The sequence below is a fragment of the Mercenaria mercenaria genome, unplaced genomic scaffold (assembly GCF_021730395.1).
Source record: "Mercenaria mercenaria strain notata unplaced genomic scaffold, MADL_Memer_1 contig_3927, whole genome shotgun sequence".
NCBI lineage: Eukaryota > Metazoa > Mollusca > Bivalvia > Venerida > Veneridae > Mercenaria > Mercenaria mercenaria.
In genome coordinates, this window is record NW_026462115.1 from 1 (window position 1) to 72,089 (window position 72,089).

General features: G+C 33.4%; 3 protein-coding genes and 1 long non-coding RNA gene across 5 annotated transcripts; 2 read left to right on the forward strand and 2 right to left on the reverse strand.

The window, feature by feature from the left end:
- Nucleotides 1-2,751: 2,751 nt before the first annotated feature.
- On the forward strand, nucleotides 2,752-16,489 carry LOC128545946 (baculoviral IAP repeat-containing protein 2-like). 2 transcript variants are annotated; one of them, XM_053534719.1, is made up of 10 exons: nucleotides 2,752-3,418; nucleotides 5,083-5,310; nucleotides 6,634-6,785; nucleotides 7,891-7,906; nucleotides 9,622-9,800; nucleotides 10,912-11,002; nucleotides 11,284-11,435; nucleotides 12,543-12,558; nucleotides 13,527-13,691; nucleotides 15,147-16,489. In XM_053534719.1, exons 1-10 carry the CDS (start codon nucleotides 3,361-3,363, stop codon nucleotides 15,272-15,274), a joined length of 1,185 nt encoding a protein of 394 aa, XP_053390694.1. In that variant the 5' UTR covers nucleotides 2,752-3,360; the 3' UTR covers nucleotides 15,275-16,489. The 2 variants fall into 2 exon arrangements, with proteins under 2 accessions (XP_053390694.1, XP_045179706.2); XM_045323771.2 differs by lacking the exon at nucleotides 15,147-16,489 and having other exon boundaries at nucleotides 13,291-13,668.
- LOC128545893 (uncharacterized) lies at nucleotides 15,190-31,219 on the forward strand. The gene is made up of 8 exons (XM_045323773.2): nucleotides 15,190-15,325; nucleotides 16,436-16,526; nucleotides 16,852-16,941; nucleotides 17,202-17,309; nucleotides 17,832-17,921; nucleotides 18,197-18,310; nucleotides 26,838-26,968; nucleotides 27,273-31,219. Exons 1-8 carry the CDS (start codon nucleotides 15,323-15,325, stop codon nucleotides 27,417-27,419), a joined length of 774 nt encoding a protein of 257 aa, XP_045179708.1. The 5' UTR covers nucleotides 15,190-15,322; the 3' UTR covers nucleotides 27,420-31,219.
- Nucleotides 31,220-61,271: 30,052 nt separating this feature from the next.
- LOC123537999 (complement C1q tumor necrosis factor-related protein 4-like) lies at nucleotides 61,272-62,496 on the reverse strand. Its single transcript, XM_045321957.2, has 2 exons — nucleotides 62,481-62,496; nucleotides 61,272-61,690 (listed from the first exon to the last, which is right to left on the reverse strand). Exons 1-2 carry the CDS (start codon nucleotides 62,494-62,496, stop codon nucleotides 61,272-61,274), a joined length of 435 nt encoding a protein of 144 aa, XP_045177892.2.
- Nucleotides 62,497-63,394: 898 nt separating this feature from the next.
- Nucleotides 63,395-67,719, reverse strand: LOC128553537 (uncharacterized). The gene is made up of 3 exons (XR_008369364.1): nucleotides 67,493-67,719; nucleotides 66,200-66,373; nucleotides 63,395-63,603 (listed from the first exon to the last, which is right to left on the reverse strand). It is a non-coding gene; the product is annotated as an uncharacterized LOC128553537 (long non-coding RNA).
- Between the last annotated feature and the right edge of the window lie 4,370 nt (nucleotides 67,720-72,089).

A 72,089-nucleotide genomic window follows, 5' to 3' on the forward strand; every position in this document is an offset into this window, starting at 1 on the left:
CAGTTCAACTGTTATACTGTTATACCCGCGCGACTAAACCATTTATAATATATTACGGAGTTACTTTCTTACGTAAGCATGCAGCCATAGTCGCAGTTCAAAAGCAAAATTTGTATGACATATGCCGTTCAATTCGGTTCGACCAATCTCAACCCCTTAAATCCGCTTTAATAACAAGCGTTAACAACAATATTTCGGAAATAAACCAATGTATAGTCTGCAGCATATATGGTAGAACACAAAACAGGACGCCTTAACTTGTACGCTTTTTCAACAACAACAGCAAAATAGTTTAATAACAATATTTTGGTCATAAACGAACGAAAGGGACCACAGACAACGGTTTAATAACATTTAGCTTATACCTGTCTACTTACCTTCAGGTATTGCTACCATATAACTTATTCTAATTATTTAAACCAATACCAGCATAAATTTCTATTATCCACATGTATGGTTTTTTTACCCATGGCTCAAAATACTTTAGGGTTAATAAATCATTGTCGTCATTACCATCATCATCAGAATAATCAAGAAAGAGGACCATAAGCAAATAAAAACATTATTACATAAGTAACAACAGCAGTAATGAAAATGATAGTCATCTTTATCATCACCAAAATCGTCCCTTCCAACATCGTTATAAAAATCGTCATCATCAACATCGTCCTTTTCTGAACACAATGCTACTAAATCCATTCTGTATACACTCGCCTCCTCTTTTACTCCATTAGTCCGGTTAATAGTGTATAAATTTCAACCGGATTTGCCCAGATTTTTGTCTTAAATTGCTTACAATGTAAACTAGTGTCTTGACTATTTCAGTATTTCTTTGGGAGAAACCTCGAACCCACATCTCAAATTATTCATGTTAGTTGTTTACACCTTAAGTTCTAACCTGATTTGCTGTGCTTTCTTCTTTGAAATGGCTTTAATTGCACCATTTTGTCTCGTGGAATTTCAATATTTCTCGGAAAGGACACCGAATCCCAACTTCGACTTGCATTCCAATTATTTAGACAAGTAGTGTGTATATTCAACCAGATTTTCTCTGATTTCATGTCTAAAATGAAGGAGTACACCGGAACCCACACCTAGACTTCTTGTACTGCAAGTATTCGAGAGAGTAGTGTGTGCATTTCAGTCTGTTTCACTCTGTCTTTTTTTTTGTCTGAAAAGGCTCAATACGCGCCATTTCATTTTGTCTTGCAGAATTTCAATATTTCCCCAGGTGCTCCAATTATTCAGGTGAGTAGTGTATACATACATTTCAACGTAATATGCTCTGATTGTGATGTCTTATATGTCTAAAAAATTAGTAAAAATGCATCATATTGTCTTCGGATTTTCAAAATATATCTCGGGATGGTGGTGGGAGTGGCCACTTACAGGCTTACCTGTACTTCAATCATCCTGGCTGGTGCTTTTCAACCTGAAAAGCGTAGATTTTGTTGCTTGAATATGGCTTTAAATGCACCATTTTGTCTTATAGAATTTCACAATTTCTTAAGGAGAAACCCTGAATGCCCGCCTTAACATATGCCTTAATTCTATATGCTGTATATAGAATAAAAACAAAATGTTTATGTTAATGTTGATTGTACTTAAGTCCGAGTAGTCAACACTCTTTCCCGAAACATTCTGCCTCGGTAATGTATTTTTTTTCAAGTCTTGTTACGGCACTGGTTACGGCACTGTTACATATATTATCTCACTGACTTACTCACGCATTACCAACTTTTTTCACTCACTTACTCATTTACTAACTTATTCTTACTTATATTATATTTTTTCACATACTTACAAATGCTCATTTATTTACTAGAAATTACTCACTCTATCGTTCACTCACTTACTCACTATCTCATTCTTGTAATTACTTAATTACTTACTTACATACGTGTATTAACTTGTATTTACTTATTTACTTTCCGGGTTTAGTTGAATAAATAAAAGAACCCTTTAATTATTTCATTTAGCTTTTATTTATTTTTTCATGTCATTTTTATTATTTTCGAATACTAGTATTCGAATAGAGACACAAATTAAGTTTGAACCCTATTATCCTCGATCTTTTAACATTTTGATTAATTTTCGATCAGTGTAGCTTGATATTTGTTTTTATTTCTTTCATGTTGTATAAGGTATTGTACTATTTAATTGACTTGTCAAAATATGTTCCCGGCTTTCATGTTAAACTTATATAGGGTCAAACAGAATATAATGAAAGCCGGGTCCATGTTTTGACAGGTCAAATAAATTGTACAATAACATACCTTTCATTTAAATGTGTATTCGATCAATCGTTATTGAACTTATTCCAAATACTGAAACTAAACACCGTTATATTCAATGTATAAGTATACGCTTCATGCGCTTGAATGGACCTTTCTAACAGGAACGTTAGAAGTAAAATATCCACATGATACCATTTAATGTCCACGAAGTTATACTGTACATTTACTGCAAGAGAACAGCATTTTGTATTCTTCAGTGACGATTCTTTGAAGCAAAATACTTAAGACACACTGTCTTGTGAAAATATCAAATATCTATAACAGAAGCATAATGCGCCATTGTTTCAGTTTTAGCATTCAAAGGTTTGTAAATATCAAAAACAAATGAATTTTAAAGTCAAGATGATAATTCAAAACTGTACAATGCAATCTACTTTATCAGTTTATTTTTAGCATAATGTACTTCCCAGTGTTACTATATTTGATTACACGCAGTGGGATCCCAGTAAAGACCTGCTATCAGCTAAAATATATTGCACTACATATTTAACAAATTAAGATATATTCACTCAGTTTATCATTACAATTAATAACTTAAATAGTGGAAGTATATCGTATTGCAAAATGGATAGTTCTATGGATACTCTCACAGAAGTTGATTCATGCTTGCCTGAAATGCTGTTAGAAACTGAGTTAACTGCGAGCAACATTCAATCTTTTTTCAGTGTCATAGTGTCTGGTAAATGTTGTTGTAAAAAGCACGTATTATTTCTTTTGAACCAGAATAAATTGACAATTGGTCTTCTGTCACAAATAACATCTAAAATGGAACAAATGCTATTTGACAGCGGAACATGCTTAGCAAACACTGAGACGGCATCATTATTGAAAACTTTCAGTGAAAAGAGAGAAATACTTATCGTTTCTGTTTTCGGGAAATTAGTTCTTGTGACTAAAAGTGAAATCTTAGAACTACTGAGAATAAATATAAAACGAAAACTAGACGAGGGGGTGTTGATAAAAAGGCGGATGGACTGCGACATATTCATAGCATTGCTAATTGTAAAGACTGCTAATGGGGAAGAGGCTGAAAGTTATTCTTCAAATGTAATATCCATTGCTGATGATAAGTTACAAGAAAAAGAAAGGCAACATTACAAACTCTATAACAATGCTAAAAGGTAAAGACAATTTATTTAGTAAGCTATGGTTATTTTATCTCAATAGATGTAGTTCATGTTTAATTTCTGAAATGAAATGTTAACGAATCCATAAATCCAGAATGATATTTTGAGGTGTTTGTATCTCGGAGAAGTTATAAAGTTCCAATATGTTGGAATGTGTTTTACCGACAGGTATTTAGGTTTTATATCAAACGGAGTACTTTGATTCGTGTAGCATTAATCCAAATGTTGATAGCGATTCTAGTACGCTTCTTAATAGGTTTGATGTCTGGTCCGCCGGCAGGCCGGTATTACGATAGGATTTTGCTTGTAAACAACGTTTCGAGCAAATGTTTTCCACTTTAATACCTGTGTGACATACTGACAAGCTGAGCGGCAAGTTGGGAACAAGCTGTTGCAATTTTACTCATAAATAAAAGCTGTTTAATATGTCTATGGTACATATATATTACGTGTTTCGGTATAGATTATAGTTATTAGCCATTGAGAGATAAATTTAATCTTAAAATTTGCCAGATCTTTGCAAAAATAGGAAATATGGGTGATGCCCTGTACTTTTTAAACAGCTTTATCTTGCAGTCTTTGTTGCGACACTGTAGTAATAGGCAAGACGCTGAGTAATATTTTTACTAAGCTAACACTGTAATGAATAAATCAGAAATACTACCTTCAACCATAATTACTAAGTTACTTCATAGTTCAGTCGTTTCACATATGTCGAGTTAAAATGCTTTTGTAAAGGTAAAACAAGACACTATAAGGTCTGCTTAAATTTCAGAACGGTAATTTATAGTCAGTAGCTGCTACCAGTGCCAATAAAGGCGTTTTATCAAAGACGTATATTAGGTTTGCATATTAAACAAATATTACCTTAATTTATGTATCTGAATGTTGTCTTGTTACGGTGTATGCCGTTGGGTCTTCAAAATATGTTAAATTAGACTGAATTTCACTTTTTAGCCATTGGACCCAGGTATATATAAATTTCCCGGATCTTTGTAATTTTACATATGTCATTGCCGTTTATTGATATTTGTATCAAATAAAGTGCTATATAACGTTGCCGTTAGAACACACAGGGACCTGACGTGTGACTTACATGTTATCGGCATACCATACCAATATTAGTTTACCATGTAAACCGATATTTCTGTAATTTATGCCTTTTGTTACAATTTATACTAAGGTGCATGTAAATATACTAGCTCATAGTATCTGTTCCTAAAAAATATTTTGTGTGTAAATATATATAGCAAACTTTTTGATAAGGATTATTTGTAAATTTCGAATGAATTGTAGTTGTAGTAAAATGTCATATTAAATTTACAGATGCTCCAAAATTGTCACCGGTTCTTCCACGTATTCCTCACATTACGACTTCAGTTGTCTTGGAAATTATTGTATTTCCCTATAACAAAAATCAATATCACCAGCCAAAATATCCAAATAAATATACTACACAAGTTACAGAAACTGATGCAGGACAACTGTCATTTGAATTCTGTCCTAGACATGTGGCCTCGGGGTCTATTGGCAGTGGATTTTATAATCAGTAAATATCAAAAACAAATGTATTTAAAATGCAAGATGATAATTCAAAACTGAACAATGCAATCTACTTTATCTATTGGGGTCTATTGCCAGTGGATTTTCTGTTGTAGAACAAACAAATGTTTACCCAGCTACGAATATTTCAAACGACAGGCTGACAACAATCAATAGTGATATAGTAACATCAGGTCATAAGGCCCAAATTGATACAAAAACTCCAATGTATCCTCATTATGTGGAAAGGCAAAACAGGCAGGAATCGTTCTCTACACCCAGTTGGTCTGTTGACAACAAACCAGATCCCATTCTATTCGCAGATTGTGGATTTTTCTTTACAGGTATTTTAATATTTAGTTATCAAATACCGGTATCATCTAGTATAGTCTTAAGTACCACTCATGGATTCATGGAATAGAGCTTTTTTTGTCTTACATATCGATTGAATATCAAACAGCATTTATACAAATCAAATGCATTTACATATTTGGGACGAAATTTTGTTACAATTCAATTACTAGATGTTACCTAACTTAAAATGCATTTAAAATGTCATATCTGGTGAATTTCTCTTAAGGTCAAAACCAGAAGTGGTGAGGTGAGTTAGTTTTTTATTAATGTTAAAAGCCGAGAAAGTATCAGTAACGCACATAGTAATTTGCTGATTGGTACACGTATAGTTTTCAAAATACTAGTAGTCTAATTTGAGAAACATACTTTACTTTGAATATGTAACTTGTCAGCCATATATCAACTAACGTACCAAATCAGTTTATAAAAATGAATATCAAACATAGATAGCGGTAATATATGTACATAATATAAACAAAATGTCTACTGGGTAACCCATTTTTATCTAAGCGATAACGGCAGATACAAATTATAGTACTTCACATATATAACTTTCAAGAGGGCCATTGACTGTATAAAGTTTGTGATAAAGGCAAAAACATTAATTTGGGTTCATAACTAAACACAGATAAGTAACGTAATACAGATATTCGAGTAGACCATTGGTCAAGTCGTGATTTATTCACTTAATGACTTTATTCTAAAAGTCGTCCAGTTTGGTTGGTCAGATTCCTATGATTTTTACATGAGACATGTCCGTGGCAAAGTTCATTTTTCCGTTACCTGTATCAACAATTCTAATACGGTTCCAAATGAAGCGTATTTAATTATTGGCAGTAAAATCCATTAAATGTGTGAAATTGTGAAGATTATTTCATTCAAATCAATTAGATGATATTGTTGTGTTAATAATTTTGGTTGGTCAACTGATTATTTAATTGATTGGTTATTTTGATTTTTGATAGGCTGTTTTTTTCTTTTTCCTTTAGTCTGATCACATAAAAACTTGTTTCTGCACCAGTCTCTACAAAACTATGCATATGCAAACATTTTGACCCTAAGCGAATATTCAGTCTACTCCTATACATGCAAATCATACATAATTAAACTATGTGATTTATATTCCGATGTCATAATAATTGTGTTTCATAAAATAGCAACCTTTATGAATATATTGTTAATATAAATTATTCTATCAAAAATATAAAAAATAAATACGCTATACAAGGTATTATTTTGCAATGACTCCTACAATTGTTGAAATGTGCAATAAATCAACCCAATTATTGTATGATATATGATAACAATTATAGGTAATCAAGATTTGGTGCGGTGCCACCAGTGTGGGATAGGATTGAAAGATTGGGTACGAGAAGATGATGTCCTTACTGAACACGTGAAACATTCGTCCACGTGCGATTTCATCGTAATGAAGTTTGGAAAGAATAGAATAGATAGAATGAAGGTATGTGGCAGACAGAATGTTTAATTCTTTTTGCGTTAGGTCACCTACTCATTACTGTGTCAGTCAAACAAAAAAGGTAAACTGTTAGATTCTTTATTTGGGTATTACGGTGAATCATCGCAGTCTAGATTGTGGCGTTAAACATGTCTAAAAATATTGATTTCAGATTTTATTTCCATCGAAATAAAATATGAGGTATTGAAGCACAACATTTGTAACTGCCTGAATCACAAACCTATAACGATAGACACCCTATTTTATATTGACAAAAGTTCACAAGTAAACAAACAGCACTATAAACAGACAAACATATCAAATTATGACTGAATAATATATCTGGAAATTTGACAGTAATAGTACCGGAATGTAAATATGTCAGACAAGTCCGTTTATAACGTTTTTATAAACGTAGCACGTGTGGAAAAAAATTATCATCGGAAATGTATAAAATGAATCATATTTCAATAGTTATTTTGTTGGAGAAGGGTTAGCAGAAGGATAAGTACAATAAGTACGCAAACCTGAAGATTCAAGTAAGTCACGTTGTAATTTGTGTGTTACTTTAGGTCGTTATTGTCTACCATATGTGACACTTTACCGGCAAAATAGATTAGATAATATGATTAGGGTGTTACCGAATAATATGTTTATGTCTGTATTATACATTGTAGAATAACTAAATATTCAAAATACTCTACGTTGAATTCTATAGTTCTTTAATTTGTACTCTTAGTTTATTCTCTTTTACATATACTATTGCTTATTCTCAGTAAAGCGTATGTGTGTGCCTTGCAAACATTTAGGTTCAAGGAAATCTAGTTGTAAGAGATGTATGTTACTTTTCATAAGTTGTTATTGTCTTTTTTATAACAACACTTGACCAGGATGTTATTTCTGTTACTGACTAATATCCTTATGAAAGCCTTGTGAAATATTTTAATATTAAAAATATTCTACATCATGTTCATTATTTTCTTACATATTCTATTATTCATGAAGCTCTGTTATTTCTAAACTTAGGCTGTTCACATTTACCATTACGATTGCTACTTTCTCAGTAAGTAAGTTGTCAATCTAATATACTGTGCCTTTGTTTTATTTACAGCTGGCACTAACATCTGGTGAGACATTTTATAATCATAAAAACCGTCTTCCTATATCTAAACAATTAAGGTAGTGGACCCCTATTGATATTGGACAGTTATCATGTGATTACGTATTCTCATTCGGCATTCTTAGACGTTAAATTCACGTGGCTTTAAGTTGAGTCACAATAATGTCGAAATCGCTTACGGGTAATACATAATTTTCCAAATGTCATGACGGGTCCACTACGTTAAATTGTGCAATATTGTCTTGTATTTACCTATCGAAGTGCATTTACCAACTGCATATAACATTACTTTCGCTTAGACTTGAAGAAAACCCAATTTTTCATATCTTTAGATAATAATCTATTTACAGTCAGTATATCAGTGGAATTGATATAAAGTTAGTATATTAAGTAAGGTAATAGACCTTTCTAACGTAAACGTAATTACGAAACGGAATACTGATTCCTTGAAATTTTAGGCTAATTTGTGGTCTATGGGAGACAATTTCATCCAAAAGTAATGCAATAGTATCTCCCTTAGACCATTATTTGCAAATAACATTTATGGATTCAGTAATCCGTTTCCGATTTACGTTTACGTTAGAAAGGTCTAATATAAGCTATTTGACACCATATTAAACACGTTTTATTGCCAGAATCCTTTTTTATAAAATGCGACACAAAACAACTATACATTTTGACGCTTTCTTTTACCTGTGTAAATTCAATAATAACAAACTACTCTATTTCGCAGTATGAAATCATATCGACACTTTTTTGGATAGAACCATCAGAACTCGCCTGAAGGTCGCTTCAAATTCACAAGCAGTTCAATAAAAGCTTATGCTGATGATTGACACATAGCGTCAGTTTTTACGCACTCGGTGCCAATGCAAGACATGTTAGAAGACTTTTAATCAAGGGTCGAGTGTACATGTGCGTAAAATGTTTCAAAAATATGCAAATATTATGTGACAGGAACAACAAAGGGAAGAAATTCAAAAGCAAAATTCCAAGTCTACAAAAAATATTCTAAGTCCGCAAGAAAATCCTTACCAGGTACAGGTATGTCAAAATACACCTTAAAGTTGGAGGTCCCATCCATGTTGTACCACAGAAAAGTGGTCTCGGTTTCCCCTACGGCTAATAATTAAAACAAAGTTCAAAATAAGCTATTTATTGTAACATAAAAGGGAAGTAATTCATTTTTTTATTGTTATTGAACAAAAAAGGGATCTGCCAAATAAAAACAAGAGCACTGCAATGCAGAGCAATATACACAAAGCAAAGTCATACATGACCTTTGACCCCTAAGTGTGATCTTGACCTTGAAGCGAGACATCCAAAACATGCGCTCTGCACGTCTCGGTGTGGTGAACATTTGTGTCAAGTTTCTTTGAAATCCTTCAGGCGGTTAAAGAGTTACAGAGCGGACAAGAAATTGCAAACGGACGGACGGACGGAGAGACAGACGGACACCGGGGGTATAACATGATACGTCCCTTCGGGCGTATAAAAAGGATGATAGATAATTCTTACTACAAGTACAGTTTAAATGGTAAGTATGTATCAGTGTTTTAAATCTTACTGAAGGACAGGGAGACTAGTGTCGTTGTTTATGGTGCTATTGTGGTTGATCTTTTGGACATGGAGACAGAAATTCATAAGATAGCCCTATAATGATACTTATATATCAGTGTTTTAAATGTCTACGTAATTTTAAAAATTAAAATCTTACTGAAGGAAATGTAGATTTGTGTCGTTGTTTCACGTGTGACGGCGGTTTGAAAGACTGGAGTTCTGGTGATGACCCTATAAAGGAACATGCCACAAACTTCCCAAATTGTTCATACATTATCAGGCTAAAAGGATCTGAATATATCAAGTGTCAGCAACAAAGTCGCCAAAGTTATAAACCCATGGTACGTTCGATTAATAACACTATCTTGCTAACTCATCTTTTACATGGGGAACTTCTATTAGCTAATTTGAGAAGTTAAGTGTTTCCATTATTTTAAAATATCTCTTGTAAAAACTACAACAACAAAAACCGTTAACAATACTTGAATTTTAAGGTTCGGGTCAAAGTATTTTCTACCATGTAGAATTTTAACAAACCCTGATTTTTCAATAAATTCGTACTTTTCAAAACTAAATGTCGGTGAACGAAAGAGGTAGGAGCTTGATGTTTTGATATTCTGATCTGGAAATTTTAGACCCCACGAAAGTTTTTATAATGGAATTCGATGAACATATCACAACATTGATGATACTTTCGCAATAAGAATATTATGCACAACAGCTGTAAATTAACATATTGTTAAATGAAATGTGTATATCTGTGTGCTGATTCTTGGGACACTTTGCCAGGAAAATAAGAAATCCAGAAATTTCAAGCCGATATGTGGATAATACTTGGAATGATTCCACACGTCAACTTTTTGTTATTTTTTTCATCTTCAGTTTTGTTTGTTTTGTTCGGTGTAACGTCACACCGATACAATCATAGGTCATACGGTGACTTTCCAGCTTTGATTGTTGAGGAAGAGACCCAAGGTGCACCTCGGTACATATTATTACGGACGGGCACCTGGATAGAACCACTCACCTTCCGTAAGCCAGCTGGAAATCTTTCTAACATGAAGCATTCAATGCCCCGAGTGAGGCTCGAACTTACATCGGTGAGGGGCAAGTTATCTAAAGTCGGCTACCTTTGCCACTCGGTCACGGATGCCTCTTTGTATCTTTAAAAAAAGAGTAATGATGCGTTTTTATACATAATTTTTCACACAGACTAACAATATCAATTACACGTCTTACAGGTCTTGTTCTATGTTGTTCGGATAGATGACGATACGTCAAGACATGCAGTTTTGTATCTTTTTGAGAGTACAAGTTACCGCATTAAACACTTAATACTGATTACGACAATTTAAAACTTAAATTAGCTGTCGTAGTTCTTTCTAACGGTGCGCAAACTGTAATGACATTAACCAAAAGGCATGAACACTTCTATTCCCAACTGTTTTCCAGGGAACATCAGGAGGCAGCAGTGCATTAACTCAACCAACACTGATTTTGCCTTATCACCCGATGAATAATTTGCCAATCACAGATAGTGACTGTAAGTAAATAAAACATTTTGACCCTAAGCGAATATTCAGTCTACTCCTATACATGCAAATCATACATAATTAAACTATGTGATTTATATTCCGGTGTCATAATAATTGTGTTTCATAAAATAGCAACCTTTATGAATATATTGTTAATATAAATTATTCTATCAAAAATATAAAAAAATAAATACGCTATACAAGGTATTATTTTGCAATGACTCCTACAATTGTTGAAATGTGCAATAAATCAACCCAATTATTGTATGATATATGATAACAATTATAGGTAATCAAGATTTGGTGCGGTGCCACCAGTGTGGGATAGGAATGAAAGATTGGGTTCGAGAAGATGATGTCCTTACTGAACACGTGAAACATTCGTCCACGTGCGATTTCATCGTAATGAAGTTTGGAAAGATGAGAATAGATAGAATGAAGGTACGTGGCAGACAGAATGTTTAATTCTTTTTGCGTTAGGTCACCTACTCATTACTGTGTCAGTCAAACAAAAAAGGTAAACTGTTAGATTCTTTATTTGGGTATTACGGTGAATCATCGCAGTCTAGATTGTGGCGTTAAACATGTCTAAAAATATTGATTTCAGATTTTATTTCCATCGAAATAAAATATGAGGTATTGAAGCACAACATTTGTAACTGCCTGAATCACAAACCTATAACGATAGACACCCTATTTTATATTGACAAAAGTTCACAAGTAAACAAACAGCACTATAAACAGACAAACATATCAAATTATGACTGAATAATATATCTGGAAACTTGACAGTAATAGTACCGGAATGTAAATATGTCAGACAAGTCCGTTTATAACGTTTTTATAAACGTAGCACGTGTGGAAAAATAATTATCATCGGAAATGTATAAAATGAATCATATTTCAATAGTTATTTTGTTGGAGAAGGGTTAGCAGAAGGATAAGTACAATAAGTACGCAAACCTGAAGATTCAAGTAAGTCACGTTGTAATTTGTGTGTTACTTTAGGTCGTTATTGTCTACCATATGTGACACTTTACCGGCAAAATAGATTAGATAATATGATTAGGGTGTTACCGAATAATATGTTTATGTCTGTATTATACATTGTAGAATAACTAAATATTCAAAATACTCTACGTTGAATTCTATAGTTCTTTAATTTGTACTCTTAGTTTATTCTCTTTTACATATACTATTGCTTATTCTCAGTAAAGCGTATGTGTGTGCCTTGCAAACATTTAGGTTCAAGGAAATCTAGTTGTAAGAGATGTATGTTGCTTTTCATAAGTTGTTAGTGTCTTTTTTTATAACAACACTTGACCAGGATGTTATTTCTGTTACTGACTAATATCCTTATGAAAGCCTTGTGAAATATTTTAATATTAAAAATATTCTACATCATGTTCATTATTTTCTTACATATTCTATTATTCATGAAGCTCTGTTATTTCTAAACTTAGGCTGTTCACATTTACCATTACGATTGCTACTTTCTCAGTAAGTAAGTTGTCAATCTAATATACTGTGCCTTTGTTTTATTTACAGCTGGCACTAACATCTGGTGAGACATTTTATAATCATAAAAACCGTCTTCCTATATCTAAACAATTAAGGTAAGGTAGTGGACCCCTATTGATATTGGACAGTTATCATGTGATTACGTATTCACTTTCGGCATTCTTAAGACGTTAAATTCACGTGGCTTTAAGTTGAGTCACAATAATGTCGAAATCGCTTACGGGTAATACATAATTTTCCAAATGTCATGACGGGTCCACTACGTTAAATTGTGCAATATTGTCTTGTATTTACCTATCGAAGTGCATTTACCAACTGCATATAACATTACTTTCGCTTAGACTTGAAGAAAACCCAATTTTTCATATCTTTAGATAATAATCTATTTACAGTCAGTATATCAGTGGAATTGATATAAAGTTAGTATATTAAGTAAGGTAATAGACCTTTCTAACGTAAACGTAATTACGAAACGGAATACTGAATCCTTAAAATTTTAGGCTAATTTGTGGTCTATGGGAGACAATTTCATCCAAAAGTAATGCAATAGTATCTCCCTTAGACCATTATTTGCAAATAACATTTACGGATTCAGTAATCCGTTTCCGATTTACGTTTACGTTAGAAAGGTCTAATATAAGCTATTTGACACCATATTAAACACGTTTTATTGCCAGAATCCTTTTTTATAAAATGCGACACAAAACAACTAGACATTTTGACGCTTTCTTTTACCTGTGTAAATTCAATAATAACAAACTACTCTATTTCGCAGTATGAAATCATATCGACACTTTTTTGGATAGACCCATCAGAACTCGCCTGAAGGTCGCTTCAAATTCACAAGCAGTTCAATAAAAGCTTATGCTGATGATTGACACATAGCGTCAGTTTTTACGCACTCGGTGCCAATGCAAGACATGTTAGAAGACTTTTAATCAAGGGTCGAGTGTACATGTGCGTAAAATGTTTCAAAAATATGCAAATATTATGTGAATTCTTTTTAAACAGACGGCAACAATCAAATAACATCAAATGCGTCACAACAACAACCTTTTAAAATCCGCTCATCGAGATATCAGACAATAGAAGCAAGAATGGTGTCATTCAGAGATTTTCCACAACACATTAACGTGTCTGCTCAACAACTTGCTGTAGCAGGATTGTTTTATACAGGTAAAATAACCTTGTGGATACAGATTCTTAGAGTGAAATGTATTTTTTTTTAAATCTAACGGTACATTTGTTTCACAACAGATTTGAAATACATAATATTGGACCAATTGCTATCTTAATTATATTTCAACTTGTCGTTCTGTAGAGACAACGTAACGTGGTTTGTGGTGAAGCTGTGGGATAGCTTGGCTGTTTAAATTATGACTTAATTATATTGTACTAGTCTGATAAAGTAATAGCTGTACATCTTAAACCAACGCAGCATTGCCTTCTGCGAATAAAGACAATTTGACTAAATGTGTACCATAAATTTCCACTTCTGTTTCGCTTTCAAATAACAAGGTGATTTATTGTTTACCATACATGTCTACTCCAGAATCATCGTAAGATATTTGTTGAGTACTGCTAACCTTCTGAATATGTTAGTAAACCAAACATAAGACAAGGTTTCGCTGACATTGTCATTTATGTGAACAACTATCAGTACAACACGAACAATTTTGCCAAATATACAATATCATTGAAAATACATATAAAGATGTAACAGGTATTTATGTTCAAACACAAAACATCAGAGATGAGGCATAGTAAACAAGAGCTCCGCCAAGCGGGGCAATATACGTTCGAAGGGTTACATCAGAGGATGGGAGCAAAATTTAAAGAAGTTGACTGTTGAAGCCCAAAGGACAGGAACAACAAAGGGAAGAAATTCAAAAGCAAAATTCCAAGTCTACAAAAAATATTCTAAGTCCGCAAGAAAATCCTTACCAGGTACAGGTATGTCAAAATACACCTTAAAGTTGGAGGTCCCATCCATGTTGTACCACAGAAAAGTGGTCTCGGTTTCCCCTACGGCTAATAATTAAAACAAAGTTCAAAATAAGCTATTTATTGTAACATAAAAGGGAAGTAATTCATTTTTTTATTGTTATTGAACAAAAAAGGGATCTGCCAAATAAAAACAAGAGCACTGCAATGCAGAGCAATATACACAAAGCAAAGTCATACATGACCTTTGACCCCTAAGTGTGATCTTGACCTTGAAGCGAGACATCCAAAACATGCGCTCTGCACGTCTCGGTGTGGTGAACATTTGTGTCAAGTTTCTTTGAAATCCTTCAGGCGGTTAAAGAGTTACAGAGCGGACAAGAAATTGCAAACGGACGGACGGACGGAGAGACAGACGGACACCGGGGGTATAACATGATACGTCCCTTCGGGCGTATAAAAAGGATGATAGATAATTCTTACTACAAGTACAGTTTAAATGGTAAGTATGTATCAGTGTTTTAAATCTTACTGAAGGACAGGGAGACTAGTGTCGTTGTTTATGGTGCTATTGTGGTTGATCTTTTGGACATGGAGACAGCAATTCATAAGATAGCCCTATAATGATATTTATATATCAGTGTTTCAAATGTCTACGTAATTTTAAAAATTAAAATCTTACTGAAGGAAATGGAGATTTGTGTCGTTGTTTCACGTGTGACGGCGGTTTGAAAGACTGGAGTTCTGGTGATGACCCTATAAAGGAACATGCCACAAACTTCCCAAATTGTTCATACATTATCAGGCTAAAATGATCTGAATATATCAAGTGTCAGCAACAAAGTCGCCAAAGTTATAAACCCATGGTACGTTCGATTAATAACACTATCTTGCTAACTCATCTTTTACATGGGGAACTTCTATTAGCTAATTTGAGAAGTTAAGTGTTTCCATTATTTTAAAATATCTCTTGTAAAAACTACAACAACAAAAACCGTTAACAATACTTGAATTTTAAGGTTCGGGTCAAAATATTTTCTACCATGTAGAATTTTAACAAACCCTGATTTTTCAATAAATTCGTACTTTTCAAAACTAAATGTCGGTGGACGAAAGAGGTAGGAGCTTGATGTTTTGATATTCTGATCTGGAAATTTTAGACCCCACGAAAGTTTTTATAATGGAATTCGATGAACATATCACAACATTGATGATACTTTCGCAATAGGAATATTATGTACAACAGCTGTAAATTAACATATTGTTAAATGAAATGTGTATATCTGTGTGCTGATTCTTGGGACACTTTGCCAGGAAATAAGAAATCCAGAAATTTCAAGCCGGTATGTGGATAATACTTGGAATGATTCCACACGTCAACTTTTTGTTATTTTTTTCATCTTCAGTTTTGTTTGTTTTGTTCGGTGTAACGTCACACCGATACAATCATAGGTCATACGGTGACTTTCCAGCTTTGATTGTTGAGGAAGAGACCCAAGGTGCACCTCGGTACATATTATTACGGACGGGCACCTGGATAGAACCACTCACCTTCCGTAAGCCAGCTGGAAATCTTTCTAACATGAAGCATTCAATGCCCCGAGTGAGGCTCGAACTTACATCGGTGAGGGGCAAGTTATCTAAAGTCGGCTACCTTTGCCACTCGGTCACGGATGCCTCTTTGTATCTTTAAAAAAAGAGTAATGATGCGTTTTTATACATAATTTTTCACACAGACTAACAATATCAATTACACGTCTTACAGGTCTTGTTCTATGTTGTTCGGATAGATGACGATACGTCAAGACATGCAGTTTTGCATCTTTCTGAGAGTACAAGCTACCGCATTAAACACTTAATACTGATTACGACAATTTAAAACTTAAATTAGCTGTCGTAGTTCTTTCTAACGGTGCGCAAACTGTAATGACATTAACCAAAAGGCATGAACACTTCTATTCCCAACTGTTTTCCAGGGAACATCAGGAGGTAGCAGTGCAATAACTCAACCAACACTGATTTTGCCTTATCACCCGATGAATAATTTGCCAATCACAGATAGTGACTGTAAGTAAATAAAAATATAACAGGTGTTATTTTAAATATGTAAATATTTGACATCACAATTATTACGTGGATTTCCTGATATATGCAATCAAGAAATATTGATAGAACTCGTTATAGATATTATTCTTTAAAGACTTTTCAATTAATGATGTGTTGAATAGAAATTGTCTACAGGAGAGTTAGGCTTGCTCACACTACCTGGTACTTAGATCAATTACAAAGTAAATGAATATGCTTAATATTGTATATGAATTTACGTACTATTAAGATACAACTGTCCACACATACTACTAAATTTGAAATTAATGTAATGTTTTATATTTAGACTCAAGCTTTACTGTTAGTCAAGTTGTTCAAAAGCTGGGATATTCAGAGGAAGAAGTGAATTCAGCCAAAGCTGAATTAGAAATGAAAGGTAATACTCGTATATAAACTCCAAAATCTATAAGCGATAAAGGAATCCCGGGAAATCTCACTGTTTCTTTTACGAATAGCACCTAGACGTTTTGTTCAAATGCTAAACTGAATTGCACTCGACAGTTGATTTCATAAAACTCTGCAAATGCACAATAGATATAACAAAATAGTATATTTTTCCTGCATCGCAATAAAAGTATTTTATATTTTATTTCAAAGGTATAATCTAAAACTGTACTTACCTATATTTTCTTGAAGGAGCAAAATTTCCAACACCCGAGGAAATTGCGAATACTGTGCTTGATATGCAGGAAAGGTCTGAACATTTTCCAACTGCTAACCCAGCATCTCCTGAAATTGAAAGTGGTTTGTATTAGTTACTAATATTTGTGTTGCAAGTTATTAAGTAATGTAGAAAAGCGCTGTCTTTTGTCATGAATTATATGAATCAAGAAATTTTTATATAATATGTCATAGATATTATTCTTTACAGACTCTGCAAATATTGTCTGTTGAATAGAAAATTGCCTACTGGACAGATAGGTTCGCTTTTACCCCACTCACACATACGGCGCGGATAGGTACGTCAAGCTACGGATAGAAACGTAGTTATCCGTATTGATCCGTACCTGAGCCGTACGGATTGGTACGGATTACTACTTTAAGGTACGGCTCAGGTACGGATCGATACGGATTACTACGTTTCTATCCGTGGCTAGACGTAGCTATTCGCGCCATATGTGTGACTGGGGTATTACACTACTAGGTACTTAGATCAAATACAAAGTGCATGAACATGCATAAGATTGTTTGTTTTTACGTACTATTAGGACAAAACTCTGCACAAATACTACTAAATCTGACATGAATATTATGTATTACATTTAGATTCCAGTTTAAATCTGAGTCAAGTTGTTATTAATCTCGGATATTCAGAGGTAGAAGTGAATACAGCCAAAGCTGAACTAGAAATGAAAGGTAATAGTCTTATATAAACTACAAAAACTATTAACGATATAGGAATCCCGGGAAATCTCAATGGATTTTTATGAATAGCCCCTACATTTTTCGTTCAAATGCTAAAGCGAATTGCAGTCGACAGTTGATGCTCAGTGTTGAAAATTCATAAACCTCTGCAATCGCACAATAGATATAATAAAATGGTTTATTTTTGCCGCATCGCAAGAACAGTCTTCTTTATTTCATTTAAATGGTATTATCTACAACTGAAACTTACTTATACTTTCTTGAAGGAACCAAATTTCCAGCATCCGAGGAAATTGTGAATACTTTGCTTGATATACAGGAAAGGTCTGAACATTTTCCAACTGCTACTGTACCCCCAACATCCAAGGAAAATAGAAGTGGTTTGTATAAGTTATTAATGTTTGTGTTGAAAGGTATTAGTTAATGTAGGAAAGCGTTATGTGTGTCGTTTGGCAGGCAGCTGTAAAAGGTCTACCCATACTACTAATTAGGGCTGCTAGTTTTCTATCTCTTTAGATCGTTCATCACGACATTTATATTGTGTTAGTGTACTTTTTAGTTTTTCAGCTTGTACGTTTCGGCTGGGTTAATTTCAATACTGCTTTAATAGCTTTTGGTATTGTTTCATCACAACTTGGATAGAGTGCCTGCTGTTTAGCCCACACTCATCAAATGGTGGGCTATTCAAATCACTCTGCGTCCGTGGTCCTTCCGTCCGTTAACAATTTCTCGTTATCGCATCTCCTCAGAAACTACTGGGTGGATTTTGACCAAACTTTGTCAGAAAAATGTATTGGTACTCTAGTTATGTCCTGCTGAAAATCAGACTGGTTCAACAATTTTTGAGTGAGTTATGGCCCTTTGTTTATTTTGATTTCTAATATAATTTACATAGATTTATATAGGGAAAAACTTTGTTGAAAATCTTCTTGTCCAAAACCACAAAAGCCTAGGGCTTTGATATTTGTAATGTAGCATCATCTAGTGGTTCTCTATCAAGTTTGTTCAAAGTTTGTTCTCTACCCGGGGGTCGCATGGTTTATATAGACCTATACGGGGAAACACTTTAAAAATCTTCTTGTCCAAAACCTCAGGGCCTGGTGCTTTGATATTTGATATGTAGCATCATTTAATAGTCCTCTACCAAGTTGGTTCAAATTGTCCCCCTAGGGTCAAATATGGTCCCGCCCTGGGGGTCACATGGTTAATATAGACTTATATAAGGAAAAACTTTAAAAATCTTCTTGTCTTATAACACAGGGCCTAGGGCTTTGATATTTTGTATGTAGCATCATCTAGTGGTCCTCTACTAAGATTGTTCAAAATATACCTCTATGGTCAAATATGACCCGGCCCAGGCCCGGGTAACATGGTTTATATAGACTTGTATTGGAAAAACTTTAAAAATCTTATATAGGAAAGAAAAAATAAAAACCTTTTTGTCTGAATGTTCAAGGTCAAGGCCTTTGATATTTGGTATGTATCATTGCCTATTTGAACTCTAATAAGATTGTTCGAATTATGCCCCTGGGTCGAAATGAGGCCCCGCCCCGGGGGACACTTGTTATATGTATAATTCATAAGTTATTTAGGAAAAACATACTTAAAAATTATCAGATCATATTTCCTAGACTGTTTAATTATAATTACCTAATGATCCCAAGTAATTAGGGGGTCACTTGACCTTGACCTACTGACCTACTTTCTTATTTTTTAAGATACAGCTTAATACTGACTTTCAGTGACCTTGAATGTGACCTACTGACCTACTTTCGTGTTTTTTAATATACAGCCTTAAAATTTGGATGACTTGTACAGTTTTGCACACCGATCTTAAAACTGACTTTCAGTGACTATGAATATGACCTACTGACCTACTTTCTGATATTTTAGCATCAGTTTGGCATTTTAAACATGTGGCTGAAATTATACAGGTGAGCGATTCAGAGTCATCCTGACCCTCTTGTTAGTTATAATATAAGTAATTATATGTGCATTCTCTGTTTCCATAATAAGAAAAAAATAATAACTGCATATAACTCATTTATGGTGTCATCTCTCTTGTTTAGGGTCAATGTCATCTATTTCGATCTAGTGACCTACTTTTTGTTTTTAACCTACAACATTTAAATTTGGACCACATGTATAGTCTTGAGCGGCTAGATGAACCTTGAGTTGACATTGATCTTGACCTAGTGACCTACTTTCACATTTCTGTAGCTACAGCCTTCAAATTTGGACCACATGCATAGGTTTGTGTACCGAAATAAACTTTGACCTTTACATTGACCTAGTGACCTACTTTAACATTTTTGAAGGTACAGGCTTAAAATTTGGACAACATGCATAGTTTGGTGTTCCGAAATGAAATTTGACCTTGATTTTGATCAAGTGACCTACTTTCAAATTTCTGTAGCTACAGCCTTAAAATTTGGACCACATGCATAGTTTTGTATACCGAAATGAACTTTGACCTTGAGATTGACCTAGTGAACTACTTTCACATTTCTCAAGCTACAGGCTTCAAATTTGGACCACATGCATAGTTTTTTGTTCTGAATTGAAATTTGGCCTTGATCTTGACCTACTGACTTACTTTCACATTCCTGTAGCTACAGCCTTTAAATTTGGACCACATGCATAGGTTTGTGTACCGAAATAAACTTTAACCCTTGACATTGATCTAGTGACCTAGTTTCACATTTCTGTAGCTACAGCTTTCAAATTTTGACCACATGCATAGGTTTGTGTACCGAAATAAAATTTGACCTTGACATTGACCTATTGACCTACTTTCACATCTTTGAAGGTACAGGCTTCAAATTTGGACCACATGCATAGTCTTGTGTTCCGAAATGAAATTTGACCTTGAGATTGACCTAGTGACCTACTTTCACATTTCTCAAACTACAGGCTTCAAATTTGGACCACATGCATAGTTTTGTGTTCTGAATTGAAATTTGACATTGATCTTGACGTAATGACCTATTTTCACATTTCTGTAGCTACAGCCTTCAAATTTGGACCACATGCACAGGTTTGTGTACCGAAATAAATTTGACCTTGAGATTGACCTAGTGACCTACTTTCACATTTTTGAAGGTACAGGCTTCAAATTTGGACCATAGGCATAGTTTTGTGTTTCGAAATAAAATATGATCTTGATTTTGACCTAGTGACCTACTTTCACATTTCTCAAGCTACAGCCCTCAAATTTAGACCAAATGCATAGTTTTGTGTACCGAAATGAACTTTGACCTTGATCTTGACATAGTGACCTACTTTCACATTTCTCAAGCTACAGGCTTCAAATTTGGACCACATGCATAGTTTTGTGTTCTGAATTGAACTTTGACCTTGATTTTTATCTAGTACCTTCCTTCACATTTCTCAAGCTACAGCCTTCAAATTTAAAGCACATGCATAGTTTGATGTACCGAAATGAACTGTGACATTGAAATTGATCTAGTGACCTAATTTCACATTTCTCAGGTACAGCTTTCAAATTTGGATCACATGCATGGTCCACATGCACAGTTTTGTGTACCGAAATGAACATGACCTGGATTCTGACATAGGTACCTATTTTTAGGATTTTGAGCTAGTCTTGAAATTTGTAACACTCAAAAATGGCCCAATGGTGGGCGCCAAGATCACCCTGTGATCTCTTGTTAATTTTGTCTTGGCAGTTTCTGTAATATACTGGCTCCCTAACCTCAGATCCTCTTTCTTAATTCACGTTGTTTAGTTCCGTCCAATCTTTTTTCGGTTGTAGCAAACCTATTATATTAACCGGCCACAATGCCCCGCTATTCATGGAATAGCAATTTGTGTATCATTGAAAGTTTCGTGTACACACCACTCGAATACATCTGCAGGTTTCTGTAAATTGTATTTTTTTAGCTCACCAGAGCACAAAGTGCTGAAGGTGAGCTATTGTGACCGGTCATTGGCCGGCGTCCGTCGTGCGTCGAACGTCAACATTTGCCTTGTGAACACATTTGTAACCCAATCGTTATGAAACTTGGTCAGAATGTTAATCTTGATGATTTCTAGGTCAGTTTTGAAACTGGGTCATGTTGAGTCAAAAACTAGGTCAGTAGGTTAGATCAAAGGAAAAGCATGTGAACACTCTAGAGACCACATTTTTGACCCAATCTTTATGAAGCTTGGTCAAAATGTTAGTCTTGATGATCTCTAGGTTAAATTCGAAACTGGGTTATGTGAGGTCAAAAACTAGTTCACTAGGTCAGATCAAAGGAAAAGATTGTGAACACTCTAGAGACCACATTTTTGACCCACTATTTATGAATCTTGATCAGAGTGTTAGACTTGATAACCTCTAGTTCAAGTTTGAAACTGGGTCATGTGGGGTCAAAAACTAGGTCAGTAGGTCAGATCAAAGGAAACGCTTGTGAACACTCTAGAGACCATATTTTTGACCCAATCTTTATGAAACTTGATCAGATTGTTTGACTTGATGATCTCCAGGTTATGTTCAAAACTGGGTCATGTGGAGTTAAAAACAGGGTCAGTAGTTCAGATCAAACGAAAACCTTGTGAACTCTCTAAAGACCACACTTTTGACCCAATCTTTATGAAACTTAGTCAGAATGTTAGTCTTTATGATTTCTAGGTCAAGTTTGAAAATGGGTCATGTGCGGTGAAACACTAGGTCAGTAAATCAGATCAAAGGAATAGCTTGTGAACACTCTAGAGACCACATTTGTGTCCCAATCTTTATGAAACTTAGTCAGAATGTTAGTCTTGATAATCTCTAGATAAAGTTTGAATCTGGGTCATGTTTGATCAAAAACTAGGTCAGTACGTCAGACCAATGGAAAAGCTTGTGAACACTCTAGAGACCACATTTGTGACCCAATCTTTATGATACATGGTCAGAATGTTAGTCTTGATAATCTCTAGGTCAAGTTTGAAACTGGGTCATGTTGGCTCAAAAACTAGGTCACCTGGTCAAATCAAATGAAAAGCTTGTGAACACTCTAAAGGCCACAGTTTTGTCTCAATATTTATAAAACTTAGTCAGAAAGTTTGACTTGATGATTTCTAGGTCAATTTTGAATCTAGGTTATGTAGGGTCAAAAACTACGTCAGGGGCCTCCGTGGCCGAGTGGTTAAGGTCGCTGACTTCAAATCACTTGGCCCTCATCGATGTGGGTTCGAGCCTCACTCGGGGCGTTGAATTCTTCATGTGAGGAAGCCATCCAGCTGGCTGGAAGGTCAGTGGTTCTACCCAGGTGCCCGCTCGTGATGAAATAATGCAGGGAGGGGCACCTGGGGTCTTCTTCCACCATCAAAGCTGGAAAGTCGCCATATGACCTAAAATTGTGTCGGTGTGACGATAAACCCAAAAAAAAAAAAAAAAAAAAAAAAAAATATGTCACCTGGTCAAATCAAAGGAAAAGCTTGTGAACACTTTAGAGGCCACAGTCGTAACTCAATCTTTATGAAACAGGGTCGAATGTTTGTCTCACTAATTTCTAGGTAAAGTTTGAATCTGGGTCATGTGGGATCAAAAGTTAGGTCGCTAGGCCAGATCAAAGGAAAATCTTTTCAACACTCTAGAGACCACAATTTAAGTTTGAAACTCATGAGAATTACTCAGAATGTTTGTTTTGATAATCTGTAGGTCAAGTTCGAATCTGGGTCATGTGGTGTCAAAAACTAGGTCACCCGGTCAAATCAAAGGAAAAGCTTGTAAAATCTCTAGAGGCCACAGTTGTAAACAAATCTTAATGAAATTTAATCAGAATGTTTGTCTTAATGATCTTTAAGGTCAAGTTCAACTCTTGGTCATGTGAGGTCAAAAACTAGGTCAGTAGGCCAGATCAACTCTGGTGAGCGATATATAGGGCCATCATGGCCCTCTTGTTACTTATAACATGTGTAAATGTTGCGAACTGCTCAACCCGGGGCTAGAGGCCATGGGCAGTGGCATGCATTTCCACTATCGTTCATGAACAAGCTTGATGAAGCTTAATCTGCAATAATTCATTTATGCCGTACTGCGTGACCTGTGGTTTCCAACTTTTTCCATTTTGATGTAAAGCAAAATAATCAACATTTTGCAGTGCTATTCTGTTCTACAAAGCGATACATCTGTGATATTTCTGAATTGTTTCGTATACATGGTAGTTCTGTATTGACATTAAGCTCAGCTTTCTTCCTGTTAAACATTTCTAGGGAGTCATAATAAACTTTAAGATAGTAACCTTTCGGACAGGCCTGTTGCTGTCGCAAAAAAGGAAAATATTGTTGCAGTTTTGTGTATGATGGAAGAAGATCATCGATATACTAGTTTCCATTATAAGCATTCAGAATGGACCGTCCATCATAGTCTGACTGGCCATTCGAAATTAAAGAAAGTTTGTGCTAGATAGGTCCCTCAATTGTTGACATTAGACCAAAAGTCCAAGTGTTGTGATTGCACCAAAATACTGTTGACAAAATGCAAAAACTGTAATTTCAAAAACATTTGCGAGTTGCTTGCTCGCTGGGGATGAAACATGGGTTTATTACTTTGAGCCCCAGCATCGCATAAACTAAATAAAAGTCAGACAAGGCCATTGCAAAAAAAATATGACAACAAGTGCAAAGACGGTTTTATATGCTATTTTCTTCAGTTCTAGTGGCCCCGTTGTACTAATTCCTTGCAAAGAGGGTAAAACAATCACAGGCAAAAGATATAACACTGTAATACTCGTATGACTAATTTACATGTGGAACAGGTGTTCCTCAACAGGTGTTCGGACGATCATATACTTATGCAAGGAAGTTCTCTCATCTTTAAATGCAAACAAGAATCCGGTGTAATCTCACTCAGCTCAAAACAGTGTGTCTTCGGACGAATTAATTCCAATTATGGCAAAGCGCCTAGCCGTACAAACGAACGTGTAATTTCACAACAAGTCCAATAACCCAGTAAGATGAATTTCGATGCTGCTTCATGTACACACCCGAATCGTACTCGACATTTGCACTGATTCAACATTTGCATATATAAACTATTATCATGTCTAACAAATCAGCAGTCAAATTTTAGTCTTTTTATCTGATCCGGACCAGATAAGCTATATATTTTCTTTCTGAAAGTTAACTGGATCACGATAATACAAAGAATTTATAGAGATAGTTTTGATTTAGGGATATAGTTAAAATCAAATCAGACTCATAGGTCCTAGGGCTTTGGAAAAATATTTTATGTAAATGAAAACATGTCCTTGGATGGGAAAAATGTTATGACATGTAACGGCTGCCCTGAATATTACATAGGTCAAACTGGAGACAAATTAAGAACTAGAAGAACAATTTATTCTCAACAAACAAATTAGAGACCCATCGGTAAGACAACTACCTGTAAGTAGTCATATAGACATTTGCTGTACAAAAGAGCCACAATTTACTATATTCCGATTTTATAAAATGAAAACGAACATGATACGGATAGATAAATAACGTCATAACGTCTTTAACTTCCCTGATTGACGTCAAAATTACGTCCCTTGTGTCCTTGACGTCAACGTCAGAACTATTGAATTAATTCCTTTTCTTTTATTGTTATATATTTAGACACTCTGATGAGCCATTCACGGCGAAACTAGTTTGTGACTTTTCTATTAAAGTTTAAGAAAATCTAAGCGAGCGTGTGAAGTCATTTTATAATTTTAAGATAAATGTGTATCTATACTCCTAATATAGCAGAGTTGAATTAAATTGAATATATATATATTCAAATTCAATTTAATTCAACTCTGCTAAATTAGGAGTATAAATACACATTCAATAAACTCGTTAATCCTCATTTCTGACATTACATTTGTGAAAATGTAAAATATTGAGAACAACGTGAGGTACACGGCAATAAAGTCAATTATTTGAGCCAAGCCTTTTTGCGGAAGCCCAACATTAATACTTTAGTCCGCCAATCCGTCCGTCCGAGCTCACATTTGCATACTTAGGTGGCTATAGGAACAATAGGTAACTGTACTTTTTCTTTGATGTCATTCATTCCGTAAGGCTTTTATGTGGCTATTTTTCTCTTACGTGGTTAAAAGAACAATAGAGAGAACAAAAGAGTAGCCATATAAGTATCCATATGTAGGAACGTCCGTCTGATCAGCTGAAAATGGACACTTCCCTGTCGGACCATTTATTTGACTCTATTCAAGAATTTTGTAAAATCCTAGCACAATGATAGAGGGCATTAAAGGAAGTGCAGTGTATAAAAAGAATAATTCTATCATTCTTACTTTTTGGAATGAGGCCATTATTACTTTTCCAGACCACTTCTCCATCAGTACTGTTGTGAATTTATGCAACTACATACAAAGAAAGAGGACACTTAAGAAAGGTGTATTGTACAATGACCATAACTCTACCTTGCTTACTTTTTAACTATCTCTATCATATGTACCTATAGCACTTTACTTTTGTCCGAAGAATAACTCAACAACTATCGGTTAGGTTTTGTTAAACATTTACACAATGACTTCTGTTACAGAGGTCATCGTGAGAAATTGCACTGTACATAAAACATAGCTCTACAATGCTTACCATTTTTAATTACCTCCATTTATTAAACACAGTTGCCCCATTCAAATTTCTTAATTATGCAGAAGGGATTTATCAAAAATCCATACAAAGATATTGTATAATTAGGAAAAGTGCACGAACAATTTAACCATAATACTTTTATCCGGAGAATAACTCTAAACTATTAAAAGGTTATTGTTTAACTTTCACACATTGACAGTGATATCAAAGAATGACATAATGAGACAAAATACGTACTGCAAATGAGATGAAATTCAAAATTTTTTTCAGTAAAATTTTATAAAATTATTTTTGTTTAAATTTAGCTTATAAAACCTTGTGTTTTTATTTCAGAAAATGAACAATATAAGAAACGGCTGACAAGGTGTACAAGCAAGCTTGTAGAGAAAATGTCTCCTGAGCTCCTATTAGATCAACTTTATGGGAGCGGATTTCTTACATTTGTAGAAACAAGAGATATACAGGTATTTTAACCGTTTTCATTGAATAGCCCTCAGTGTAATGGTTAGTTTGTGTTTTACTCCAAAGAAATGCATTTTCTGATCAAGGTTCCTTCCTCTTACTTTTCTTATGAAATAACCATTACAGTTGGACTTATGTACTCACAATATGAACCCATGTAATCCCTTACAATTAAATGCTCCTGATCAATGACTATAAAATAAAACCTCTATGTTAAACATGTTTTATTCCAATTACTAAAATTTACTTATTCGTACAATTAAAGACTATATGTTCTTTCAAACAATGTTTAAATATATCTTACAGGAAACACCACTGACGTCAGAAAAAAATAGAGCAATACTGCGAAAGGTCGTGATGAAAGGAAAACGTGGATATATAGAATTTAAAGATTGCCTTAGGCAATGCAATCAAGGGCATCTTGCTGATTTGTTGGAACGAGACGAAAATTGACTTCAGGATGAAAATTAAATAAACAAGGACCATGCGCTTGTGCATTTATGTCTTATGCCATCAAAGCAAATGCTGTGATTTTTCGTCTTATAAGATTGGTTGTTTGCCTGCTTTCACACAGGCAAATTTTATTTGTCTTTAGACTATGTAAAAGCTTGCGTTCTGCTGCTTTCGCCTGACATATTTTCCTCCTGCAGTCAGTTGTTCAGGAAACCAGTATTTTAACTAAAAAAAAATTCTTACTTAGATCTCACCAAAGTTAAAAGTTGTTGATCAGATTTGCCGCTCTACTTTATTAGATTTTTTTGTTTGCGCTCCCATCATTGAAAATTGGAAAATATTTTATCAAAATTTGTTTGTTCGCTAAAGTGTATGGACGTAACAGTGAACAAATGATAACAATTCCAGTCTGACATTGTTTTAAAATTGAGTTTAAGATAGAGAACACGTAATATCAGGCGGGAATTTCCGTGTGATCACGTGTTTGCAGTTCGGCATTATTCTGGCTTAAAAGTAGCCCAACATGCACAATACTTTCTTTTGAAACAGGAAAAGTCCAACGTGTCGTCAGACACAGTTGGGATCACCAAATATTCAAACTCCTGCTTAGAATAGTATAAATGTACATTAATGTCCATTTCAGACCTTAAATGAGAATTTTATTCAACAAAATTAATGTAATCCTTAAAAAGGTGCTTGATTTTTTTTTCAAAATTGTTTAATATATTACAGTTACAAGACACTGTTTATGTCATTATTATTGTTGTCGTATATATCTCATAACAACATTATAACAACATATTATATGATTACTTAAGACCAATGTTATTACATTTTTCAGTGACTAAGTTGAGATAGATAAGATAAGATAATATTTATTTAACGTCGGTTATAGATAAAAGTCACAACATAAGCTTGAAGCTTGTATCTGACATAAACATATTATCCTATAACATACAAACAAACAAACTGCAAATAAAAGCATCATTAAGACATAATTAAAAATTAAGTTCTCCAGATTAAAACCTGAGTATCAAACCTAAAAATTTAATTGAAAGACATATATGACATCATAGTGATAGAGGTAAGCACATAAAATTACTTAAGAAATTCATTACTAAAAGATACTTATAAACAGTGAAAAATAAAGACAATTTTATACAAAAGCTCAGACCTGTGTAGTATCTGCTGGTCATAAAAGGAGTCTAAAACTACATCTATAAAAATTATAGTCAAGACTTGCAAAATAAAATTCTCATAAACAGATTTAGGTTAAGCGATCAGCAGCTACCATTCAGGGTGAAATTAAGACATGATAGTATTGTTTAAACAAACAGGAATACATATATTACACATGCAGAGTAACTAAAACTAAAATAACTAGGACATTTGCTAAAGCATGCAGCTAAGACAAACTAAACATAAATAAGATACAATGCAGCCAAGACAAACTAAACATAAATAAGATAAAGCAAAATCAAAATCAGCAGAATCAAAATCAGGAGGGATGCATAGCAGGGTTAAAGCAAAATAAAGAATACTAAGCATTTTGGGTATGATTCAGGCGCACATCGAACAAGCACATTTGTGACCACTCCAAGTCCGGATCAGTCGCTTGAATTCCATGTAATCTATAGTACACCTAACTTCTATTGGAAGACTGTTCCAGACTTGTGTGGCCTCAAAGCGAAAACTCTTCTTACCGTATGTGGTTATGCTTACTGTTGGTACCTCAAGAGTGTTTGTATATCTGAAATTATAATTTGATGATCTTACTGAAACAAGTTCTTGTATATATAAAGGAGAAAAAGGAGAAATTTTATTTAAACTTTTATAAACCTCCAATGCAATGAGTCTTAGTCTACCTATGTGATGGGTTGGCATATCAACAGTACGTAATAGAGAGTCATAACTAGATGTATATTCATTAAATACAATTTTCAGAGCCCTATGTTGAAGTTTTTTCTAATTTATTAGTACTCTCTTTACTACATAAATGCCAAACTTACGGACAGTAATGAAAATTTGATCTGATGAAACATTTGTAAATTAAAATTTTAGTATCTTCTGTTAAGAAACGGCTTAACCTTGTTAATACATTTATTTGTCTTGATGCCTTATTGCAGACATTTGAAAGATGAACTTTAAAATTTAACAGCGAGTCAATTTCAACTCCAAACAGTTTTACATGAGATTCACAGGGTATGTTTGTGTCTGATACTTGAAAGCTTTTGATATTATCAGATGTGTTTCTTCCAATGCATATTGCCTGGAACTTGTCCGGATTGGCTTGCATAAGATTGTTTTCAAACCAGTTTATCATATTAATGCTGTCTTCTTGAAGAGTGGTTTTAAGCACATTAATATCGTTATGATTAAAAGAAAGCGTATTGTCATCTGCATAATTGTAAATAGAAGACTTTTTGATAGAATAAAAGATATCATTGATAAAGATATTGAAGATCAGGGGACCTAGGATTGACCCTTGAGGAACACTTTTATTTATAGCTTGCCAGTCACTATAGAAATCACCCAGCCTAACTTGTTGTTTTCGGTCGGAGAGGTAATCCATCATAAGATTTGCTGACTGTTCAGTTAATCCATAAGCTTTAAGTTTTAAAACAATTAAATCATGAGAGAGGCAGTCGAATGCCTTGGACAGGTCCATGAGCATAGTAGCTACATACTCATGCCTGTCCATGGCACTCTTCCAGTCCTCAATCAGACGTAAGAGGGTTGTTTGACAGCCATATTTAGCTCTAAAGGCTGAAAAATGTTATGAAATACATTTTCAAAATGGGTATTTAGTTATTCACTAATTGACTGTTCAAACATTTTAGATAGAGTTGGTAGTATGTTAACAGGCCTATAATTTTTCTTCTGAAAAGGATCATCTTTTTTATATATAGGGGTGACCTGTGCTATTTTGAGCTGATCAGGGAAATTAGAGGTTTCAAAACATTTATTAACTACAGTTGTAACAGGGCCTGCACTTGCAAGTCAAAACAGAAAAGCAGTGCATGTAAGGATAACTCTATACATTGTTTTTGTCATATTTTTCCATTTGAGACTATTTTTAAACTTAAGGTATACGGAAATACTATAAACTGATCTCTAGTCGATAAAAGTATATTCGTTGTTGGACCGAAAGACGTTTCAATGCCAGCATACCACAGGGCTCCGTACTGGGACTTTTACAATATTTTGTTTTGGTAAATGATATTGTAGATTCCCTGTCTAGTGTAACACGTTTATTTGCTGACACCAGCTGATATAAGTTAATTGTAATAATGTTATTCACATAAATTGAACATTTAATGCTGACTTAAACATCGTATTAATATCCATGTTAAATTCAGTCTGGTAAAAAAATGAAATATTGTTCCTTCACTTGGTTGAAGTTTGGAGAATACTGGTTAAACGTGTATTGATAGTCATAAACAATAATGCGTAACAAGCAGGCGTTACATTTAGCAAAGGTGTACATTTTCAAAAATGACTCGTAGTACAAACATGCGGTTTATGAAAATGAATTACTAGTCAAATTTCAGTAATACGAGACGAGAATAGTAACTTGTATCAATAGAACGCTTCGATAAATAGGATGAGTTCCATAATTCAATAGAAAAACTATGGTTTACAAATATAGCTTTGGAGAATCACCTTATTATCTGTCTGGGCAGTTTTTTTTTGTACTTCTAATTCATTTTACCTTTCTCAGGTCCATCATGCAAATATTCGAAACAAACACGTGATGATCTCAAATGTGTAACTATGGATATATCACTTTACATTATTAAAAAAATGATAAGAAAAACGTTGTTTTTTATATTTATTCACCAAACATTTAATACATATTATGAGTCCATGTTAATAATCAGCTAAATTATTCATTATTGCTACCAATGTTACTATATAAAGTAACGAAATTGTGCTGCCGCGTCGAGAAATTATATATGTTATTCCGTCGCGTGCCCCTTATTATTTTGTCATGACGGCCCACTGAACTATTTAACGAGACGTTAGGGGAAACGTGACAACGTAAGCTTACAAAAACGCCATATTGGATATCAGGATCAGTTTGTTTTTGCATTGCTTGTGTGCGTATGTGGGTACGTGCGTAAACAAGAAATAAAGTGCCAGTGTAATTTCACATTGACGACGCAACCCATATAATAAGCTGAAAATGAAGAAACACTACCATTGGAACTGGTATAAATAATCTGCAAGACCGACTTGTATGGTAGACTGGTATATACGATAGTGATTTTTCATAACACAATTTCTTATTTATCAAATTGCATGTTAAAACTGTTACATTTTCAAAAGACATCTTTTTCATGTTTTAACGATTATACGAGCACATATCTAGGGGATGGTCGCGGCAAAAAAAAAGATCGCGTCTGGTCCTTGAAGCTTAAAAATAGAAGTCTCGGTGAGTGTATGAGTAGAAGTGGTGGGAAAGGGGCGACTGGGAGATTCTAAGAAACGTTTTGACATACAAGTTAGTTTATGGAGATACAGTTAAATTGAGAAGTGTGTTGTTACATTTTAACCAAGACTATAATAAAATCTGACCACTGTGACATTGAACTTTGGCGTACCTGTTCCAAAATTAATTGATGCCTGACCCTTAACAAAAGCAATCCTTACCTGAGGTTTGGTAACAATATGGGTAGTAGTTAAGAAGATTAAGTGAAATTGAGAAGCTTGCCACAAACATGCAGAAAAAAAGCAATACTGAGTGCGACGGCGAAGACAACGATGTCGTCGAAGGCTGCGCCTGAGATAGTACAATAGCCAAACGGCATTCCTTATTTTCCTTATATTGAGGTAAACCATTATAATAGCGAGTTATTTTTCAAAAGCTGAAAAATATATTACAGTCTACTTTGGTATTCCCATTCATTCTAAACGTTTTACAGCTGAAGAGAACGAATACAGCGACAGCAATTTAGAATAGTTATGTCTGTAAAATGTAACTTTTTGTGCTCATTAACAATTGCAGGTTATCACAGTTACCTATTGGCCTCAAGCGATAAACACAAGAAAATAAGGTTTTACATTGAGTTGCTAAATTTTGCTGAGAAAATATAAAGCTGATCTCTTCAAGAGATGCTTACTTTATGTTCTGGTGATGTACACAAATAGATGATACATGAATTTAATGTGCATTAAATCACCTATTATGCTATGAATATATACAGCAAAATATTTGTGATAAAAATTTAGTTACATTTAGCACTTAGCACTTAGCATTACATATGGGGTGTTCCGAATCACACCCCGAATCATCACCTATAACTTATGCTTCAGTTCTCATTCGTTACCATTAAATAGTCGCCAGTATTACCACATCCATTTAGGAATTTGACTTCATGCCAGAAGTTAGTCATGACCAAATACAATCTAATTTGCACAAGAATTTAAACTTATTAATTTGTGTGATTTGTCTGTTAAGCATTCCGAAGTTTATTCCACTGAACTAGGGTCAATAGGAAGACATCTACCCATGCAAAAGTAACTTGGAATTGTCGAGTTAAAGTAGGTCTGGCAAATTTGTTTATTTGTTTTGTTTGTTTTGGGTTTAACGCCGTTTTTCAACAGTATTTCAGTCATATAACGGCGGGCAGTTAACCTAACCAGTGTTCCTGGATTCTTTACCAGTACAAACCTGTTCTCCGCAAGTAACTGCCAACTTCCCCACATGATTGGCAAATTTAGATATTAGGCAAATTAGGCTTTATATTTCATAAATCAGATAATGTATTTTTATTGGCAACTGAATAGTCGATTCATGAATCATACAAGAGTATTTAGTTACCTCGCGGGCAAGGACTATTTATTTTTAGCATTATGTATTTACCAGTATCATTATAATTGTTGACACGCAATGGGATCCCAACGAGAGATAAAACTTACATAAACACAATATATTGCATTACAGAATACAGAATATTATATCTATCTTTCATTTTATTTACAAAACTAATTTCATGAATCGTGGGAAAATATCCTCTTACAAAATGGATAATTCTATGGATTCTCTCATGGCTTTTGATTCATATTTGCCCGAAATTCTGTTGGAAACTGTACTAACAGTGATCAACATTGAATCTTTTTTCAGTGCTATAATGTCAGACAATAGTTATTGCAAAAAGTATCTATTTTTTCGACTGAAGCAAAATAAACTGACATTAGGTCTTTTACCACAATTTATACATAAAATGAAACAAATGCTTTTTGACTGCGGATCTTGCTTAGCGAAACCGAGGCGACGTCATTGATTAAAACTTATAGTAAAAAGAGAAAACTACTTATCCTTTCACTTTTTGGGAAATTTGTTCTTGTATCTAAATATGAATTCCAATCACTACTGGGAATAAAAAAAACGAAAACGGGAAGAGGGAACATTTATCAAAAGACGGATAGACAGCCTTACTTATCGTAATGAATGTTCATGAAGTAGAGGCTGCAAGCTATTCTTGAAATATAAAGTCAACTGCTTATGAAAACGTACAAGAGAAAGACATTCCTAATGCTTCCAATAGAACAAAATTTACAATAAAGTATAAAACTAAAGATTATAGTAAGCTATTGTGATTTTATCTTAATAGATGTATTTCAAGTTTTATTACTGAAATATCTTTGCATCTTTCAGCGTAAAATCCCAACGGTTTTCTAAGTTATGGTATCTCAAAGTAGTTACTTAGTTCTAATCTATTGCAATGTCATTTTCCGACAAATATAAACTTTTTTTATATCCAGTACTAATCCAAAAGCTGAAGGCGCTTTAGGAATTATTGTTTATACGATTAATGTCCAAAACGAATGTGTTCAGGCCCGACCGACGAGTCGATATTAAAGTCGGTATTACAATAGGATTTTTGCTTGAAAACAACGAAAACGACAGAAGCTTTCGATTACCATGGAGGTTCCTTTTACCTTGCTCTCTCTTGTCATTATTGACAAGCTAAGTAGCAAGCTTGGAATAAGCTATTGCAATATAGAACCTAAAGAGGCTATTTCAAAATGAAAGATGTTTTATCTTTCTGTGGTATTTGTATATTATGTGTTTCAGCATGAATTACTAGTAGAGTCACTAGCCATTAAGAAATAAATCTAAATCTTGGAAATAGCTAAACCCTTTCAGAACTACTTTTATTTTCGGCAATGTGCTTTTCAATACGCATGCGTAATAAGCGGGAAAATATAGAATATGCCTTGCAGAAATGATTATTAAACAGCGTTGTCGCAAATCTTGCAGTCTTTGATATGTGACACAATAGTAACAGTAGTTTTATCCACAAAGCTAAATGTGTAATGAGTTAATAATAGATACTACCACCAACCATAATTACTAAATTTCCTTATTACTCCATTGTTCAGTCGTTTCACATTTTTCTAGGTTTCAACTTAAACTTTGTTAAAGATTAAATGCTAAAAGATAAATACCCCGATTACGACATTGTACACAATTCTTTTTGTAAATCTAATACAAGACATAAGAGGGCCTGCTTAAATTTCAGAACGATAATCAATAATCAATAACTGCTACAAGTGCCGACAAAGGCGTTTTATCAAACAAGTATATAAGATTTGCATATTAAAAAAATGTATTTTCTAATGACAAATTAATATAACCAGCCAGAATATCCAGATAGATATCCTACCCAAGTTACAGAGATCGATGCAGGACAATCATCATTTGAACCCTATCTTGGACAAACGACCTCAAACGTTTACTCAGCTCCGGGTAATTCGAACGAAAGGCAGACAACAGTCAATAGCAATGCAGTAACATCTGGCCATAGGTACCTAACAATACCTTCAACAAACTTGATCCCTATCTATTAGCAGAATGTGGATTTTTCTTTACTTGTATTATACGCTCTGGTTAACAAAATATCATTTAGTATAGTCTAAAGTACCATTCACGGATTCATTGAATTAAGATTATTTGACTTGCATATCTTTGTTTGTTTGTTTGTTTTGGATTTAACGCCGTTTTTCAACAGTGTTTCAGTTCTGTAACGGCGGGCAGTTAACTTAACCAGTGTTCCTGGATTCTGTACCAGTACAAACCTGTTCTCCGCAAGTAACTGCCAACTTCCCCACTTGAATCAGAGGTGGATGACGAATGATTTCAGAAACAATGTCTTTTATCAAATCGTCACGGAGAACATATGGCCCGCCCGGGGATCGGACTCACGACCCCGCAGTTTGTAGATCTGTGCTCTCCCTATTGAGCTAAGCTGGCGGGTTTGCATATCTTTGTATCACAAAATATGAATAAAGAGAGATTGAATATCAAAAGTATTCAAACATATTAACATGCTTATTTTTCCTTCGTCTGAATGAACATATTATAAGTTACATGATAGGTGTTACCTAACTTCAAAGGTATTTAATAATGTCACTTCGGGTGAATTAATCTTAAGACTTAAGGCAGAAGTAGTGCGAGTTACGTTCTGTGTGAATATCAAAATGCGAGAAGATATTAATCATGTTAACAGTAGTTAGCTAATTTATGCACATATATTTATCTAAGAAACATACTGCATTTTTGAATATGTAAATTATCAGTCATACAGAATATGACTTTATGCACATATATTTCTCATAACAGTTTAATCTCAAAAACATTGTTCATTTTTGAATATATAAATTATCAGTCATACATAATATCGTTTAACAAATCAGTATGTTACATTAGAATTATCATAAAAGTAAATTCCAAAGATAAACGATTAAAGAATGTCTTTTTGGTAACCCATAATTGTTTAAGCGATAATGGCAGATATAATTTATAGTACTTCACGTTTTATATTAACTTTCAAGAGGATCATTGACTGTGTAAAAGTTGTGATAAAGGCTAAAACATTAAGCTGGGTTCATATGCAAACACAAATGGGTAACGTAAGAAGTTTTTATAGAAGCCATACGGATTGTTGAGTACATGTGATACAAAACAACTAGATATTTAGATGTACCATCTTGCCTGTGTGTATCGAATGATATCAAAAGTAAGCTATTCCGCAATAGGAACTGAAATCGACCTGTACTGTGGGTAGAATGCATCAAATCGAGGACGCATGACATTCATATATAGTTAACTAAAATAAAAACGCTTACGCCGATTGTTGATGCAGGAAAAGGTTTTCGTTATGTCAGTGTAACCACAAGGTGAGAAAGCTAGACATGCCTCTTGTACAAAAGAATATGCAGATTAAGGTATTTCCCTATTCAGTAGACAATAACGATTGATAACAAGACGTGGGTCGTGTGTACGTGTGCGTATAATCTGTCTAAAAGATACAAGTATAATGTAAATTCTCTGACGCAGACGACAATAATGAAATAGTATCAAATGCTTCACAACAACTACATTATAAAATCCGCTCACCAAGATATCAGATAATGGAAGCAAAACTGACGTCTTTCAAGGATTTTCCAAAACACATCAACTTGTCTGCTCAACAACTTGCTGTAGCAGGATTGTTTTTTACAGATAAAACAACCATGTTAATACAAATTCTTAGAAAGAAATGTATTTTGTACAAAATTCTTATTATACATTTGTTTCACAACAGATTTGAAATAAATAATAATGGGCCAATTGCTAGTTTGATTATATTTTAACTTGTTCGAACAGATAACGCTATGTCGTGTTTTAAAAATTAAAAACCACTTTGCTACTTATTATATGGATTATGAATTAGCACTCGTCATAGCTACAAAATATGATGTAGGGTAGAAGGATCTTTTATTCTTTTAGGGTGAAAGATTTTGGTATTAAATCCCTTTTTATCTATAGAGTGTAGTCTTTGGAATAAGCTGCTTTCATGTATAGGAAAGATTTCTAACCTTTCAAAACTGATGCGTTGATTAACATAATAGAAAGTACTATAAAATGCACTGTTTTGATTATCTCCTTTATGACACTGACGTCATAATTTTATGTGTAATATTGAATGTAGCGTTTTTTCTAACTATTCAGTTATACGTAGTCTCTATTTGGACAGCAGCATTATCTCTTACTAACATACAATTAAAAGCCTTATGGAACTTTAAAATGTAACTGTGATGCTGCTATGTCTATATCCTACTAGTCTGTGATTTCATATTTGTTGTGTTTCAGCACATGTTTTGTTTCACTGTCTTCAGTATCTTGTTTAGTATTTCGGTTTCATTAATATCTATTTTTTATGCCGCTATATTGCAGGTCATCATGTGCTAGGACCACAATGCAAAAGAATGGGCATTGCCCATTGTAATTGTTTTGTATGCCAATACTTGAAATAGTTTTTAATCTTTTTGTAACTTAGTATGACATAAAAATGAACATAAACAACTGAAGTTTATTCTCAAATATATTTGGGCCATTCCATGAGACAATCTGTTTTAGTGGCATGATATCATAATTGCATAATAAATTGTTTAAATATTGGGAAATCATTGTTTTTATTATGTCCATGGAGAAGCTAAAAAAGTAGTGTATTGTAATACATTTTCTAAGACAAATCAAATTCTAACGTATTTTTCAAACTGTATGTCATTTGTGTTGTCATGGGAACCGGATTTCAAAAGCACCCATGCACCATAAGAATACAGAGATGTATATATCTGAAAGGCCCATGATGAAACCAAACAAACATGCTTAAATCATTTTACAGTAAAAACATTTTTAACTGTTTCTAAATATTCAATGTGTGATGCTTAGTGAGTGATACGCATAATTTGTCGCATTAATGACATGAAATATACACGCCATGCACAACTACGTCACACTGTTTTCATGACGTTTTTTACCGTCACGTCTCTAAATGCCATAGGTGACGTACTTAAACGCAATGTTAGTCCTAACAGTGAAAATAACTTCTTCGAATTTTCTGATTTGAAGGGTAAAATATTGTTCTTCATGAATATTTTGTTATCTCAATTTTGATTTTTGTGATTAATGTTCTGTGGTTTGTGTGGTGTGTTTCGTAAGACACTAAAGGTATAATCTCAATAAAGAGAAATAACACAGTAAAGTGTATATATTCCAAAAGACTTACTACAGAATGGCGGGGAACTAATGTTACATGCACATTTAATCAACCCCTGGAAATAGTTTAATTTAAAATTTATACTTGAATCAAAGATATAGAACAGCTAGTATAGGTTTTGTCATGGAGCGGCCCATTTCTTTTAGTAGCTTAGCATAATTGTTGGAATATTTAGATATATCACACTGAACTTCTTTTATGCATAACTTTAATGATTGCGTGTCATTTCCCAAAAATTAACTCGAGGATGGAACAAGAAAGGTAACTTAATTTTTATATTTCATTTCACATTTAGGTCTGGCCTTTTGGGGTGTATATAGGTGAACGAGATCGTTCATAATGTTGCTGCCATGTCCTTTTGCTGTCAACATGAAATCTATCTATTCTTGTTTAGTTTTAATTTAAGTAATTGTTTTCTCATACATTTGCCAAACTTTTAAATATTTGCTATTATTATAAAATACTTGCTGTATATTGGTTTTCTGTGCAACTGATAGGTCTATTTGGCGGGGATTTGTGCTTAATTGATTAGTAATATGCCCTGTGAAACGTTGTATACCTATCACTATTATGATGAAAGTACATAATACTTACTCCCCAGTGGTGGTTTTGCCACTGACCGTTCCAAAGCGGTGCCCCACTGTGTTCCGTTCCTGTATTTGTTTGTTTTGTCCTTTTGTGTTCATTTTTGTGTGTGGTATGCGAGAGTTGTTCGTGTGTGTCTTTGGGGAGGCTGCGTTTTTTGAACGTGGCTTTCCCTGTTTGATATTCTTCCTTATTTTACTTACTTACATGTATCCGTATACTTATTTGCATGTATTCACTTACTTACTTACTTACTTACTTGTATTCACTAACTCACTCACTTACTAACGTATTACTTACTTACGTACTTACTCATTTATATGTATTAGCTCACTTACTTATATGTTCTTACTTATTTATATTATATTTTCTCACATACTTACTCACAAATAATCTCTTATTTAGCAGAAATTACTCACTCACTCACTTACTCACACACTCATTCACGTAAATACTTAATTACTTATTTACATATTAACATGTATTTACTTACTTGCTTTCTGGGTTAAGTAAAGTAAATAAACAAACATCTTAGTTATTTCATTTAGCTTTTATTTATTTGTCATGTTATTTAATTGTTTTCGAAAACAGTTAAAACCCTATTACCCTCGATCTTTTAAATGTAGTTTGGCTATATTTAGTATTTCTTTCATGTTGTATAAGGTAACATACCATTCATTTGAATGGTTATTCGGGTCAGTCGTTATTGAACTTAACCCAAATACTGAAATTCAACACCGTTATATTAAATACTAAAAATATACACTTTGGAATCTAATATCCATGCTCTAGAATGGGCCTTTTTAAGAAGGTCGTTGAAAGTAAACTATCCACATGACAACTGGAGTTACACTGTACATTTATTGCAGTAGAACAGCATCTGTATTCTTCAGAGATGATTCTTTGAAACCAAGCACTGATGTTGGTTGGTACAAAGACGCGATTGAAGTCAGTTAAAACACACTCTCTTGTAAAATTTATCAAATATTTATAGTAGAAACATAATGTCGTTGTTTCATTTTCATCATTCAAAGATTTTAGATCGACGGCGTGTAAATATAAACAAGAGGGTCATGATGACCCTGGATCGCTCACCTGAGTAATATGAGCTACATGTTTCAAATGCAAACTGATGATTTTTAGAAATATTTTGGAAAGTTTTCCGATGTACAATTAAGTTACCCCTGGGGCGGGGCCAATTTTACCCTGGGGGTCATGTATGTAGAAGTCTACTAGGCAATGATACATATCAAATATCTAAAATCTAGACCTTCTGGTTTATTTTTAACAAATTTATGAAGATTTCCCTATGAACAACCAAGTAACCCTTAGGGCTTGGTCAATTTGACCAAAGGGGATCAAGATTTGAACAAATTTTGTAGAGGTACACTATGCAATGCTACATGTCAAATATCTAAGCTCTAGGCCTTCTGGTTTATTTTTATACAATTTTGAAGATATTTCTATGTACAATCAAGTAACCCCATGGGGCGGGGTCAATTTGACCCCGGGGGTCATGATTTGAACAAATTTTGTAGGTCTACTAGGTAATGCTACATGTGAAATATCTAAGATCAAGGCCTTCTGGTTAATTTTTAGAAAATTTGTTAAAATTTTCCTATGTAAAATCAAGTGACCCCTGAGGCGGGGTCAATTTTGACACAGGGGGTCATGATTTGAACAAATTTTGTGGAGGTCTACTAGGCAATGTTACATGTCAAATATCTAAGCTCTTGGCCTTCTGGTTTATTTTAAGAAAATGTTTGAAGATTTTCCTATGTAAAATCAAGTGGCCCCTGGGGCGGGGTCTATTTTGATCCCGGGGATCATGATTTTGACAAATTTTGTAGAGGTCCACTAAGCAATGCTACATGTCAAATATCTAAGCTCTAGGCCTTCTGATTTATTTTAAGAAAATTTTGTAGATTTTTCTATGTACAATCAAGTAACCCAATTGGGCGGGGTCAATTTGACCCCGGGGATCATGGTTTGAACAAATTTTGTAGAGGTTTACTAGGCAATGCTACATGTGAAATATCTAAGCAGCTCTAGGCTTCTGGTGTATATTTTTTAAAAATTGAGGATTTTCCTATGTAAAATCAGGTGACCCCTGGGGCGGAGCCAATTTTACCCCGGGGGTCATGATTTGAACAAAGTTTGTAGAAGTCTACTAGGCAATGTTACATATCAAATATCTAAGATCTAGACTTCTGGTTTATTTTTAGCAAATTTATGAAGATTTTGCTATGTACAATCAAGTAACCCCATGGGGCTGGGTCAATTCGACCCCTGGGGTCATGATTTGAACAAATTTTGTAGAAGTCTACTAGACAATGCTACATATTAAATATCTAAGATCTAGGCCTTCTGGTTTATTTTAAGAAAACTTTTGAAGATTTTTCTATGTAAAATCAAGTGACCCCTGGGGCGGGGTCAATTTTGACCCAGGGGGTCATGATTTGAACAAATTTTGTAGAGGTCTACTAGTCAATGCTACATGTCAAATATCTAAGCTCTAAGCTTTCTGGTTTACTTTTTAAAAAAATTGAAGATTTTCCTATGTAAAATCAAGTGACACCTGGGGCGGGGTCAAGATTTGAACAACTTTAGTAGAGGTCCACTAGGCAATGCTACATGTCAGATATCTAAGCTCTAGGACTTCTGGTTTTTGAGAAGAAGATTTTTTAAGATTTTCGTATGTAAAATCAAGTGACCCCTGGGGCGGGGTCAATTTTGAATCCGGGGTCATGATTTGAATAAACTTGGTAGAGGTTCACTAGGCAATGCTTCACACCAAATATCTTACCTCTAGGACTTCTGGTTTTTTAGAAGAAGATTTTTTAAATAATTTTCCTTTCGGTTTCAATGGCAACCAGAGTTCTGCATGGAATTTAATTCTTTGAATAATTTGTAGAGTTTCACCCAAAGAATATTCCTGTAAAGTTTGGCTGAAATTGGCCTAGCGGTTTATGAAGAGATGTCGTTTAAAGTAAAAGTTTACGGACGACGGACGCCGGACGGTGAGTGATCAGAATACCACCCGGCCCTTTTGGGCTCGGTAGCTAAAAAAATTTTTTAAAAAATGCAAGCGAAAATAAATAAAATTGAAAAAGTGAACAATGCAATTTATCTACATTTTTTTTTTTTAGATAATTTTTTCCCTGTGTTCTAATTTGTTACACGAAGGGGGACCCCAAAAAAAGGGCCCGGCTAAAGCTACATTTGCAGTACAATTTAAAATTTATTATATCTTTAACATTCGTTTTTTATTTTTTACGATTTATAACTGGAAAGTGAATATTCGCATTGCAAATGGAAAATTTTAGGGAAAAGCCCAAAGAAGTTTAATGTTTGTCAAAATGCTTTTAAAAAAACTGATTTAAACTACGAGAACATTGAATTTTTTTTCAGGTCAGGTGTCGTAAAATATTGTAAAAAGAACATATTTTTTTCTTTTGAAAAAATAAAAGCAATTGGTTTTCGTCCAAAAACATCTAAAATGAAAAAAAAATGCTGTTGACACGGAATAGTTTAGCAAAACATGAGAGCCATATTTTAAAAAACTTTCGTAAAAAGGAAGTACTAATCGTTTCTTTTTTGGGGAAAAAAATTTCTTGTAACTAAAAAGTTTTTTTTGAACTCCTGGGCGTAAACTCACGAGAGAACGCTGATAAAAAGGCGGATGGCCGCGACTTTCATGATTGCTAATTTTAAAAATGCTTAGGGAAAGGGAAAGAAAAAAATTCTCCAAGATGTAATCCCCCTTACTGATAAAAAGGTAAAAGGGAAAAAAGACTTTCGTAATGCGTAACAAAAAAAAACTCTACAAAAATTAAAAAAGGTAAGAATTCTTTAGTAAGCTAGCGGATCTATTTTAAACAGATGTTTTTCATGTTTTTTAAATGAAAAGAAATGTTATTTAATTAAAAAATTTCCTTAACGATTTGCTGACGTTTTGTATCTCGAAGGGGAAAAGTTTGAAATTTCCTTTTTAAAAATTTAAAGTGCTATATGTGTTGTCTTTTTCGGGGGGGTTCCTCCGGGACCTAAAGTATGCCTTATAGTTTAGCCAAATGCCATTAATTTTAAAAGTCACGATTTTTGAAATTTTATGCCGTTTGTTATACTTATACTTAGGTAATGGTTATATCGTAATTTTTCCAAAAAATTTTTTGTGGTAAATATTTTTAAAGCAACGATTTTGATAAGGGCTTTTTGTAAATTTCGAATAAATTTGTATTTGTAGTAAAATGCCTTTTAAAAATTTCCCAAGTGCCCCAAAAATTTCAGGGTAGATCCAGTATTCCCACACTCCTTTGGGTTGATTTGGAAATTATTGCATTTCCTTTGACGAAACCCTATAACCCCACCAAAAATTTTCCTTTTAAATATCCACAAAAGTTACGAAACTGTGCAGGAAAAACCGTCTTTGAACCGTATCAAAGACATGGGGGGCCGGGGTCTTTGGCAGTGGATTTTCTGGGTAGAAAAAAACAATTTTTACTCACTCCGGGAATTTTTCAAACGAAGGCAGACAGCAATCAATGAATGTAGTAAAATAGGCATGGGGCCCCAAATTCTAAAAAACCCTCCAAAAAACCCTGATTATATGGAAAACAAAAGGACAGGCATCGTTCTCTACACCGAGAGGGTCTGTTGCAAAAAACCCAATCCCTTTTTTGCAAATGTGGATTTTTTTTTTACAGTTTATATTTTTTTGGTTAAAAATATCATTAGTTAGTCAAAAGTTTACTCATGGATTAGGAATGGAAATTTTTTGTCTTACTTATCGATTGTATAAAAAGGGTTTTTCTTAAAAATCAAATGATTTAATGCTTTTGTCCCTTTCCCAGGGGATAAATTTTTGTTACAATTTAACTAGAAATGTTGCCTAACTTTAAGGATTTCATTACACGTAGGAGTTAGTTTTTTTGAATAAAAAAGCCGAGAAATTATCAATAAGACATAGAGTTGAAAATTAGAATTCCCATCATATGGTTTAACCGAGAAAACATACTTCACTTTTGATTATGTAAATTATAAACCATACATAATATCACTTAACAAATATGTATATTATATTAAAATTATTATAAAAGTAAATATCAAATTGAAGAATATTTTAAAATGAAGTCTTTTGGTAACCGAATATTGTTTAAGCGATAAGGCGATCAATTTATAGCCCTTCACATTTATTTTAATTTTCAAGAGGACTATTGACTTTTTAAAGTTTGTGAAAAAGGCTAAAACTTATTTGGGTTCATATGCAAACAAGATCACAGATAATAACGTAAAAAGTTTCATCAAGCCAAGATTGCTAGTACACCGCCCATAAGTATTTGTAGTGATTTGTTCGTTTAAGACTTTATTCAGACTTCTTTGCTTCTCAGTTGGTTTGAAAAATTTCCCTTTGTGTTCAGTTTGATAAAAAGGTTGTCTGGACAAATTATTTTTTTCCCGTTCCTGTTCGCAGTTCTGAATTTTTCCGATGGTACTTTGTGTTTAAAAATTTTTTCAGAAATATGTCTTTTTTCTTTTTTAAAAAATTTAAAAAAAAAAAATGTAGGGAAAAAGAGGTGAAATGCAAAAGATTTTTAAATACCAAAGCTATGCAAACTTTTTGACCCTAAGTAATTTCAGTCTACCCAAAAAAAATGGGGAAATAAACATAATCAAATTTTTTTCGCATTAAACAATGTGATTTTTATATCGCAGAGATAGTTACTTTTGCACGTTTTATTCTGGTTTCATAATAATTCTTTTTTCATAAAATACCAAGCTTTATGAATATATTGTTAATACAGGGTTTCTATCGAAAAATTTTAAAGAAAAAATACGTGATAGGTATTTTTTGAAATAATTTTACATTTTAAATGTAACTTGTTGAAAGTGCGTTTAATAACCCTTTATTGCATGAATATGTACAATTACAGGTAATCAAGTTTTGTGCGGTCCCACCGGGGGGGATGGTTTGAAAGTGGGTCCCGAGAAGGATGTCCTTCTGAAACCGGAAACTTTCGTCCTCGGCGATTTCATCGTAATGAAGTTTGGAAAGAATAGAATCGATAAAATGAAGGTATGGAAAACCAAATGTTTAAATTTTTCTTGCGTGAGGTGCTTATTCATTTTATTGTCAGTCAAACAAATCGGGGGTGTAAATTTTTAAATTTCCCGGTGCTGTTTTTTTTGTCTTGTTTTTTACAGCGAACAAACACGTAAAGTTAAAAAGCGTCAAACAGATTTTAAAATTTTGGTTTCACTTATTTCAATCGAAATGAAAATTGGGGTATGGACGGAATCAAAAGGTTGCCTGTTGAATCAAGCCCCCTTTAAATAGAGATACATTTTTACATGACAAAATACACATTACAAAAAAACTCAAAAATAAAAAAATGTATGTCCGGAAACTTATAATAACAAATAAAAAATTAAAAAAACGTCTAAAAGTCCATAATATTTTTAGAATGCATTTTAAGAAAAAAAATTTCAAGTAAAAGGAAAAAGGGAAGTGGTTTTAATAATATTGTGTTTGGCATTTTTTTGGAGGAAATAAATACATTAATATTGTTTTAAGCAAAAACCCTCAAGATTCAAGGAATTAACTTTTAAGGTTGTGCCCCTTCTTAGTAAGTCTTTATTGTCTTTTTATAAAATGACCTGACAAAAATAAGATAACTTTTTTAAGAGGTTTTGAAAACATTTTTACTTAAGTTATTCTAAGTTTATTTGTTTAGGTACGTAACTTTTTTTCTTGTTTGCTGTCCCTTTACCTGTACATTGCTATTTTTAGCTAGGCATATGTTGAAAATTCCAATTTTAACCCTGACTTATAATAACAATGTTTTTTTTTACGTTGCACTGACATCGGGTAAACTTTTATTATAAAAAAAAAGTGCCCATTAAAATCTAGATTTTAAGGGTAGCCGATCCTTTAGGGACACTTGTGCGGTTCGGTGAAAATTTGGAGAAACCGAAACGCATAGGGAAAAAATTGTGAATGTCTTTACCTTCCATACTAAAATGTGAATACTATTGTTTTGTTTTGCCTAAAAGTGCTTTTGCCTTTTGAAGCATTAACTCGTGCTAAAATATTACTTTGGGTTAGATTTTAAAAAAATAAAAATTTTAGTGTTTAAAATTATTCTTTTTACAACAGTATTTTAAAATCGGGATTGATGGAACGGGAGTAAAAGAAATTAAAAAAAAGTTTGCTATTTTCAAAAGAAAGAAGTTCGTCATCGACACCTTGTTAAAGTTTTGTTGTAAAAAATTAGTTTTGATATATTAAAGTTATAAAAAACAGCTAGATAATTGGAGTTCACTTGCGTGTTTCAAATGAAATCAAAGTGGTCTTTCCCCCAAAGGAAAATAAAAGACCCTTATGGGTTTAAAACCCCAAACTGTTTTGGATTTCAAAGGCATGGCTTTCACAAACTTAGGAAAAGTCTACAAAGCCCATTTGACCGCAAGGGTGAGAAAGCTGGGAAGTCTTTTTCAATTTAAAAAATTTTGAAGTTAAGTTTTTTTTCCATTCATAGATAGAAACCATTGACCCAAAACGGTGTACGGTACGTTACGTATAATGTGTCTGAAGATACAATCATAATGATTTTTTTCTTTGACGCAGACGACAATAATGAAATAGTTTCAAATGCTTCACAACAACTACCATATAAAATTCGCTCACCGAGGGGTTTCAAAAATGGAAGAAAAAGGGGCGACTTTTCAAGGATTTTCCAAAAACCAAGTGTTGCTCAACAAACTTGCTGTAGCAGGTTGTTTTTTACAGGTAAAATAACCAGTTTTAAAAATTAGAGTGAAAACAAATTTTTAAAAAATTTTGTGGTAATATGTTTAAAAAGTTTGAAAATTATAATTTTGCCCCAATGTTTGTTTATTTTTTTTCACTTTCGTTCGTAGGGTGGGAACGTGGTTTTGGGGGAAGCTGTTTGGGGTAGGCTATTCAAATTATGACACAACAGAAGTATACTAGTCTGATAAAGTGATAGTTGTATAGGCACTTGACAGGATCTAAAGCCCTCACAGCATTGCTTTCTGCAGGAAAAGAAAACTTTATTTATTGTTTACCATAACTTTATACTTCAGTTTCCCTTGTGTAACATACATTTCTACTTCAATGTCCCTTTAAAACCAACGTAAGATGTTTGTGGAGAACTGATAAAGTTTTGACCTTGTTAGTTAGCCAAATATAAGACATGTTTTTGCTGACTTTGTACATATAAAGATGCAACATATAGTTGAAACTCGGTATGTCGAATTTCAAGGGCCCGGGGTTTGTACTTCGATTAACGAAATTGTTTTAAAAAAATGATATTTCATGCATGAAAAAGAGTCCTAGTTTTAGATTTTAATCAGTGTTTGAAATGTTTACGAAAATTTAAAAAATTTAAAAAATCTTACTAAAGGAAAGGGAGTTTGTGTCTTTTGTTTCACTTTGGGTTTGGGGGTTTTTAAAAGACGGGAGTTTTGGGTGACCCGTAAAAGAACAGCCATACTTCCCCTAATTTCATACATTATCGAGCAAAAAGGATCCGGTAAAACAAGCAAAAAAACTCACAAAGTAAGAATCAATGGTACGTTCAGAAATAGCATTATTTTCCAAATTGTTATATTCATGCGGAAGTTTTTTTTTTAAACTTTCAAAAGTTAATTTTTTCAGTTTTTAAATGAATACTTTTTATAAATGTTAAGGGGAAAAAAACTTTTTAAAAAATTACTTCATCTTTTAGGTAGCCCCGCACGTTCGGATCAACTTTTTTAAATTAATGCAGAATCGCATAAAACCTAATTTTTTCAAAATTTTTTAAATGAAAAAATTCACTGTCGGCAGAAAAAAAAACCCGGGAATGTTGTGTGCTAACGTTTGGGAAAATTTTTATAATACACAAAATTTTTTTTAAAATATGACCCTATAAAAAGATGAAAAATTTGATGTTATAGCAAGAAGAATGCATTAAAGTTATGAAAACTTTTACATTTTAAAAACTTTTTTTCCCTGTTTTTTTAAAAATTAATAATTTAAATCGAATTAATAATTAAAATTTATTCCAAATTTTTAAAAACTTCCTTCATTTAAAGGTAAAGTTTAAAGGTTTTGTGCAATTCGAAGAGTCAATTTGTAGGTCCTTGGCTTGGTTTTTAAAGATGTTTATTTGGTTAAAAATGTTTACAAATTTAAATCGATTGAAGGCATTCTTGGGTATTCCTACTCACTTTTGTTCTTATTTCTTTTTTCAAAACAAGTATTAAGCTGCTTTTTATTTAATACACGGAGGAAAACGAGGAGGTCCCTTTTCCCTTTCTGTTCCATGTACAGGTTTTGTTTTATGTATTAGCTTTATTTCCTTTTTTCAAACACCCAGCCCCTTTAAATTAAGGTAAAGTTGTACAAGGCAGGCATTATTCGGAAAGAACAAACTACTTCATTAAACACTTGATACTGATTTCGACACTTTTGAAATTATAGCATACTTAGTTTTCAGTCGTAAATGCTTCTAACGGTGCGCCAAATTAAAGTGTAAGATCTCTTACCCCCAAAGGGAAAGTCGCCCAAAAATTTAAAATTTTCATCGTTTTTTAAATTTGTTGGAAGCTGTCGGTAGTAATTTTTTAAAGTCTTTCCTTGGCTGTTTGAAAAAATATTTTTTGTTTATTTTTCGTGTTAGAAAATGTCTCTGAACCCAAACAATTGTTAAATAACTTAATGTTTGAAATTTAAAGTTTTCCCCCAAAACACGTTTGAAACAAAAGACGAAGCATTCGGCAAAAAAAATGCCCTTTATTTTGGAATTGCGAGTTATTTTCGACTCAAAACCGTTCTGAATTTTCCCAAATGTCCCTCCAGACTGATTTATCCACAAATATGATTTACAGTCGAAAGTTGAAATGTGTTTAATCCAGTGCTTTAAATTTTTGAAGGTCGTTTTATCAAAAAAATTTGTATAAACTGTTCCATTTTCCCAAAAAACAATGTACGCCTTTTCAAAAAAGAAATGATAAAAAGTTTTTGGGCTTGTTCTCCATACATTGTACTCTTTGAATTAATAGATTAATTTTTTGTATTGTTTTTTTTAAACGTTAAAAGTATTTACTGGTTATTTCCCCATGCACCGGTGGTAAAGCGCAATCACATTCTTTTTGGGAAAAAACCTTAAAAGGGGTTGCACGACTCCGGTGCTGATTTTGCGCGGAAAACAACGAAATTGAGGATGTGTTTTATGCTTTGCTTAGTAGAACAAGAATAATTTTTTCTTAAAAAAAAACAATATACTATTCGCCCAAAAATTGAAATAAATAACATCTTGGGGTTTAAAAAACTGGTTTTAATTTATGATTCGGCTTTTTATTACAAAAGTAGGCAAAAAAAGCGGAAAAATGATGAATCCCAAAAATGGAAGTTTCTGCCCCGATATACCCAGGTCAAGGTAAACCAAGGTTTTTTAAATTGGGTTTGAAATTAATTTTTTTTAAAATTTTTAAAGCCCCCGCCTCACCCACACGCGAGTTTTTCAGACTGTTTTTTAAAACACGAAAACAGTGCTCCAAAAAATCGTTTTAAAAACAATACACAAATTTTTGCGATATTAACGAAAAAAAGAAAGAAAATCAAATCCACCGCGACCGCAAAAAAAAAAGTGTTTTGATTTTTGAACGCCCAGTTTTGGGGGTTCCCGTTTGGGCGTACAGAGAGTTGACACTGGAATTTTTAAAGACAATTATACCTACTTTTTCAAACTCATTCCTGGGTGTTTTCCCGGGTGCTCAGGGGCGCAGTACAATATCAACCAACACAGACTCCAGATTCCCATGGAAGAAGACAATCGCAGATAGTGAATGTTTGTTCATAAAAATATAACAATCTCAATTTGTAAATATTTGACATCACAGCTATTGTTTGCATTTTGATAGGGACATGCAGATATGCTTTACAAACCCTTTAGGCCTTTTTTAAAAGATTTTGCAATTAATGTTTAATAGAATACTTACAAAAAGTTTGGTGTGTGATTTTTTTTTATATGGTAAATTTCAAATCAAAGTACATGAATGTGCCCTTTTTGTTTTTACATCATGTCTATTGACAAAAGTTTGGTCCGCAAGACTGCTAAATCTTTAACGAAAGTTTGTTTTATATTTTTGATTAGCTTTACTGTGAGCCAAATTTTTTCAGAAGCTTTGGTTTCAAGGGAGATGTGAATACCCAAAAATAAATAAAAAAGAAAGGTAATTTTTTCCCTAAACCTTCGTATAAAAAAAAAAAATTAAAATTGAGAATCCCGTAAAACCTCGTGGAATGAACAATTAATCGTAGTATATTGTCCAAAGTTAACTGAATGGGAAATCGAAGTTGTATTTATTGCTGAAATTTTTTTAAAACTCTGCAATTGCAAAAAAGATGTAATAAAATGGATATTTTTGTTAATTTTTCATTATTATTTAATAAATTAAAGGTTAATCAAAATTGAAAATTTATACTTTTTTGGGGACCAAATTTCCCAAAAGCCCGGGAGTTGTAAATACTTTGTTGATATGCAGGGAAAAGGTTGACCTTTTCGAAACGTCGACCCCCGGCGCACCGGGAAAATAAAAGTGGTTTGTTCAGTTGCTTTTTTTAAAGTAAATAAATAATATTTTGCAATGTTTTTTTATTTAAACGATGTTTAAAATCTATTAAAAAGTACGTAAGGAGCAGAGTTCAACCTTCAAAAATCTGGTTTAAAGAAAATTAACAATTTTTTAAAAAGGCAATAGAAAATAACATTGATTTATAAAAATGTCGCCCGTTTTTTTATATTTATAAAGCAAATATAGTAATTTAAAAAAAATTAAAATTTTTTTATCAACAAAGAAACAAAGTTTAAAAGGAAAATATAGACAAAACCCAAATGTCAATATTAAAACAGTAGGAGGGAAAAACAGTCTTGAATCCATGAAACACGTAATATTGAACGAAAAGGAAAGAAATCACATGTGCGACATAACACGAAAACCCTTTCGAGCAAAATGTATAATCTTTTGGCAAATTTCCCTTGCCGTGAGGAAAACAAATTAACACCCAGAGGCCAACAGCTACAGGACGAAACAGCTTCGTCTTGATGGAAAATTTCCACATGCAGAAAGGGAAAATAAGTTCAGTATTTTGGGCACAGTTTAAAAATTTTGATATACATGGTTCTGCCGGCGTGGGGCAGTAATATAACAGCAGTCTTTAAAAATTAGCCAAACGCAATTGCACTGAATGATAATATGGAGCATGTCAATTAGCAGCCGTTTTAGATAAGGACGACAGTTACATTTGTGGTGAACGTTGAAAATACAGAGATAATGACGGCAATATCACTTTCGAAAATTTCCTGCTCGGCGAAGAGCAAACATGCAGAGATTTATAACGGCCCCCCCTTTGTGATGGAGGGGGTATGGACAGAAAGGGCGAAAATGTCGCTTTATAAAGGCTATACACTCAGAGAGTTGCTTTTAAATTTTTACGGTGGCTAAAACATTAACTCTTTCAAAAATTTAAAATATAGTCGTTTACAGCAAAAACCCCTTTTTTTTGATTTAAAGCATGTCAAAAAAAACAATTAATGGGGAAAGGTTTTCGTTGAAAAAATAAGTAAATTTTGTTTGTCTAGGGTAAACATTTTAAAAAGTTCGACGACACTTACATCGTGAATTTCCCCAGAAGAGTAGAAAAATGCTGGGATGTCTTTTATTAAAAATAAACAGTGGAAAATTTTAAAATTTTCAGATAAGGTTTAAAAACGCCGTACAAGGAATTGAACATGCTAGAAGAAATTTTTTAGATAAATACTGTGGTAAAACATCAACCTGTAAACTTTGCATACATTTAAAAAACCGCAATTTCCGTATTTAATTGGGGGGGGAAAGTCAAAAAGCTAAGTTATAGGGTGGATTTATCAGTCAAACCAGTCTCTTTTGATTTTTACTTATTAAGGGGTTTTGATAATTACCTCACAGCCCTTTATGTATTAAATTTTTTCACCCTCGAGAGTTTTAAAAATTCGATTTCTTGAATGGGAGTGTTTCTTTTCATTCCCCGCACAAGTTTTTTAAATTTTATTGGTTTTTGTTTTGGGGTGCCCAATTTTTACAAAGCCTGGCCGCTCGTTTACAAAATGCGTTTCTACGAAGCTTAAAAGTGCCAAATCCATTATATGGCAACAAAAATGAAAAAAGCGCGCGTAAGTGAACAGTAACAGAGAAATACCGACTTGTTACTGCATTTGTGACGTTAGATAAACTTTAACACTTAATAAAGAAAGATGGCAATTTACGTGATATTTCATGGCACTTCAAAAAAGGAATTGTAAAAGTCTTAATTTTTACCGGGCAGCCAAAGGCTATTATCTTTTTTATATCATGATAAAAAGAGAGCTAAAAAAAAAAATGATTGATATGGATTGAAAATTCATAGCATAATAACACATTGATATACCACAGTTTAAAACATTATGTGTTAGGTTTGGGTTTTTTTCTAATCATTTATGAAAAGATTATTTTCCTTTTTCTTTTTTGTAGTACAAAATTCGCTTAGTCGGTTTAAATGGGGCAGGCGTTTAAAATTTTGTCAACACTCAAAAAAAAACTTGATCGATCCCAGTCTGCTATTTTTTTTAGGTTAGGATCAATATTCGAAAGACCTCCATTTTTAAATTTCTAGACTTTTTTGTAGGATGCGGAAGTACTTCTGTTTACATTTGTTGACTTTTGGGAAAATTTTTTGTATGAATGTCTTTAACCCTGTAAATTCATTTTTCTTGTTGGGCCCCCCAACAAATCTACTACGTGAAGTTATTCGTTAGAATCTTAAAGGAAATTTAGTTTCCCAGTCTGACCTAAAAGGAACTATTTGATTAACTTTTGATTTTTGGTAATGATTTTTTTTATGTATTCAAATTCCACTTTAGGGCCCGCAAGTTGTTTATTAAGTTTTTCTTCTAATGAGCATTAATAGAGAGTTTCATTTTTTTTAAATTCATAGTAAAAATTTTTTTATAAATTTTTAAAATTTTTAATTCTTAAGAACCTTCCGTATTTCCCTAAAATTTTTGATATTCCAAATTTTCAATTTTAAAACTTCAACGTGGCAGGGAAAAAAAAAATGTCCCGTCTTTTTTGTTGCTGTGGTTTGGGGGAAGCGGACTGTTGTTTCACCCTGCCCCATCCCGGGGAAGTCACGAATGTGGCTGATTCTCTTTTGTCCTTTTGTAATGATTTATCAAAAGGAAAATCAAACCCTTCCCTTCTTAAACTATGCAACCAGAATAATCAATATATTTACTGTTTACTCCCCTTATGTCAGCAGTAAGCAAATAAACTTTTTGAGGAATGGTGTTTCGAAACTTTAAACCCGGAAGTGAAAGTCTGGGGACTGGGAATTTTCTTTTTTTTCTTTTTGAAAAGAAAATGTGATCCTTATCTTTTTTTGAAGAAGTTAAAAGGGAATTTAATTGGATTATTCACATCATGTTTTTATTTGGGAAAGATTATCGAAACGAATTTTTAAAAAAGTAAAATTTTCAAAAAATTTTGTGTTTGATCGTCCCCTTTTTTCTAAGCACAAAAAAAAACTGTATGTGTACGCTAACTTTGCAGTTACCTTATCTTTTTGAGGGTGTTCACTTACTTTTCAAATCTGAGGGACATAATTTTAAAACAGAAATTCTCTAATACGCTCAAAGCTTCAAAATGCATTAATGTCGTAAGCTAAATTTTGTATTTGCCAACAAAATATAAGAAGTCTATTCATATGTATGTTGGTAGGTCTCGCACGACAAATGGTAATCTTTGTTCTGTGTCCTTTATTTCCATTATACTCATATCGGGGTTCTCCCCCCCATTTGCATTCAGATTAAAAATTTAACAATAATCAAGTCCCTTCGCGTTTTTTCGTCTAATTTACCCCGGGTTCAGGTTCAGGCGTGGAATTGAAACCCCGAGGGGGAAAACCCGAGTGGGGGAAATATGAAGATTGAACGATGAACCGTGGGAAATTTAAAGATAAATCCAAAAAGGCCTTGATTGTTTTCCTTTGAATGCACGTTATTATTTATAGTTTTATGTGGGAAATTTATTTACGCGAGGAATAATTATCGGAGCAGGCGGCTAATGAGTCAAAAAGAGTCATAAGTCCTTTTCCGGGCCCCCGGGGTCAACCGGTTTTTCGAGGATATATTGTTTTTGTTTTTTTCTTTTTTTAAATGGAAACAATTTTTCCATTTAGAATTTAATATAACTTTTATAGCACTTTTTTTTGTCAAACCCGGGCGTCAATGTCATTAGTTTAAAGTTTACCCCATTCTTAACATCCGCTCTAAACTATTTCATTTTAAAGTAAAATTTTATTTTTATCCCAAAAAAATTCCCCTTCAAAATGTTTTTTAAATTTTTTCCGCTCCCGGTATTAATCTTTAGTCATCATATGACATCTCGAAAAGAAAAAATTTCTTTTTATCCAAATGAACGAAAGAATATGGTCGGGAATTCCCCGAATTGCGCTAGCGAACATCTTATTTAACAACGGTTCTCTTTATTTCTGGTAAAATTTTTTTTTTTTTTGGGTTTGGTTTTGTTTTTGCCTTTTATTGTTTTCGGGGAGTGTTTATTTCTGCAAATTATCAAATTACATGGGATGATTGATGGGGGTTATTGTTCTGCTTTATCCCTGACCAATAAAAATGTTTACCCTTGGTAATTTTTTTGATATTTACGAAATAAAAACAAGTTTTTGTTATAGTTGACAATTGATAAAAACAAAAAACAATCCTAGTATAATTTGCAAAATGAAAATTTTTAAGCATTTAAAGTTTATAAATTTGACATACAATTTTGGATGACAAAAACAAGATAAAAATTTGATTAAATGGTTTTCTTAACAACTTTGGGAAAAAAATTAAAATTTTTTTCAAAGTATGCTCTTTTTTAGGTATTTTTCATTCCTAACACTATTTTCTTTGTTTTATGGGATCAATTGTTAAACAGGTGTCCACTATCCAATTAAAATTAAAGAACCTGTTGTTTTGGGATAACATATTAAGCAAATTTAAAAGGACTAAATGGCGGGTTTTTTCGTCACGTATTAATGAGTTTTTTTGTTTTTTTAGATTTTAAATTCGAAGTATTCAATAATGGTTTGTCAGGGTTGTATCAGAATGAGCTATTTTAAATGGAGGTGTAATGCGATATTGTTTTATGAATTTTTTTAATATGCCTTTGTCGCTTGTTTCCCTCTGTACAAAAAAATATGGAATTTTAAAAGGAGCAAGAATGCTTTTTTAAAGTTGTTTTAGATTAACATCATGTTCTTAAATTTAAAAAAATAGTTTACTCGTAAAAGGAAAAAAGGTATTTTGCATTTTTGATTTTATTTTTGGTTTTTATAAATTTTTTACCGAGTTGAGCATTTTTCGTTTATTTGGAAATGATGGGGGAAAATGTATATGACACTCGTTGTTTCACTTTAAATTCGAAAAAATATAATGAAAAATAGAAAAAAGCAACAACATATGCCTGAATATCATTTTGCAAAAAAAGCATAACCCTTGAAAAATTCAAAACATACACATCTCGTATTTCTTTGTGTTAAATTTTAAAAGGTTGTTGTGGTTTATTAAATTTCAAAAACAAGTTAAATTTCGAGATGGTATGTGTTGATGATTTTTTGCAAAATTATATTCAGTCAGGCATTGTTTTTTTGCGTTTTCAATCTCTTCAGTGTATATATTTTCCCTTTCAAATTGTAATATTCTTTTTTTTCCACATTTTTTAAAATTTTATTTAAGACTTCGATTAAATTTAATGTAAAATAAAGAGTTTTAAAATTATGTGACCCTTTTAATACCATATTTTTTATATATGAAATAAAGCGTAGGTTTTTTAAGGTTTGTATTTGTTTTCTTTGTCTTTAATTGTACCTTTATGTTTAAAAGATTCCTTTTTGACGGTGATTGGGGCAAAAGCGGTGTTGCCATTTGTTACCCCAGTAACAAAAAAGCTCGTTCTTTTGTTCCCAAGCTGAAGGAATTGCAAGTAACGTTATTTTCAAAATGAAATATCAGATGCTCTACTGAACACCATAAGACACTTAGTGATACGATATATACACGTGGTGTGGAATTATGGACGGGAAGTGGGTTAACAACGAATCGCACCTGAATTACCAAAGTTACTTATACACATGACAAGGACAAATGATTGAAACGTTACTATCGTCTTCTATGTTAAGTCAAGAAATTGAAGGAAAGTTTCCGATTGTAGCGTACGTGCATAATTCTTTACTAAATAGGTGTAGGTTCATTTAAAAAAAAGTTTGGGTTTGGTGTAATGATGAAAAGGGGGAAAGGCGTTTACAAATTTTTTTAATTTTTTCCCCTTTTATCAAATTTTAGAGAAATACGTTCAGTTATTTACCTCCGAACTCATGCAAGATTCGGATAAAACATAAGAATAAATTGTTTTAAGGTTTTTTTTTTTTCATTCGTTCACTGCTGTGAGTGGTATAAAACTACACGGGATACAAAAAGTCGTTTTTATATTAATATCAGTTGGACTTCTATAGTTGATCTTTCTTGGGATCACCTACAGATTGGGCCTTTACATATAGAAACACTAGATTCGTTTTAAAACACCATAAAAGTGTTTTGCATCCCCCTATGGAAAAAATCTTTTGTTTTAAATTTTTCAAAAGGGGTGGTCTTTCACCCCTTGAGAAACCCCTGATCTCATTTTTGAGTAAATTTTGACATTCATATAGACTGGTCTTGCATTCCTCTATGTAAATCTGATCTCGTTTTTTACATTCATATAGACCTTGCATCACCCTACGTAAACCCCTGATCTTCTGTGTAATCTATGTAAACTCTTGATCTCTTTAACATCATTCAAATATACCTGTCTTGCATCCCTCTATTGTAAACTCCTTATTTCATTCTGGTCATTCATGTAATGTGGCCTTGCCTCCTTCTGTTGCAAACACCTTATGATATAGTTTTGATCGTTCATATAGACTGTTCCTTTATGTAAACTACTTCTTCTGGTTTTGATCATACATCCACAATGGTCTTGCATTCCTCGATGTAAACCCTTTATCCCGTTTTGTTCATTCAAATAAAATGGTCTTGCGTCCTTAGATGTAAACCCTTTGTCTGGTTTTGCTTTATTTGCGGTTATGATTACAATGGATGTTCGTATATTAACGTTCATCTAAACTTAGTCACTAGTTGTATAACTCTGTCTGTTATCACTGTAAAATGGAACCAGGGACTTCTGATGCTGAATTGTATTTGTAAAATAGTCATCACGTATTATGATACACGAGAAAATGCATGTCCTATCACGAATAAAAATATATAAAAAGATGAAAAATAAGTTACTAATTTCCTTCATACAAACTGATTTACAAACTTTTGTTAGATTACGATGTTGCTCTCACTTATCAGTTTTAAAATCTAGTGTCGATGTAATATTGAATAAGAAAGTCTTAAAATTATATTTGAAAAATGGAGTGAAGGCATTTTAATAACACGTGCGATTTCAAACGTCTTACGTATGAAAATTTGCGAAACGTTCTCGTGTTAAACACAGTAGTTCGTTTTCTGGAAGCCACATGACCAGGCAGTTCATTTCCTAGAAGACGAACAATTACATCGTGCGTTGAAACAATTGATGCATTCACTATGTAGATATTAATGCTTGGATTATCTTTCTGTTACTGTTCCAGTTATAAACCATTGCAATGTACTTTTGCACGATAAAATGAAGAGAACTCCAGATTTGCAAACCAGCCAAGCTTTCTGCATAGAGCGATTAGAATGTATCAAATTCGTACTTCATTGTCCTCTGACTCTCTGAACCAAGCTTTTCTGTGTCATAAAAATCAATAATGCATCAGGATTTTATTTCCTAATCCATGAGCTACTTGATTGTATATATCTGTATAAGCTGGTATACCGTTCATCGGTATGCTAAGAACCTTTATCACACTTTACCCACAAAATTAATCAATGACATTAGGTAGATAAATGAACAAACAGACACACAGACAGACACATAGATGTTTTTGTTTCCTCGTTGAGAGAGAGCGGAAAATGTACAAATTTACAGTAAGTAAATAATTGCAATGTAAATTGAGAAAACAGTATATCAGTGACATTACAATTGTACATGTACAATTAAAATTGTTACGCAAGATGTTCATGGTTATGGTCACAAAATTATGAAGGCGAATCCCTTACACATTTTACTTTTTGTTATAAACAGTTTACCAATTTTTCTAATACTGTCGTAAGAATCTCCTTTGTTTAACACCTGTACAGCTGGGTCCTGTTGTAAAAACTCATACATCATACATTTCAGTTGTGTTTCATACTCCCAACATATTATCATTGTAGCATATGAGTAAATTTTGGATATGTGAAATCAAAAAAGAATTGAGATTCACAATTCATTATGACACAGATCAAAACAGGCAAAACATAATATACATTCAAACAGAATCAATGCATTCTAACAGTCCGAGGAATATAGTGTCATAGCCAGTTCATAAAACATTACTTTTGTCATAGCATCCAATTTGAAAGCAAATACACAATAAAAAGAAATCGCAAGAAAATGTGCCACTACTTACAAATGCATTTATTAAAATGATCGACTTCCTGATACTTCAAAATAATGTTGAATATTCATCCTTGCTTTTCCCCTTTCCGCAACATCCCGCCGTTATCTACCACTAACCAAGTTGGTATTTTGCTTATAATTAAGATGTACTTGGTAGATATACTTGGTACTTGGCCTATATTACATTTTTCCGTACAGTTTCTTTATTGTTGCGGGCCCATTTTTCTATGTACAGATCAGCTCACGCGGAAAACCCACTTTCCGTTTTTCCTCGAAGGAAAAATCTTGCATAGCGAGGAATTCCTCCGAGTACTGCCTAATTCTGACTCGGAGTACCGACTGTTATAGTTTTATTACTCTAGCGGAATTTCGTCGAGTCACTCCGAGAAATTACTTGACGGAACTCCGAGTCGAAATTATACAGGTAACACTATAATGATTTCCGGTATTTTATGGCCCCTCCGCGCGACTCCGAGTCTGTAATAAACAATAAATCAGTCATTTCGAGTGCCGCGAGATGATTTGACGAAACTTCGGGTCAGTATTTCCTTACTTTGACGGATTGTTTTTATATAATTAGCTTGTTCTTTTAATTGAATGTATGAAACTGTTGTGAATTTTGATATTGAAATAATTTCTGACCATGCGAATTAGATTAAAACGTATATTAATGTATAATAAACTAAATTATTAATTATACGAAATGAAACAAACTTTCAAATCACCACCGTTAAAGGCAAGTGATTTGTTAAATTTTTATATTTAAATAATTTCTGACTTTGCGAATTAAATTTAGGGAAAAAGTCGTGTAATAATTTATGCACTTAATCAAGAATAATTTATAAATAGATAAACTTTAAAATAAAACCCGCTTAAAGTAATTGTTTAGTATGATATTGAAATACATGCGAATTAGATTTAGAAGTAAATTTATGTAGAACGGACTAAATTATTAATCATATATAATTAAATAAATTTCCGAATGAGCGCCGTTAAAGGAAACTGCTTTGTTAAATTTTGAATAATTTATAACCAGATAAATTTTAAAAATACGCCCGCTAGAAATGTAAATTGTTAAGTATTAAGAATTATATAAAACTAAACAAAATTTTAAATAACTGCCGTTAAAAAATAGTGATTTGTTAAATATTATATTGAAATAGTTTCTGACAGTGCAAATTAGATTTAGAAATAAATTGATGTAAAATGGACTAAATTAGAAACTATATAAGACTAGATAAACGTTAAGATAATGGCTGTGAAAGAAAAGTGACCTTTATTAATTAATGAAAATTATAGGTAGGAGAAATGATTAATTTTCATCATGAAAATGGTCTTTCTATAATTAATTCATTTGGAAGGAATTATCAATAGGATAAAAAAATACTACAGCCGTATCCACTCAAAAAGTGATAAAATATCATAAGTAAACAGAAAAAATGGTTTATTTTAAAGTAGGATAAAAATACTACAATATTATTTTTATTTAGAAATACTGTGTTATTTCGCCTATCACTATGTAAAATATAATCACACTGCTCCGATTAATCTGAAATCTGTCCTCGAAGTTTCTCTAAAGCCCATTTAAATTTGTATAGGTAATTAATTATTCGTCTCGGAGTCACTTGAAGGAATTCCGTCAAGTGACTCGGAAACAAAAGAAAACAATATAGGTGTGTATTCCGCTAATTGGATTTCATCTCGAGTCACTTCGACGATTTCCTTCGAGTGACTTCGCATAAATCCTCGGAGTCAGATAGCGAAATTCCTTGACGGAAAATGGCTGACTCGAAGAAACTTCGAGTCGGAGCCTTAGTACTCGTTTTGGCCATCCTCCGAGGATCGAGTAGAATGGGTTTTCCGCTTGAGCTGATCTGTATGGCGCTACGGCTATGTTTTGGGTGCTCTGTACTTCCGAGACATCTACACTTACCTTTTATCTTTGTTATTGTATTAAAGCTTGAATGCCTTCAACAAAAATGACAATACCTGGATGGCATGGACTATTTGATAAGGTAAATATCTACTTGTGTGTTTTCTGTTCCAAATGAATAAATATTATCCTTATTGGATGCACTTTATACTTTCTAATGTTCCAGTAATAAGCTAAGTAAGTGCCCATTTTTTCATGATGTGTTTAACTCCATTGTGGACATTTTGAGTACCCTAAAGCAAGAACATATTTGCTAATGAGACTTTTAGGCTCATTGAGGGTTATTCCAAAGGATATCCACATTGATGTACCTATAATTACTTAAAAATCGTTTGCATTTTTCTTGAGAATATTATTTTATTGCGCCTTTTGTTTGCAATCAGTTAAACAAGATACGCATTTAGTGCAAATAGATTTTGATTTTTGTCATTCTCATGAAAATTTTATCAATTTGTGTGCAAGTTTTTAAATGATGACTGTATAAAAAGCAGCCAAAATGCAATTTACTACACACTAGTATAATAGTGCACAGAAATAAGAAAATCTAAACTTTAATCATGTTCCCGTACAAACAATGTTACGAACAGTTTTTAACCAAGAACAAACAAATGTTTCAGAAGGTAGGTTATATCAATCATCAGGATAAAGAAGAAATCCGGTAAATGAAGACCAATATTCCATACGGGTACTCGGATCACTGCAGCTGCCGAGATACACGTTGTCTCCCTTGTCAAGATTGATCACAACAGACTGGGATATTGCCGCACTCCCTTTGTCTGTATCATTGTCTGTTGGGTCGACCTTAATTATAATAAGTTTATTTCGATTTTTGTAAAGATCACAGTCTACAAGGTCCACTCTGGAACTTGATCTTTTCTTCACTAAGGTGGCAGCAAAATAATAGGTTCCAGGTATGGAGCACTTGTACGTTCCAGAAGACAAATCAAAATCATTCCCATGCTGGTATATTATGCTGGAGAATGTAAGTCTAGATACACCATCGGACGTGCGGTTGTATGGGTTATAAACAGAGAATGCAGACACCGTTGCTGAAGCATATAATATACATATTTAAACATATACTTTTCGGATCATCGTAATAAGTGAATTAAGTGATCAAATGTGTTCGCTACTAACACTATTACCGACCTATTGACTACCTCTCGTTCCGAGATGGTTGAAAAGAACTGCCTTCAGTACATGTTAATGTATTACATTGTCTTCTAACGCTTTAAAGGTAAGTATCAAACATGTTTTCTGTAGATGCATGAAGTGGTTAAAATTTTCCAGATTCCCTGGATTGGTTCTTACAAGAGACATACTAATATATACTTTGTTTTCTTAGCAATAATTTAACATAGATCTAATTCATTTTTCCATAAGCAGTTTGTATGATAATTTAAGGCAAAGACACTATATGTATAATCTAAAGATAATTTACAAAATTGACAACTAAACTAGCGAATGCTGTCCTGTCTTAATTTTTATACGCTACTAACTAACACAAAGAGGTGGTATAATGTTGTATAAAAATAATAAAGTCAATACGTGAACATTTTTCCGTGCTACATGACTGCATATATAATGGATCTCCACTGCAATATTCTCCGTGATCAGAGGGTTTGGGGTTCGTACATGTCCTTGTCCTCGCCTGAATCCCTCCTCCACAAGTCACAGTACATGTAGACCAGAAACCCCAGTTGGTCCATCCGCTATTCGTCACTACACAAAATAAACAACTATTGATCATTGTATTGCCATGATAAAGAAAACAAGGATTTTTAGATTGCATGGCTGAAAAAGAAAACAGACATTTAATGTATAAACCTTTATAAATACCAACAATCTTGCCCATGATTGGTTCTGCATTATCCCTAGAGCCATGTCAGGGCGGATTTGTTTGTTACATGCCCTAAATAGAAATACCATTCTAAAAATTAACATGAGGGATTGTATCATATGAACGTCAATGTATACGCTTCGTAGAGACAATATATTTGCAATATTTAGCAGAGAGTATTCAAACAAATTGGAAACGCGTCCATATTTTCCTTCCTTTTCATTTTTTCTCGACATGGCCAAATATATTAAATACCTGTAATTTTGCAATTTAAAGAAGAAAAGCAGTTCGTGTAAACTTTCATTATTTTTAGTTTTTATTAACATGTTTTCAATTTTTTATTGTTTTTGTTGAGTTTAACGTTGCACCGACACAATGATAGGTCTTATGGCCACTTCGGAACTTTAGTGTTTGAGGAAGAAGACACCAGGTGCCCTCCATGCATCAATTCCTTACAGGTGGGTACCTAGGTAGAGCCATCTACCTTCTGTAAGCCACCAGAATCTCTTCTTCAAATGAAGTATTCAACAACACAAATGAGGCTCGAACCCACATTGGTGTGAGACGGGTAGTTCGAAGTCAGCGACTTTAATTGCTGGGCCACAACGGTCTCTTCAATGGTTTACATATGGAATATTAAAAAACTGCACAAATTGCATTACATCACATGCATTAATTAATTAAATAATACTTTTGTGTATACAGACAGATTAAGTAGGTAATAATACGTGAAGCAAACTATTGCATCAGTACAGATTCAAATTTACTCAAAAATCAAAATAGTGGTATAGTAAAATATTCAGGCTGATGGTCAAATTCATATAAATGACAGATTGCATTATCCTTGAAGATTTGCCTCTAAACTTGTTTATAACTAAGCTTGGTCATGCATTACGTGTATGTGTGTCTGTGTGCATTCGTGCGTGCATATGTGTGCGTGTGCTTGAGTACCTGGGCACAAATGTTTCGAGCATTTTTCATTTTGAGTACTTTCTCCGGTACAGACGGCTCCTCCGTGAGCAGGTGCCGGGTTCGTACAAGATCTTGACCGTGTCTGCGTTCCGTTACCACATGTGACGTCACATAATGTCCAGTCTGACCAGTTTGTCCACATACCATCGACTGAAAATATAGAATAGTGCTTATTTCACCAATGTGTAGCAAATTAATAATTATATCTTATTTTAATAACAGCTGTGTAGTGACTTATCTGTTATGTGTCGTGGCTACCAGTAATTGTTGAAATATAGGTTTTGATTCTTTCTAACATATTTTGTTTATTATCTGCGCCATATGTCCGTATGACTAGTGGAAAGACTATGTTAATGACAAATATAAATCATAACATGGCATACAGTGAGTATTTGAATTATAACTTTAACTTCAATGTTATTGTAAGATTTGCTCGTAATTTTGTCCTGCATACTATTGAGAAATTTCAAATGACTGTTCCACACCCTAGAATCCATTTTAATGTCTACAACTAACATTTCCTTGAAGAATATTTTCTGTGCTGAATGAAAAACATGTTTATCTAAAAATGAGACCTCAGATTGCAGTGGTGAAAAATTCTTGTTTCAAAGTTTAAGCTCTGGATAATTTATGTCTACGTATGCAAATCCTTCTCCCAGGTAGAGAACATATGAAAGTAGAACAGAGATCGTTTATTACATATTCAGGATTCATTCATTCCAAATTTATCGAAGTTGTTTCCAGTTTGACCTACATATCATTCAGACGGACATTCTGACAAGTTTTCTTTCAGATCAGGTAGTAACTGTGGCCTCTAGATTGTTAACAAGTGGTTTCTAATGACCTAGTTTTTTTCATGAATGACTCAATTTTAAACTTGAGCTAATTTCCGTCAAGACAAACAATCTGATCAAGGTTAATAAAGATCGGACAAATTATGTGTCCTCAACACTTTTTAACATTTTTTTCAAGTATTTGATCTAATAACCAAGGTTTTCACCTTAAAAGACTCAGTACTGAACTTACTATATGATTTTATCAAGAAACTAATACTGATTTTATGAAAATTAGGTAGGAAAATTGGATGTTGTTTGGTAAAAAGTGTTATCATGCCATAATAAATTTTTTACTAATTTTTTTATAGTTTCGTGAAAGCCTTGGATGACTGTAATGAAAGCTAAAATTGATAATCGGATATGCTGTCTTATTAAAAACTCCTGTTCGTCCAAAATGTTATCTAAGGTCAGTGTAGTACTCCTGCTTTTTCTACCTATATAATTCATGACTGATTGACATTGTGTCTAAATATTTGATATCCCACAAAATTCCTAAACAGGTAACTGTCCATAGACTTCCAATATCACCGACACATCAGTACTCTCATTGCTTTGATTAATCTTATTTTACAGATATTAGGGTGAAGAGTGGCATTTAATTGTTTTTCAGAAAATATTCAACAGGTGGTTATAAGTATTATATATAATTCAACTTCTCTATTTTAATTTTCACCGCGTGGAGATTTATATAGATACATGTATGAAATGGCTAAACTCAAATGGATAGGAATAAAAGTAAAACTATAACAAGAAGGAACACGAAGTCAATCCAATATGTATTACACTGTCTTCTAACGCTTTAAAGGTTAGTATCAGAGCTACTTTTCTGTAGATGCATGAAGTGGTTAATTTTTTCCCGTGTCTCTGGTTTAGTCCTTACATCATACATACTAATATATACTCGGCTTTTTATCAATAATTTACCACACATCTATTCCACGTTTTGATACGCAGTATGTATGATAATTTAGCTGAATGAGACTATATGTATAATCTTTATATAGTGCTTGAGATATTTCTGACGGTAACTTTAAAGATAATTTACAAACAAAAGTTATTTTGACAACTAAACTAGCGAATGCTGTCCTGTCTTAACTATTATACTCTACTAACTAACATAAAGAGAAGGTATAATGTTGTATAAAAATAAAGTAAATACGTGAACATCTTTCCGAACTACATGACTATATTTAATGGATCCCCGGTACAATATTCTCCATGATCAGAGGGTTTGGGGTTCGTACATGTCCTTGTCCTCGCCTGAATCCCTCCTCCACAAGTCACAGTACATATAGACCAGATACCCCAGTTGGTCCATCCGCCATTCGTCACTACACAAAATAAGTAAGTATAGATAATTAAATTGTCGTAATAAAGAAAACAAGGAATTTTAAGAAATGATGCTTCAATACAGACTTTCAGGACAGCGGCAAATTGCATGATTGAAAATAAAAAAAAAACAGATATTTAATGTATGAACCTTTATCTTTGCCATAATAGGGTTCTGCATTCTTCCACAGGCCATGTTATGGTTTATTTGTTAATTACATGCCCTAAGAAGAAGTAACATTCTGAAATTAACAAGAAAGATTTTATCGTATCAACTTCAAACTATACGCTTCGTAAAGAACAATATATTTGCATAAGAATGTTTAACAGAGAGTATTCAAACAAATTTGAAATGCGTTCATATTTCCTTGTTTTTCTGTTCTTTTTATAGAAATAGCCAGATATATGCAATATTTTTTTTGCAATTTTTGAGATATTTCTGACGGTAACTTTAAAGATAATTTACAAACAAAAGTTATTTTGACAACTAAACTAGCGAATGCTGTCCTGTCTTAACTATTATACTCTACTAACTAACATAAAGAGAAGGTATAATGTTGTATAAAAAATAAAGTAAATACGTGAACATCTTTCCGGGCTACATGACTGTATATTTAATGGATCCCCGGTACAATATTCTCCATGATCAGAGGGTTTGGGGTTCGTACATGTCCTTGTCCTCGCCTGAATCCCTCCTCCACAAGTCACAGTACATATAGACCAGATACCCCAGTTGGTCCATCCGCCATTCGTCACTACACAAAATAAGTAAGTATAGATAATTAAATTGTCGTAATAAAGAAAACAAGGAATTTTAAGAAATGATGCTTCAATACAGACTTTCAGGACAGCAGCAAATTGCATGATTGAAAATAAAAAAAAAAACAGATATTTAATGTATGAACCTTTATCTTTGCCATAATAGGGTTCTGCATTCTTCCACAGGCCATGTTATGGTTTATTTGTTAATTACATGCCCTAAGAAGAAGTAACATTCTGAAATTAACAAGAAAGATTTTATCGTATCAACTTCAAACTATACGCTTCGTAAAGAACAATATATTTGCATAAGAATGTTTAACAGAGAGTATTCAAACAAATTTGAAATGCGTTCATATTTCCTTGTTTTTCTGTTCTTTTTATAGAAATAGCCAGATATATGCAATATTTTTTTTGCAATTTCAAGAAAAAAACGTTCAAGAAAAGAAAAGCAATTTGTCTAAAATTTCATTTTCCTTATTTTTTCAACTTTATTTTGTATTGTTTTCCTTTTTATTGGGTTAAACGTCGCACCTGCACAATTAAAGGCCCTATGGTCACTTCGGAGTTTTGATGGTTGAGGAAGACACCAGGTGCCCTCCATGCATCAATTCATTACGGACGATTACCTGGGTAGAACCATTGACCTTTCGTACGACAACAGGATGTCTTCCTCAAATGAAGCATTCAACGCCCCAGCTGAGGCTCAAACCCACACCGGTGAGAGACAGGTAGTTCGAAGCCAGCGATCTCAATCACTTGGCCATAACGGTCTCTTCAACGGTTTATATTTGAAATATATTCAAAGATAAACACAAATTGTATTGCATCACATGCATTAATTAATAAAATAATACGTTTGTGAATAAAGACAGATTAACTTAGTATAATATACGTGAAGCAAAATATTGTATCAGTACAATTCAGATTTACTCAAATATCAAAATAGTGGTATAGTAAAACATTCAGGCTGATGGTCAAATTCATATAAGTGAGATTAAGTTGGCATTATCCTTGAATAGTTGCATCTAAACTTGATTATAACTAAACTTGGCCATGCATTACGTGTGTGTGTGTTTGTGTGCGTTCGTGCGTGAATGCGTGTGCCTGAGTACCTGGGCACAAATGTTTCGAGCATTTTTCATTTTGAGTACTTTCTCCGGTACAGACGGCTCCTCCATGAGCAGGTGCCGGGTTTGTACATGATCGAGTCCGTGTCTGCGTTCCGTTACCACATGTGACGTCACATAATGTCCAGTCTGACCAGTTTGTCCACTTACCATCGACTGAAAATATAGGACAGTGCTTATGTCATCGATTGTATAGCAAATTAATAATTATATCTTATTTTGATAACAGCTGTGTAATGACTGTATCAGTTGTTTAATGTGACTACCAGTAATTGTTGAAAATATAGGTTTGCACGCTTTCTAGTATGCTTTGTTTATTATCTGCGCCATATGTCTGTATGACTAGTGGAAAGACTATGTTAATGACAAATATAAATTAAAGCATTGCATATAGAGAGTATTTGAATTATAACTTTAACTTCAAAGTTATTGAAAGCTTTTCTTGTCTATTTGTCCTGTATACTATTGAGAAACTTCAAATGAATTCTGCACACCCTATGACCCATTTTAATGCCTGTACTTTACGTTTTCTTGAAGAATATTTCCTGTGTTGAATAAAAATCATGTTTAGCTGAAAATGAGACCCCAGATTGTAGTGCTGAAAAAAAACACTTGTTTCAAAGTTTAATCTCTGGATAATTTATGTCTAAGTGTGTAATTGAATCCTTCTCCCAGGTAAAGAACATATGAAAGTAGAACAGAGATTGATGACAAAATATTCAGGATTCATTCATTCCAAAATAATCGAAGTTGTTTCCAGTTTGACCTACATATCATTCAGACGGACATTCTGACAAGTTTTCTTTCAGATAAGGCGGTACATATATGGCCTCTAGATTGTTAACATGTAAAATTTTGAAAATTAGCACTTCATTTTTTGCATTCTAGGACAGTTTTATGGACTAACCTGTTAAATTCGGGAAAAATGATAAAATCAAGCTTTCTTGAAGGTAAAATTCTTAGTTTCTTTTAGATAAATAATATGAATTATGTCGGGGTCGTATGTAGCAGCAGCCGCATATACCTTACATGCAGTCCTAATGTTGCCTTTTTCGAAAAACATTTTCTTTCCTTCTTGTCTTTTTTCCTTTTTTAAAGATTTTCCAGAGGGGGTCAGGACCCCTCCCCGACCCCCCCCCCCCCCCCCCCCCCCCCTCTGGATCCGCGCATGGTGACATATCAAGCTTTCTCAGTTTCTGTTTATGCAGGTAAACTTGTGTTTGGTTAAATTTCAACAGAGCACAATTGTCTGAACAGTGTACAAACTAATTACTGTTTTTTCAGGCAAGGGTGGAAAAAAAGTGGTAGAAAATGAAAGCAGTAACATTTTTATTAAAAAAAAATAAACAATGAGACAAACATTTCCAACATCTTTAGACGGTTCAAAAATCCCATGTTTAACATACGATAAAGCCCGAAACGCGTGAAAATGTTCCGAATGTAAATCGGGTGAAGTAAGCGCTCTATGTATGCGTCTAGATTTATTAAACTGTGCGAGTATACTTACTTATTTACTTGAGGATGAAAAAAACGTGTTTTTTAAATGTTGCTCTTAAACAAGGGTGGCGGTTGAACTACTAAAAGTACAACAACAGTTAATTCACAACAAATCGTACGGTATGTTTTATAATCAGTAGAAGCTAGTCGTATTTACGCTTATAAGACCTGTTTCACCCACAAGTAAAGAATTCACAGGTCCATCATGAAATATTTTCCCCAGCACGCATATACTTGTCCTATTCAAAATGATCGCGGCCTCATCGGCCGCGATCAATGAATGTCTTTGTTTTATTGTGAGCAATGTTTTGTGGGCTAATGATCTCAAAAACAGTCGGGGTCATTACAGGTCATGGCAATCTAAATATATTAAATCATATCCTAAAAATCTAATATCTATAGTTTATGCAAACTAACCACACTTTCCTAACCAGAATCTTAACAGATGTAATGTAAACACATTTCCATTTGCTCAACTTTACATATCTCTATCAAAGGTTATCATCTCACTGAACAGCTGATTATTTGTTTACATGTTATGTAAGCAGATACTGGTTTAAACATATTTATTTTCCCAATATGTACATTTCAATGATTTTTACAAACATAAATTCTGGATTGGACTGGAAGCCAGTAGGCTTATTGAAGTCCTCTCCATAAGCAGATATTGATGACGTCATACGCATCAATCCGTTGTTACAATTTAATATAAATAAAACGCATTATTCTACAAATCTCCGATAATCGTGGTAATCCTACATCACAACCAAATTATAAAATTCTTGTATCTAAGCCAAATGTACCACATGAAAGGCGAAAATTGTAAAAATAATAATGTAAACAAAAGGATCGTGTGAACTAGCCATCACAGCCATCCGAAAGCGAAAGTTGAAGATGGTCGTAACTTACGGTGTGTTACGAAGATGGTCTAAACGTGTCACGTGACCCAAGTTTTTCTCTTATTTTTAAAAAAATGATGAAATATATATACATAAATATATTTTTTATCATTTAAATAAAGTATTAGTGTATCACGCATCTACGAATAAAAAAATCTGTACAGTATCGAAAACGTGTCACGTGACTTGCTCAATGTCCCACACGCGAAAAAAAAAATAGCATACCAATAAACCCACCGCCTGCTGGCGGCGGGTAACAAGTGGTTTCTAATGACCTAGTTTTTCCCTGAATGACCCATTTTTAGCTCACCTGAGCAATGTTCAGGTGAGTTTTTCTGATCGCTCGATGTCCGGCGTCTGTCGTCTGTCTGTCGTCTGTTGTCTGTCGTCCGTAAACGTTTAGCTTGTGTATGCGATAGAGGCTGTATTTTTTACCTGATCTTCATGAAATTTAGTCAGAATGATTACCTTGATAAATTCGGTCAAAATAATTGTCTTGATGAAATCTAGGTCAATTTTTAATATGGGTTATCTGGGTACAATAAGTAGTTCACTAGGTCAAATCAAAGAAAAACCTAGTGTATGCGATAGAAGCTGTATTTTTCGATTGATCTTCATATAGTTTAGTCAGACTGATTGCCTTGATGAAATCTAGGTCGAATTTGAATACGGGTCATATGGGGTCAAAAAGTAGGTCACTAGGTCAAATCAAAGAAAAACCTTGTGTATGCGATTGAGACTGTATTTTTCCGTTGGTCTTCATGAAATTTGGTCAGAATGATCGCCTTGATAAAATTTAGGTCAAGTTTGAATATGGGTCATCTGGGGTCAAAAACTAAGTCACTAGGTCATATAAATACTTGTTTAAACTCGAGAGACCACTTTTTAGTCCAAAAATTTGCCAAAATATTGGTTTCAATGAAATCACTAGGTTAAACATGTTAACACTGTTATGGTGTGTTTCTCAGGCCATCTTGGCCCTCTTGTTTTAACTTTAGCTAAAATCCGTCATAAAAAACAGTCCGACCATGGTTTATGAAGATCAGGAAAACTATGTGTCCTCAAGAGTATTAATATTTGATCTAATGACCAAGAGTTTTAACTTGAATGACTCAATAATACTGAACTAATTATGTTATTTAATCAAGAAACTGTACTGATCCGATTTTATGAAAATCAGGTAGGTAACTTGGTTAAAGTTTGCTAAAAAGTGTTATCATACCATAATAAAATGTGTACTAAATTTTTGATTGTCTTGCGAAAGCCTTGGATGACTGTAATGAAAGCTAAAATTGCTAGTCGAGTATGATGTCTTATTAAAAACTCCTGTTCGTCCAAAATTATATCTAAGGTCAGTGCAGTGCATTTGCCTTCTCTACTTATACAATTCATGACTGATTAACATTGTGTCTAAATATTTGATATCCCACAAAATTCCTAAACAGGTAACTGTCCCTAACCAAAATTAAGAAGACTTATTTATCACCGGCCCATCATACTCTCAGTGCTTTGATTCAGTCTTATTTTACAGACATTTTAGTGTAAGAGTGGAATTTAATTAAATGTCAGAGAATATTCTACAGGTGGTTATAAGTATGATATGTAATTCTCTTTTTTAATTTTATATTTATATAGATATGAAATGGCTAAACTCAAATGGATAGGAATTAAAGTACAATTATAATAAGTAGGAACACGAAATCAGTATAATGTATATTACATTGTCTTCTAACGCTTTAAAGGTTAGTATTAGAGCTGTTTATCTGTAGATGCCTGAAGTGGTTAAAGTTTTCCCGTTTCGCTTGATTAGTCCTTACAACAGACATTCTAATATATACTTTGTTTTCTTAGCAATAATTTGATAAACATCTAATCACTTTTTGAAACGCAGTATGTATGATAATGTAACGGAAAGACACTATATGTATCATCTTAATATAGTGCTTGAGATATTTCTGACGGTATCTGTATTATATTTTAAAAAGTAGCGAATTTTTATACACCATTAACTAACACAAAGAGAAGGTATATTTTTCTATGAAAAACATAAATACGTGAACATTCCGTACTACATGACTGTATATGTAATGCATCCCCGATACAATATTCTCCGTGATCAGAGGGTTTGGGGTTCGTACATGTCCTTGTCATCGCCTGAATTCCTCCTCCACAAGTCACTGTATATG

What these genes read in the sequence shown, in the direction of transcription:
- LOC128545946 (XM_053534719.1), top strand. Translation starts at nt 3,361, where the DNA reads ATGATAAGTTACAAGAAAAAGAAAGGCAACATTACAAACTCTATAACA. An exon ending in CTCTATAACAATGCTAAAAG is followed by an intron (nt 3,419 to 5,082) that starts GTAAAGACAATT and finishes TTTCTGTTGTAG; the next exon opens with AACAAACAAATGTTTACCCA. An exon ending in TTGTGGATTTTTCTTTACAG is followed by an intron (nt 5,311 to 6,633) that starts GTATTTTAATAT and finishes TAACAATTATAG; the next exon opens with GTAATCAAGATTTGGTGCGG.
- LOC128545893 (XM_045323773.2), top strand. An exon ending in AGCTGAACTAGAAATGAAAG is followed by an intron (nt 17,922 to 18,196) that starts GTAATAGTCTTA and finishes ACTTTCTTGAAG; the next exon opens with GAACCAAATTTCCAGCATCC. An exon ending in ATCCAAGGAAAATAGAAGTG is followed by an intron (nt 18,311 to 26,837) that starts GTTTGTATAAGT and finishes TTTTTATTTCAG; the next exon opens with AAAATGAACAATATAAGAAA.